Source organism: Arvicanthis niloticus, chromosome 1 (genome assembly GCF_011762505.2).
Source record: "Arvicanthis niloticus isolate mArvNil1 chromosome 1, mArvNil1.pat.X, whole genome shotgun sequence".
Lineage (NCBI taxonomy): Eukaryota > Metazoa > Chordata > Mammalia > Rodentia > Muridae > Arvicanthis > Arvicanthis niloticus.
In genome coordinates this window covers 120,274,109-120,345,873 of record NC_047658.1, presented here as the reverse complement: position 1 = coordinate 120,345,873, position 71,765 = coordinate 120,274,109, and the positions used below count along the sequence as shown (strand labels likewise).

The window sequence follows — 71,765 nt, the reverse complement described above, 5'->3', positions numbered from 1 at the left end:
CAACTGTCCTCCGCCCCTTGTGTTTCATAAGGCATGGATTGGCCACATTTGATCGATATGATGTGATCATGTATACTTACAAAGCATTCGGGGTAACTGATAAGTCATGGGAACAGCAACCAGGTGTCTACCAAATTCTATATATTGAACCACAAATTTGGCTTAAGTAGATAGATAAAAATGCATAACAAGGACATTGTAGAGAGAAAAAAAAAGTTTCTTTGACCAAACACAAGGGAAGCTGCCTATTTGCCAACCTATAAATAATGCGCTGCTACCAAGAAGGGTGGGTATGTGGGGACAGACAAAAAGGAACAGTTGTAGGGAGGAACTGGAGAGTCTCATGTCCCGGGACCTCCACCTTCCTGAGCCCTCTAGCTGGTCCCACCACGCCCTGACACACATCATCTACTTGGCTTTGATTCCTTTCTCCCTAAATAGCTTCATTTGTAATTTGTCTGTCTGTGTGTTTCCCTCAACAGATGGAGAATTGTAGCCCTGGTGCAATTGCAAATTTCTGCAGTTTTGTTCTTTTCTGGCAGCTAACACAGGCATCAAAGCTCATGCAAACATCTATTCTGAACTTAATTAGTTCCAGTCCATCTGGGAAAGATTTGGGGAGGTTGAAAAAATGAGAAACATACCCTAGATTAAAGTGTTTTTTTCTGAAGTGAACTTCAGCTTCCACTCTCAGGCCCTGTTTAAAAGAGAGAGTTGTGACTTGTCTTATTTTGAACAGCTCTGAAATGCTTCCTTGAGTGTCCCAAACGTTCTAGTATTAGTCTGCTTATTTGCCCATTAATAAACGCAGTAGTCTGGGGAAGCCTAACCTAACATATGATTGTTGTAAACCAGAGCTAGCTTTGATTCACTCCAGGTTTTCACTACTGAATATTTATTGAGCTTCCTTGATAATTGAGCAAACACAAAAGTACTTCCTGTATTCTCAATACAAAAAAAAAAACAAAGAAAGAAAGAAAAAAAAAAGCATTACTGATAAGTATGTGCCTGCCCACACAACAGAGATACTTGATAACATTTTACGTTTACAGATTTGGTTCACCCGAAGGCAGCTACAGATTGTGGGGAAAGCCCAGGAGCAATTCCATGTAACCCCCAAAGCATGTGCTATGTTTTGCTGATAGAGTCAAGTAATTTGTGGCTGTATCATTTCAATGACTTTAAAAGAACTTAAGGTTAATTTCCATCTTGAAAGCTGGCAAATCAAAGGATATATGCTCAGCAAACTGGAGTGAAGGTAAAGAAAAACGGGAAAATAAATAGCTCTGCAGAAAAGGAGATGGAAACCCTGGTGTGGTGCTGCATGCCTTTAATTCCAACATTTGAGAGGCAGAGGCAGTGGGATCTCTGTGAGTTTTAGGCGAACCAGATCTACATAACAAATTCCAGGCCAGGCAGACCTACCTAGTGAGACCCTATCCCAGGAAAAGAACTAAGGAGGGAAAAATAAGAAGTGGGGCTACCCAGGCAAATGAGGCACATGAAACATTTCTGTATAAAATGGCCTCCATCATCCAGAGCCCTTTCCGGCTCTCTGTGGACTTCTGACATGCAGAAGACATCATGGAGATTTCTACCTCACTGTTTATTGTGACCCGTTTTCACTGTGATGAAAACAATTCGTTTTCTCTTTATGTCTGGGTGCTACTCCCAGTACTGTCCCTGCCTGCATGGTTTCCTGTGGGCATGTTAGCTAAGTCCTCTGGAGCTCAGCTAAGACAACTCCCACAGGAGACCCCTGGAGCTCCAAATGCCTCCTATTTTGAAACATAGTTCTCTTGTTTGCCTTTTCTTTCTTTTGAAATATTTTCTTTAGAAATAAAGCTAGCAGAAGAAAAATGTTGCTCTACTTTATGAAAAGTGAAACAATAAATGAGAAGATGACTCCACATCCACATGCCTATGGGAAGCATTGACTGGACTGTGTGGGAATGAATTAATTAATTAATTTTAAAAGACAACATGAAGTTGGAAAGGAGATATGATGGAAAGTCCCATAGGAACTAGGAAATATATATGGTCAAAATATATATTGCATACATAAATAAGATTTTTAAATTCTAAAAATCTGGAGAGAAGAACAAGTCAACTAAACTATGCAAAACCTAAATAAATAAGTATACTATGAGAATGTATCTTCTCTATGCAGGAATATGATTACTGAGCTTACTGAGCTTAATTTGTAGAAGAAAATTTAGTAACTAAAATCACTGTGATCAAAATGAGAACTTGAAAGGCGAAGAAGCTCTTGATCACAAGTTATTTTTAAGGATGGAAGTAAACCAGCCTCCTGAAGAGATTGTAAAGTGGAGATAGTGAAACCAACTCACTAGGAAAGAGTCTTGGTATTGAATAAAGACCTGAGTAGTTTAAAAGATAAATTCTATAATTATAATAAATGTATTGTCCTAGACTAGAGGCAACTAAGGAGGAAGGATAGCAATACATGTTGTTTATTATACCAACTCCAGGTAATATGACAATGATACAAAGCAAGACAGAGAATCTAAAGAGTAAGTAGAGATCAAGCCAGGCACAATGGTACATGCCTTTAATCCCAGGCTGGCCTCAGAGTCCTGGACCTAAGAGATGCTCCTACCTCAGCATCCCAAGCAAGAAATGGAGGCTGAGTCTATGCCATGTATTTGTCAACCTAATTTATAGGAAATTGGAGAATAAAAGACACTCTATCAAATACATTTAAATTAAAACCACAACTTATACTTCTATCTTTTAAAAAGTCAAATTCGAATTTGATTGCAGTCAATATATACTTTTTTCAAAATGAATCTATAAAACAATCTATCTAGTACAAATGTGCATCTTAGTAATAGTGTGCATTTCAATTAAGATTATCCCCAACAACTACACCATAAAATGTATAAAATATGGAGCTAAAAAGATGGCTCAGTAGGTAAGAGCACTGGCTGCTTTTGTGAAGGATACAGGTTCAGTTCCTAGGACCCACATGATGGTTCATAATAATCCCTAATTCCAGTTCCATGGAATATGATGAGGGAATTCTGGACCATCAACACAAGACATGCATGTGGTACACATACGTACATGCATGCATACATATATACATACTTATGTATATACAGGCAAAACTGATACATATAAAGCAAAATAATCTTTAAAATATTTTAATGTATAAAATGATATCATTGTTAATTTGGGGAGCTAATTTAAATAAATTAAAGAACATCTCTAGCGTGTCAGGTATTTTCCCTCAATATGTATGTAAGAATGTTCAACTGTCATTTGGGAACTGAGTAAGGATGGAAAGAGGGCACCATCTGGTCAGCTTTGGATCCAAATGAACAAAAATGGAAGAAATTCCAAGCTCCCTTTTCCCTGGAGCTGGTATCATTGTTCTTCTGCTCTTAAACATCATAGCTCCAGGTGTTCTCTCCTTTGAACTCTGTAATTCATACTAGTGGGCTCTTAGGTTCTCAGATCCTCCCTCTTCATGCTGAGAGTCACATTATTCATTTGCCTGGTTTTGAGGCCTTCAGACTGCAACTGAGTCACAAGACAGACTATCTGATCTCCAAGCCTTTGGACAGCCTTTTATGGAGCTGACTGGCATCCTTAATTACATGTAAAAATTCCCCTAAGAAATCCTGTTTCTGTATACCATCTATCTATCTATCTATCTATCTATCTATCTACCTACCTACCTACCTACCTAACTAACTAACTATATAAACATATCTTGTTCTTTCTAGAGAGTTCTCATGTTTATGGTTAATTTAATCTTATATAGTTTGGCCACATTAAAAGAAAATACAAAACCAGGCTTGGTAGTGTTGGCCCTGGCCCTCACTGTACAGAAGAGTAGAGCTGTCCCTGAGAGGCAGGGACAAGAGATAACTGGCCTCATGCCTCAATTGGGCAGTGTAGGAAAACTGTCCCTGAGGCATAAGAGTTGTTGAGCTGGCACCTACCCTTGCTGGCTGCAGTGCTTGGGAGATCTAGCCCCATCCCTCACCCAAACAAAGCAGGAGAGTAGGCCCTGGTTGTGTGGCCATAGGAGAACTGGTTGGTTGAAAAACTCAGCTTCCATTCAGACCCAGATCCAGGGCTTTGAGTTGGCCAACCCCAACATCTACCACATCAATAAACTGCTGGAGCACATGAAGGAGAATGGCCTGCAGAACCAAACCTGCAGGATCTACATAACACAAGGCAACAACAGGAAGTTTGAGAGAAGTTCCTTTGAGGATCCACCATTGATAGTGTAGCAGAAGCAACAGGCCTCCAACCAGACCTATGACTCATAGCAACAAATATTGGCAAATAAAGATGTGTGGACCAAAGGGTATACTGTGAGACACACTGTGACACATCACAATTTCCACAACAAGATGTTTTTTATGATTTGTTTTAGGTTTTGTTTATTTTTATTTTCTCTTTTTATTTGATATTTTTTACACTCCAGATTTTATTCCCCTCCCAGTTCACCCTCCAACTGTTCCCCAGCTCATACCTCCTTTCTGCCCCATCTCTCTGTGAGGATGTCCCCACCACCACCAGCCACCACCCCACTAGACATCTAAACTCCCTGGGGCCTCCAATCTCTTGAGGGTTAGGTGCTTCTCTGACCCGGCAGCCCTCTGCTGTATATGTGTTGGGGGTCTCATATCAGTTGGTGTATGCTGCCTAGTTGGTGGCTCGGTATCTGAGAAATCTCAGGGGTCCAGGTTAATTGAGACTGCTGGTCCTCCTACAGGGTCACCCCATTTGAAGTGTAAATAAAGAAAATATCCAATAAAAAAAAAGAAAAGAATCTTAACAAATAGATTTTGTTTATTTTTTATTTTTGTGTTTTACTTTCTTTGGGGAACGAGGTTGCAAGGTCAGAGAGTGGATACAAGGGGATGAGGAAGATGAGTGGGATTGAGGTGCATGGTTTGAAATTCAAAATGAATCAATAAAAAGCTAAAGAAAAATACAAAACCAAATAATACATGCAAACAAATTCCACATAGAATTATAAATCAATGTAGAAGACAATAACATAAAATTGAATTCAAATTTATCTCACTAGCATACGGTACACATTGGATTGAATTCTCTGGTAGATTCTCTTAAAATACCATCTGATTTTATGTTTGTTTAGCATTTTAGCATTGCTGTTTTAATGAGCATATTTGAAACAAATCCCAGAGAGAAATACAAAGGTACAAGTAAAACATCTTGTTCTCATAATAGAATTTGAAATGTTATTTCAGCTTATATTTCTTCCATGAAAACTAGCAAAAACTTCAACACAACATAGGTCCAAAGTCTTGCATCAGACTTCTCTAATAAATCTAAAACAAAGGTTCATTTAAAAGTTTTAGGGGACCTTCATTTATATTATATTATTATTAATATAGTAATGCTATACCACGTATATATACATATGTATGTATATATATATACATACACATACATACACACACACACACACACACACACACACACACACATATATATATATAGTATAGCATGGTTAGAAATCACAGGACCTGAATTCAATTTCCTATTGTACTGTGGAAATTACTCTATTGATTATTCATGGTCTCATATTTTTATGATGGAGCTAAACAGCTATAGTGAACACACCTAACAACCCAACAAACATGATCATATCTAAGATAATTAATTATCAAGAAATTATCTTCACAAAGCCCTACAAGGTTAGGCCCCTATGGGATGTTGCTGCCACCTATTGGAAGTGTGGCTAAATTGCACACAGCTTTAAGAAGCCATGTTGGTTAGTAATAGCACACTGGCCTGGTAAGCATAAGGTCCTGATTACACACCCATTACTGTAAATAATAATAATTTTCTAAAATATTCCACTTTGGAGGACTTACATAAGACTAGCAGTGACTGATCACCCTCAAATACGGTACATACCCTGTGCTCTACACACTGTACCAAGGCCTCTCTGTGACAGAATTACTAAACAAAGCATGTTGAATTCACACAACAGAAATCTATACAGTGACAAAAATGAGTGAGATAGTGATATTCAGTAGCAACATGGATAAATGGCAAATGCTTAGTGCTGAGTGAAAAGAACCCGGCTCAGGCTGTGTTTCTTGCTACCTAAAAGGTTACCTTTGTTCACTTTGTCTCTGGAAGCTTAACATTGACACTGACCTTCATATCAAGGTCAGAGCATCTGGTCAATAGCAGCACCTACCACTGTCACCCTCATACTGCTTTTCAAAGACTGTGATTCCTCGTTCTTTAGCTATCCTTGATTAACTAAGAGACTTTCCTCCTCACCTCAGAGATATTTCATATGGACCACTCACAGCAAAGTCAAGTTAGTATTCTTGTTTCATGAAACACAGGATTATTTGCTCTGAGTTGTACAGAAGAGATCAGTCATCTTGGTCTATTGAATATAGATCACCATCTAATCCAGTAAGCAGTGTTACATTTACTTCTAGATGGTAAATTAAAAATCCAGAATATTTGTTACCCAATCTAATTCTGTAGAATATCCTGCTTGACAACAGTTTTACAGTATGTTGTCTATATGGTCTCCAAGATACCTCCAAAACTATCTAGCAATATTGTTCACGCTTAAGAAAAATAATTTATCTTCCTCAAACTCATGCATTGGCCTCATCCTCCTGGAGCATATGATTTGGCAGCAATGGGGGATGAATTTGGTGGATCTTGGGAGGGTAAATATCACTTTGAAAAACAATCAATTCATATGAACTTAAAAACTATTTATCAAGCAAGCATCTTTCTCAGACAGGTACTGTTTCCATGGCTACATAGAACCATAATCATTGAAGTTTCCAATCATTTGAGTCTACCAAAATGCCTCCATTCTAAGGATCATGGTCTTTTCCCCAAGTATATCAAGAACTAGGGTTATAGGTCAGTTAATAAAGTACTTGCCATACAAACATGAGAACCTGAGTTCAATTTCCAGTACCCACATTTTAAAAGTCAGATATGGCAGAACTCAAGAGGTGGTCAAGTTTATTCTAGATAAGTACTAGCCAGCCAGTACAATTAAATCAGGGAGCTACCTGTTCAGTGACAGACCTTGTCTCAAAAAAAAAAAATAAGATGGAGAGCGATTAAAAAAAGACACCAGATGTCAACCTCTGACCTACATACATAGAGAGTGAGAAAGAGAGAGAGAGAGAGAGAGAGAGAGAGAGAGAGAGAGAGAGAGATAGAGAGAGAGATTGTACACTTCACTTAAGTGTTCCCCCAGAAACACTCAAGGCATCTAGTAGTCACAGTAACCACAGATGACACAGTAACAGTGAAGTGCAGCAATTGCTTAGTGTTCCAAGGCTTGCCAAAAAATAGGACCTTCATTGCAAGCAGCTTTATTTAATGAGCAACAAGAAAAAAAATCTTACAAGCTTCTAGTAGGTTATCACAAAAAACCTACAGTCTTCAGTGAAGTGTAGACAAACTAAATTCAGCAGCATAGTCAGTAATTATTCACTGTGATCAAATAAAATTTGTTTCTAGAACATAAATCTATTCACTATATTTAGGGAGGTAAATCTGATACATCACAATGAAAGAATGAAAAACAAAAACAATATGACCTAAAGAAATTTTAACTGGCAAAATTTATCATTTATCACCAAAGAATCCAAAAATATACAGTGGAAAAATAAAGCATCTTCAGCATCTGGTGCTGGTCTAACTGGCAGTCTGTATGTAGGAGAATGAAAATAGATCCATATTTATCACCCTGTACAAAGCTCAAGTCCAAGTGGATCAAGGACCTCAACATAAAACCAGACTCTAAAAGAAGAGAAGTGGCAAAGATCCTCAAACTCATTGGCACAAGGGGAAATTTTCTGAACAGACCTCTAATGGTTCAGGCTCTAAGACCAACAATCGATAAATGGGACCTCATGAAACTGAAAAGCTTCTGTAAGGCAAAAAACACCAACAATGGGACAAATCAGCAACCTACAGATTGAGGAAAAATCTTCACTCTCCCTACATCGGACAGAGGGCTAATATTCAAAATATATGAAGAACTCAGGACGTTAACCTCCAAAAGCCCAAAAAAAAAAAAAAAATTTAAAAATGGGATGTAGAGCTAAACAGAGAATTCACAACAGAAGAATCTCAAATGGCTGAGAAGCACTTAAAGAAATGTTCAAATTCCTTAGTCATCAGGGAAATGCACATCAAAATGACCCTGAGATTCTATTCAGTTTCTAAAAACAGGGGCATCATGAAGTTTGCAGGAAAATGGATAGAACTAGAAAATATCATCTTGAGTAAGGTAACTCAGACCCAAAGGACATACATGATACGTACCCACTGATTAGTGGATATTATCTAAAAAGTACAGAATACCTAGAATACAGCCCACAGGCCATAAAAAAAAAATGTAACAAGTAGAAAGACCCAAATGAGGGTGTTTCAATTCCACTTAGAAGGGGGAAGAAAATAATCATGGGAGGCAGAAGGAAGGAGAAGCCTGGATAGGAGAGGGGAGGGGAAGGAAAAAAGGAGAAGAGGATCAGGTATGAGGGTAGGGGACAGGAGAGAAGCCCAGAGGGCCAAGAGAATGAATGGAGATAAGCAGCACAGGGGGAAGGGGGGCTCTAGAAAGTACCAGAGACCCAGGAGATAAAAAACTCTAAGGACTCAATGGAGGTGACCTTAGCCAAAATGCCCAACATTGGAGAGAGGGAACTCGAAGAGACTATCTCCAGTAGATAGACAAGGCCTCAAGCAGAGGGACAGGATTATTAACCCACAGTCAAATATTTCTGACCCAGAAGTGTTCCTGTCTAAAAGAACTGCAGGGATAAAAATGGAGAAGAAACTAAAGGAAAGGCAGTCCAATGACTGGCCCAACTTGGGATCCATCCCATGGGAGGGCACCAAGGCCTGACATTACTACTGATACCATGTTGTGCTTACAGATGAGAGCCTGGCATGGCTGTCCTCTGAGAGGCCCTACTAGTAGCTGACAGAGACAGAAGCAGATATTTATACCCAAGCATTGAACTGAAATTGAGGACCCCATGGTTGAATTAGGGGAAGTGCAACCCCATAGGAAGACCAGCAGTCTCAACTTACCTAGGCCCTAGGGATCTCCAAGAGCCTAAGCCACAAACCAGGAGAATACATTGGCCAGTCTGAAGCCCTGGCACAAATATAGCAGAAGTCTTCCTGGTCAGGCCTTAGTGGGAGAAGACTTGCTTAATCCTGAAGAGACTTGAAGCCCCAGGGAAGGGGAAGGCCTGGAGGGAAGGGAGTACCCTTTCAGAGGCAAGGGGTAGGAGGAATTGGATGAGGAACTGGGGGGACAGGGGTGGGGAGCAATGACGGGAACGTAAGTAAATAAAATAATAAATATTGAAAAAAAAGTTGAAGGTTTCTCATTAAAATCAGGAGTGACACCAGGAAGCTGACTCTTCCTTATAGTTCCCTTAATATGTGAAACTCTAGCCAAAGCAACTAGGCAAGAAAACTAATTTAAAACATTCAAAAGAAAAATTAGAATTCAAAATATCTACATATGCCATATTTGTGTATTTAGAAAACTCCAAATATGCTACCAAAACAGCCATTACAATTAATAAACAAATTCTAATTTTATAAGATACAAACTCATGCCCCACATAAAAAAAAAATCAGTACTATAACTTATGCCCAAGAGCCATGCTACCTTCCTGTTTAGGGCTCTCTTATTATAAACAAGTGTTGTTTTCCTGTTACGTTAATGCCACATTTGGGAGACTTTATGCTTTTGTATGGTTGTTTTGCTGTTTAAAATGTGCTAAAGCAATGTCTCTAGTCTTCACTCTGAGAAGAGAGTGATATAACCATAGAGAGAACGTGTGTGTCTTCTCGTGTAAGGACACAATGAGAAGTTGGTAGTGTGCATTTCAGAGTAGGGGCCTCACCAGAACCTGACCACAATGCCATTACACTCTTGGACATCCCAGTCTCCAGACATTCAAGAAATACATTTCTGTTTATAAGCCACACCATAATTTGTTATAGGAATCAAAACAAAATAAATGGTATCAAGAAGTAGACATGCTGCTATAATAAGTATTTAGAATGCATAGTAAGTCAAGACTGGAAGGATTTAAGGCTCATGCAATTAAAACCTGACATCACCATGAGTAGACCACTCATGGGTAAGGCTGGTGAAGGGTCAGAAAGAAAAGAGAGTTCTAGAGAATGTTTTTTTTTTTTCTTGGAAAATACCTAAGCACACATTATGAACACAATGTTGATAGGAGTATTGTGTGTTAACAACTATTCTGAGTAAGTCTAGATGGAAATGGGGAGGGTCTGGTCAGTGGTGTAAAATGTGTTCCTTTCTACAATATGGCAAATAATGTGTCTGAATTGTATTTGTGTCTTATGGAAGGTAGACTTTCCCACGTGGGCACCTAGCTAGTGACACTTCTAATTAAATTGTTGAAGAAATGATTTGGTTCTCAACTCTATTTGATTCTCAAAGTGTGAAGAAAGAGAAACAAAAAGAACAGATGCCTCAAAGATGACATAATTACACAAACTAGAACTTGAAGATTCCATGTTTAAGTCACTGTTCCATTGCTATGAAGAGACACCATGAACAAGGTAACTCTTATTTTAAAAATAATAATAATTTAATTGGGAACTCGCTTACAATTTCAGAGGTTAGACCATTATCATTATGACAGGAAGCATGGCAGTACATAGGCAGGCAGGCTGGCATGGTGCTGGAGAAGTAGCTAAAAGTTCTACATCCCGCGCCATAAGCAAAGAAAAAGACTCTGGGCTTGTCATGGGCTTTTGAAGTTTCAATGTCCACCCCCAGTGACACACTCTCTCCAACAAGGCCACACGTTGTATCTTTTTAATCCTTTCAAATAGTACTATTCCCTGGTGACTAAGCATTCAAATATAGAAGCCTTTGGGGGACACTCTTATTCCAACCACCACATTTGGGAAATTATCTGCCTATACATATTTCAAAAAGTGGGAATTGTTCAAAAACAGCAGTAAGGGCATTGTCAAGTTACATTTCAATGGTGAGACAAGTTAGAACATGTGTAAACTAGGAATACAGTCAACCACTTCAGGAGGAATAGAACAGAGCTAGTCAGCACACATATACAAGACAAGGAAGGAATGATCATGAAGGTCATTGGAGACCATTAGGACTCTCTTACCAGTCTCCAAAAGGAAGAACAATTCTTAGTTTTCACAGGCCAGATGATCTCTGCCCAAAGCTGTTGGGGTTGGATCATCTATGAGACCTCTAGGATTACAAAACCTGTCCAATAAAACCAGTAGAACAGGGCTTTTACCTGAACTAGTCTAGAAGGATGGACAACTACCCAAATAGAGCCACTATGATTTATATTAGAAATTCTAGACAAAGAAATAAAAAGACATCCAGTACTCTGACATAAACTAGATTTATAAATTTAAAGTTATCTTTATTCTGAGGTAAGAGATAATGTGTTTAACATATGGAAAATCCAAAGGGCACACACACACAAATACAAGATATTAGAACTGGTAAAGCAATATTTTTTTTACCTTTTGCAATCATTTCTCTCCCTTATTTTTTTAAGATTTATTAATTTATTTCACGTATGTGGGTACACTGTAGCTGTCTTCAGACACACCAGAAGAAGGCATTGGATTCCCACTAAAGATGGCTGTGAGCCACCATGTGGTTGCTGGGAATTGAACTCAGGACCTCTGGAAGAGCAGTCAGTGCTCTTAACCACTGAGCCATCTCTCCAGCCTCTACCTTATTTTTATTTTTATTTTATTATTCTTTAATTTTTTTTTTACAGTTCAGTCATTATCCCCCTCCCAGTCTTCCCTCCCTCTGACTGTTCCTTATCCCACACCTCCTCCCATGTCTCCAAACAATATACATTTTAAGATTTATTTATTTCATTTTATGTGTAAGAGTGTTTTGTCTGCCATGTATGTGTGTTACATTCCTGATGACCATAGAGGTTACAAGAGGACATCAGATACCATGGAGCCAGGGTTACAGATGGATGTGAACTACCATGTGGGTGCAAGAGCAACAAGTGCTGTTAACTGCTGAGTCATTTCTCCAGCCCCAAATCAACATACTTTTTAGCTTCAAAGAAAATAATACCAAAAAAGAATAGAATACTCGGAAATAAGAATTTTAATTACATGTACCAGATAAGCTTTAATCAGGTTTATATGGTAGATTTGGCTGTATGTTTAATATCAATGAAACAATAATATATATTAAGTAATATGTTTTAGTATAAACATAAAAATAAAACTATACTGATAAATGCACAAATGTTGAAATCAGAGATTCTGTGTTTCCCCAGGAGTAAATGTTCAACATCTGTCACTGAAAGTCTTAGGATATAGTTATCATTAATAATAAAAATTGACTATCCATGTGATTAAATATTATCCACACACTTAAGAGATGTATAGATCAGGATCTGCCAAATTGTTCAGCAAAGATCTACACAATAAATACTTTCGGTTTTGTGAGTCTTGTGTTGCCTTTTTTTAATCATTTGATTTTACAGCCTTTTAAAATATACTTTTTAAATAATTATTATACACAGCCATTGAAGGACAAGGTTTGAACACTGGGCCATAGTTTACTGACTCCTGGCATAGATTTAAAGTAAAAAGGCAGCTAAAGAATTTTGTGCATATCCTGAGATGTGCATATCCTGGGTCTGGCCTGCAAATACAGATGATGAGGATGCCTGTAGCCTCTAAAGCAACCAAAGATGAGATCACTCACTGAAGGCAATGAGGAAATAAGGACCTGAGATAAAGATATGAGAAACTTCCTGTGTGTGTGTGTGTGTGTGTGTGTGTGTGTGCGCGCGCGCGCGCGCGTGCGCGCACATACACATTGATGTGTGTGTGTGCGCATGAAGGTGCACATATGCCTGTATGCACATGTGTGAGGAAGCCAGAGATTGACACTGGGTTTCTTCTTTAATCACTTCCAATCTTATTTTTTGAGATAAGATCTCTCTCAGTGAACCCAGAGCTTCCAATAAATTTCAGAGATTCTCCTGTCTCTACCTACCCAGTACTGGAATTACAAATGCCCACCTCCATGTCTGGCTTTACTGTGATTACAAATTTCCACCCACTTCTATGCCTGGCTTTTACATGAGTGCTGGGGACCAAACTTGGGTCCTTGTGCTTGCTCTTCGAGTACTTTATGAACTGAGCCATCACTCCAACTCCAAGAAACAGGATTGTTTATGGTACAAGGAACTTAATCAGGGGCTTGCAGCAGGCACTCTACCACTAAGTTATGTTCCCAGCTAAAATAAACAAAAACTGTAAAAAGAAGGACTTACAAAGAAGAGGCCAGAGAGATGGAAGGAAGAAACATAGAAAGTGAATTGCACCACAAAAGAATTAAACAAGAGCTGCTACAAATAGCTAAAGAGTATGTCTCTGGATAGTGTTCATAGAATATAAGGACAGGAAGGTGACTTATTACCTTAAAAAGCCAAGTATCAATGGAGTAGAGACAGAATCAAGTAAACATCCAAGGCAAACCCACTGCCTCAGCACACCTCCCAAATGGCTCTCGAGTCCACCTTCTCTACTCGATCCCACTTCTCCCACACACTACTTCTCAGATCTTCAGCTCTCCCTTCTGCGGCTATTTTTCTGTGCAGTCTCCTTTCTAAAATGTATCCAAAAAGTATGAGGCTTATCTTATGACAACCTCCACAGTAACTTTTCTGAGCTATAACAGTGAGCAATCTGCTCAGAAAAAAATATATACTCTGCCTTCTTCTGAATAAAATTCAAGCCTCTATACATTATATTCAATACCTTCCACTGTTGGGTCTCAATAAACATGCCCAGCTATGTCAGCTGGTAATGACAAAATAAGGACCTGAGATAAAGGTATGAGAAACTTTGCCTAAAACGTGGCATTTAAAAAATTAAATGTACATGAGAGATACAGCCATAAAGTCTCACCCACATGATGGCCTAAACATGAGCTGAACAAGGACAATGCCAATAGACATGCCAAAGTGATCAGGAAGACCATGAAGTTTCAACCCTACACAGAGAACTACAGGCAACTAAGGAATGCGGAGAATGGGAGAAATCCAATAACAAATGGTCAGCCTTAAAAACATACACACAAGTAACATTATTCAGACTGAGCAGATTGTATTTAGGAATATGTATGTATATACATATATGCATGTAATATCAAGTACTGAAAATAGGCCATGGATTTGAAAAAGAGCAGGGGTGGGGGGGTATGTGAGATGGTTTGGAGAGAGAAGGAAGGGAGAAAATATGTAATTATCTCAAATATTTTTAATTAATTCATTTAAAGAGTCATGATTTGAATTATGAGCATTTGAATAGTAAATGTGTTTAGTGGCCAAGCCTTCCACCAACACCTCATTTCCCCATGCTCCATCCTTATCATGCTCAACCTTTCCACCCTCAGTATTTCCTCTTTCATTATGTTACATTATTTTACTACACTCCACCCCCATTCCTGACAAGTACCGAGGCTGATGCTTGAAACCAATCATTGGACTGAGCACAGGATCCCCAGTGGAGGAGTTAGAGAAAGGACTGAAGGAGCCGAAGGGGTTTGCAACTCCATAGGAAGAACAACAATATCAACCAAGCAGACTCCCCAAGAGCTCCCAGGGACTGAACCATCAACTAAAAAGTACACATGGAGGGACTCATGGCTCCAGCCGCATATGTAAGCAGAGGATGGCCTTGTTCAGCATCAATGGGAGAAGAGACCCTTGGTCCTGTGAAGGCTCGATGCTCCAGTGTAGGGGAATGCGAGGGCAGGGAGGCAGGCAAGAGTGGGTGGGTGGTTGGGAGAACAACCTCATCAGCAGGGGGATGAGATAGGGGGTTTGTTGGGCGCGGCGGGACTGGTAAAGGGAATAACATTTGAAATGTAAATAAAGAAAATAACCAATAAAAAAAAGATTAAAAAATTTTTTTTAAAAAGATGTCTTTCTTTCCTGGGTGATCGATCCACTTTTAGTTTTCTGGTTTTCATATGCTCCAGGTTAAACATACAAAACAATAGATTCCAAGCTAGAATCCACCTACTAGCAAAGTACACAGCATTTATCTTTTGGGACCTGTATGACTTCAGTATAATTTTTTCTATCCAGTTACCTGCGAATCTTGTAATTTTATTTTTCTTTACAGCGGATTAATACTCCATTAAATAAATGAATGTATCATATTTTTTAATCCATTTATCAATTGATGAGCATCTTGGTTTGTTCAATTTCCAAGCTTTTGTGTGTTGAACCAAAATGAAAATGGATGAGTAAACATCCCAACAGGAGAAATTTCTAAGCAGGGAGCTTAAAAAATAAATAAATAAAAAGGCTGCATTCTTAACTAATTATTATGCTGAGATTCTGAGCCAACAAAATGATCCTAAGATAAATATGAGCAAATGTTTACTCATTATAATGTTTCAGAAGAAGCTTTTTAACCATTTTTAATCTGTTTCCTCCTCTGAACTTTGTGGGGGGGTTGAGGGGGAATTTGTGAATTAACACACAAGCAAGCATGAAGTACAAGGCTTGGTACATGGTCTAGCTCCCCAGGTTCCTTTGCAAAGTAAAATGGCTTAGTAAATGTGTGTTCTTGATTTCTTAGGCCAGCTGTATATGCTACTATTGTGTTCTGATGCAACCCAAAGCTGCTTCATCTATTACCAGAAGATATGATTGCCCTTCAGGGTGAGGACCTGGCTGTACAGACATTTAATAATCATTGTCTTTGAAGCATTTACATGAATTTCACTGTACACAACCCCAGAGAGCAATTAACTACAAAGCCTTCAACTGAATTCCTTTTTCTTTCAGAAAAACCCTCCAGGGGAAACATAATGAAACTTCTCCAAGGAGAAAAGAAGCAAACCCTCTCCACGTTCCCCCCAAATACCAGTTTTTAAATAATTCCAAAACTGACCGTAAATGTCTACATTGGCTTATTCCAGTGGAGTCTTTTAACATTCTCATGTTCTTCTCATCCTTCCAGTATCTTTTTCCTCCATTCCTCTAATTGCACTCTTTCTGTGTACCAAGCAGGTATTTTAGTCCTTGAATGCCAACCTCAATTCCTTCTCTAAACTTATCAACATGTTGGAGACTGTATGCAGCCACTGAAGTCTGGATAAACTCATTCAAAAGAAGGATGACTCAAGACTGACATCAGCGAAAGACAGAACAGGAGGAAGAGGGTGAGTGCAGTTGCTCATGGATCACTCTTTGTCTTCATAACCATATTAATCTTACTTACAGAGCACCCTAGAGACCTACAAGTCCAGATAGCACCCACGGTTTGACTTATAGCTTTGTTCTTTGCACCATTCATTTTTATCTACCCTTCCTCGAATTCAACCAAATCTGGTTTTGGGGTTTTGTTTAGTTTTGTTTAGTTTAGTTTTGTTTTGTTTTGTTTTGTTTTGTTTTATACTTATTTTTGAGGAAACCTGCTTTATTTCTTGGAGCAGTTTTATATTGGCAGAAGCTATGAACTGATAATACAGAGATTTCCACATGGCCTCTGCATCTTCTCCTAGGACCAAAATCATCCACCCAGTGTTATAACTGATGAGCTTCCATTGGCATGGCAATGGTATCCATCATGCAATGTATTAATGCACTGAGTTAATGTTTGGCAGTGGACATGGTACACGTTTGGGAAGACATAATACCAGGCATTCACCTCTACAGATGACTTCCTGGCACAGCAGATTTTCTAAACACTGTAGACCCTCTAATCCCACACATGCACTCACTCCTCTACTTTCCTTCTCTTTCCTTTTTTTTTTTTTTTTTCTTTTCTTTTTGCCAATGCTTAAACTACTATCTGAGTCTGCATTGCTGGGTTAGAGTCTTGGCTTCTGTTGAACAATCTCTTTATATTCAATAGGACTCTTTGAGCTTCACTGATCACTCGCACACTGGATGAAAGCAAGAGCTGGAACAGCAAGGCTTTGAGGGCTCCAGGCACCTGCGTGGGAGAGGCATGAGTCACCTGGAGTGAATGAAGGACAGAACTCAGCTCGGGACAGATCAGAAAAATCAGAGTGCTGCCAACTCGGCAGTGTGTCTGAGGTCAGTTTCAGTCTTTGTGCTTCCCCAAAACACCTTTCCATGCTAAGTTCAAACCAGGCTATTTTAGTTATGAATCATAAAGTTTTCTTAGATGTTTACTAAACTTAAGTTAGAAAAGGACTCTACTGAGTCTTTTCTATGCATAACATTTTGTTTTGTTGTGCTCTAGAAGGTTAATTCTATTTACAAAGTTGAGGTTCTGGCAGAGATGAACCTAGTAAGGTCCCTGAGCTTCTCAGAGTCTCCCTCTTCAACTGTGTAAGATCAGTGTGGAGTTCACTACACCTGTATTGAATGACTTTGGTCTCTCTTTTGTTGTTGTTGTTGTTGTTGTTGTTGTTGTTGTTGTTGTTGTTGTTGTTGCTAAGACAAACTATCCGAGACTGAGCAGCATCCAAAGAAGATACTTATTTATCTTACAGCTCTAGAGGTTGCAAGTGCATAGGTAATGAGCCACATCTGGTGAAGGCTTTATGCTACAGCACAACACAGAGGAGAAAACGTAAAGGTAGACAGATGGTGAGTGAAGAGAAGAACAAAGAAACCTACCTACTTCTTATAAACCCACTTTTACATAAACTAATTCATTTGTGTCAAAACTAATTCAGTCACAAAAGGATGACACCAATGCTTTATCAAAGTTCCATTTCCCAACACCAATGCCTTTAAACTCAAACTTCAACATAAATTTTGGTAGAAAAAATGATATAAAAACTATCCCATTATGTAAGAGTCACCTTCCATGGAGCCCATAGGGGATATTCATCTCAGCTATAGTTTATTGCCCAAACATTTAAGACAGTGATGCGATTGAGGGGAAGAATCATCTTTACACACATTTGTGTATGTGCATGTTCATGTGTGTGCAGGTACACATGCATGTGAGACATCCCTCCATTGTCATTTACCAGCACCATCTACCTTGTTTTCTGAGATAGGTCAATTAATGGCTTGAAATTTGCCAATTAGCTGACTGTCCAATCCCCTGTACTGACTTTTAACATCAGTTCTCAAAATCTAACTCAGACCCTCATGCTTACAAGCACTTAACCGACTAAGTCATGTCCCAGGCCCCTTCTGGTTTTAGCCCTCTGAGATGTACAACCCTACATGCATGTGTAACTGCTTGTCCATAGCATCTATAATGCGGATGATTGCTATTAACCAAGGTCTGCGCCTTGTCCTGTGGTCTGTGTGAAACATGGCTCTAACTAACCCCTGGAACAGCTCATCAGTGACTATGTTCATCTTCTTGGGATTCTCAGACCACCCAGAACTCCAAACTTTCCTCTTTCTGACCTTCCTGGGCATCTACCTGGTAACCTTGACCTGGAACCTGGCCCTCATCTTCCTGATCAGAGGTGACATCCGTTTACACACACCCATGTACTTCTTCCTTAGCAATTTATCCTTCATTGACATTTGCTACTCAACATCTGTAGCTCCCAAGATGCTCTCTGACTTCTTTCGAGAGCAGAAGACTATCTCATTCCTGGGATGTGCCACTCAGTTCTTTTTCTTCGTCGGTTTGGGCCTAACTGAGTGCTTCCTGCTGACCGCAATGGCGTATGATAGATATGCAGCCATCTCTAACCCCCTGCTCTACACTACCATCATGCCCCAGGGACTCTGCCTGCGAATGGTGGCTGGGGCATATTTTGGTGGCTTCCTGAGTTCTTTTATTCAGGCCAGTTCCATATTTCAGCTCCACTTTTGTGGGCCAAATGTCATCAACCACTTTTTCTGTGATCTCCCACCAATCCTGGCACTTTCTTGCTCTAACACGTTCTTCAGCCAAGTGGTGAATTTCCTAATAGTGATCACAGTAGGAGGGACATCATTTCTCATCCTCCTGGTCTCCTACAGTTACATAGTGACTGCTGTCTTGAAGATCCACTCTGTGAAAGGCCGGTGGAAAGCCTTCAACACATGTGCCTCACACCTCATGGCAGTGACCATGCTGTTTGGGACAGCACTTTTCATGTACCTGCGCCCCAGCTCCAGCTACTCATTCAGCAGAGACAAAGTAGTATCTGTTTTCTATTCACTGCTGATCCCCATGCTGAACCCTCTCATTTACAGTTTGAGGAACAAAGAGATCAAAGATGCCCTGTGGAAAGTGATGGAGAAAAAGAAAGTGTTTTCTAACTTGTGAGTGAAAACATACTCCTCTACTCTACTGGAGGCATTCAGGACCCTCCACTTATGCCTTGGGCAAGAAAGGCATTGTGTGTTTGTATTTGAAAATTAACTATTAAAATGATCCCTAAGAGAGTACAGGAAGAGATGACTGGAATTGGGGGATATAGGGCAGTGATGTGGAAAGCTAGTATAGTGAAGACTCCCTGGAATCTCCAAGGGTGACCCTAAAGAAGACTCCTAGTTATGGGGGATACAAAGTCTGAATTGGCCATCTTCTGCAACCAGGAAAGGCTTACAGTTGTGGAACTGAGAGACACCAATTCAGCCATAAAACCTTCTATCTGCAATCTGTCCTGCCTGCAAGATGTATTGGGGCAATGGTGGTACAGAACTTTTGAGAGTAGCCAACCAATGACTGATCTAACTAGAGGCCTACACCAGGAGAGGGAGTCCATGCTATACACTGTCTTAATAGCCAGGAATTACTGGATAGCACAGAGCCTAAAGATAGAATCAAACAAAACTGACCAAAAAAGTCAGTGAAATGATTCTTAATATTATTCTGCTATACTCATAGATCAATGCCTAGCCCAATTGTCATAAGAGAAGCTTCAACCAGCAGTTGCTTAATGGGAGCAGATCCAGAGACTCACAGCTAAACATTAAGTGAAGTTTGGGGAACTTCTCTGAAGAAAAGGATTGTAGGAGCCAGAAGGGTTGAAGATACTAAGAGAACAGAGCCCACAGAATCAACTAAGCAGGGATCATAGGGGCTCACAGAGCCTGCATGGGTCTGAGCTAGGTACTCTGTATATATGTTGTGGTTGTTTAGCTTGGTGCTCTTATGGAACTCCTAACAGTGGGAGTTAGGAGAGTCTCTGACTCCTTTAGAACCCTCCTACTGGACTGCCTCATCCAGCCTCAGTATAATTATTTGTGCCTAGTCTTATTGTATACTGTTTGTTTGTTTGTTTGTTTGTTTGTTTGTTTGTTTGTTTTCGAGATTTCTCTGTGTAGCCCTGGCTGTCCTGGAACTCACTCTGTAGACCAGGCTGGCCTCGAACTCAGAAATCCACCTGCCTCTGCCTCCCAAGTGCTGGGATTAAAGGCATGCGCCACCACCGCCCGGCATCTTATTGTATACTGTTATGCTGTGTTCAGCTAATATCCCTGGAAGGCCTGCTCATTCCTGAAGGGAAATGGGATAGGAGTGGATGCAGGGTGCTGGGGGAGGTGTGGAGAGGAGTTGAGGGAGGGGAACCTGTGGTAGGAATATATTGTATCAGAGTGAGAGAAAAATAAAATATGAAAGAGAAAATAAAGCCCTTCCCATCAGATGTGTCTCTCTGTTCTTCACGCTCAGTTATCTGTTGCATTCTCCAATCAAGGACAGAGGTAAAAGGAATTTCTTTATAAAAAAAAACAACTTTCATCTGGGCATGGTGGCCTACTCATTTAATCCCTGCACTCAGGAAGCAGAAGCAGGCAGACATCTGTGAGCTGATGCTAGCTCTGAGGAGTTCTAAGACAGTAAGGGCTACATAATGAGATGCTATCTCAAAAAATTGTAATAACATATTTTTTATAATAATTGCAACAATTATCTGTTATTAGACAGTATATACCAAACACAAAAGTTATACAATCCAATATTTGTTACAATGCTTTGGTTATATCACACTGGATGTAGGATACAAAATGAAGAAACAAGATTTCAGCAAGAAACAGAACTTTATCAGCATCACACCAAAAATTAAAGCAGAACTGTGATACACATACAGGTCTTTTGGAAATTACTCCTGCCAGATGGCAGAATTTGAAGAGATATGTCATGCATAGGTTAAATAAATTATAAGAACAAAACATCTATTCCATTAAACAGAATCTTCTTTTAAATTCCTTTTCTGGCTACTGACCCGTTCTCTAAGCAAATACTTAGGGGCATTTTCCTTTGCTACAGCGTCTCACCACCTTGGCTGTACAAGAACCTAACAAACCTCAGTCTGATGGTCCAGTAGTTTTCTACTGTTACTCATCTCTCTCCAGTCTGTCATCTGCTGAGTCAGAATTGCCTAGATTTTAACTACGTTATTCCTTCAGCAGTTTGAATATGAATACTTGTATATAAATACAAGTCATATACAGCCATTGCTTGATATCCAAAACCTGCTACCTTATGTGCTAATTAAAACTAAAGAAAAAATCAAAGTGTCAGTATAGGTGAGATGACTCTGTAGGTAAAAGTACTTGTTACACATTCCTGACAACCTAAGCTCCATCTCTGGAACCCACCATGGAAGGAGAGTGCCAACTCCCCCAAAGTTTTCCTCTACAGAAATCAAAGCATCAGCTGAATTCCTGATAGTGTTCCAGAAAGGACCAGGCTTTTATCTGACCCAATGGCTGCTTCTGACAGGCTAACCCACTCAAAAACAGTGCTATACTAACTATTGATGTACCTCCGGGTAACTTTAAAAAGATGGCATTCTTTCTACAAGGAGACAGATACCACTGAAACAGAAGAACAGTGGGGATGCTGAGTTATCCTAGCCAATTATTTCCAAATATCACAATCCCATTAAGTCATGCCAACCTTCCTAGGACACACTGAATGAAAGAAGATTGTAAAACCAAAGGTGCCTTTCAGTGTAGCCCCTCCCCCACCTTCTAGGAGAGATGGGAATCGAGTTCCACACAAATGCTGAGCTATCTAGGCTTTTTCCACCATCAATCACCAAATCCTGAACTACAGCACCATTCGTGACTCCAACGGCCTCAAGACCAAGAGGGACACACAGGGGAAATCAGATTGTCAGGAAGCCCCATATCTTAACTTAGAGCCCTGTATTGATATTCCTAGCCAACGCCTGGATTCTTCAGGACTTGAGAAACCAAGATAGTTACTTTAAATGGAAAATAAGTTAATAACTATCATGAATTTTTTTTATCAAATGTCACACACACACACACACACACACACTGGTCTTTACTGGTCACTTCTTAGAGAGAAAGATGCCAAAGAACTCCTCATGGTATTCCGGCTGAGTCTTCTTCCAATAACTCATGCTGATTCAGCAGAGCCCTGCTGTTTCTCTTGGATCATGCCACCACTGCTGATTTCTATTTGGTGTTTGCTATCTAACTGGACTGCTGATATCCTAACAGCAAAACCCCCAAGGAACTACTAAACAGGTCCACAACACCCTTTTCCTCTTAACCTTCTTTTTTCCCTACCTCTGGTTGGTGAGTTAGAAGAGTTTGAAGTGTTTAAGAACCCTAAATAAAGTAAGTTTTGAAAAAATCCCAGCACTTGGGAGGCATAGGCAGGTGGATTTCTGAGTTTGAGGCCAGCCTGGTCTACAGAGTGAGTTCCAGGACAGCCAGAGCTACACAGAGAAACCCTGTCTCGAAAAAAAAAGAAAAGAAAAAAGAAAGAAAAAATCTAAACCTACAAATTTCTGTGCCATTTTTCCCTATCCTTTGATCCACCAGTTAGAACCACATGTAATCTGTGCTTGATTTTTCCCCAATGAACCCCATGAACGTAGAGATCACACTGCTTATCTGATACCCAGAAGGTACCAAATACATATTGTGATTGATTATTATCACTGACCTTTTAAAGGAAATCAATGATATGATTAAGTATCATACAGCAGTATGATATCTGTCATATGGTTGTGGCATATTATTGATGAAAAGTCTGCAAATGGGTGTGAATGACTTTACACAAAGCTCGATGCTGATTAGGCCAAGAGAAGTGGGGATTTTTCACGTTTTCTTGAATATAATTACATCACATCCTCATTGTCTCATTGTGGAGGCACATTGGGGACAAAGAGACAGAGGGAGCAAGCACACACATATGTGTTGCTTAGGAACACTTTTAATAACTCCCATTGCATCTGAAGTGCTTGCCTTCACCATTGAAAATTGCATGTGCTACAAATATCTTACACAAATCCCTATGCTGACTAGTATATTAGACTTGTAACTTGGTGTTTGAGGGGACACTGTAGGCTGTGCATGTGTTCAGGTGAAGAAGAACAAAGCTTTGACAATGGATTAACTGGCTGCTTGACTTTCTAACAAAAGGTGAGAGAATCCTGAAGACTTAATAACATTTATGATTTATGTAGTGTTCAACCTTGAGTCTCTGAAAAGTAAAATACCCATTAGTAATTTACATATATCTCATTTTGAACTAAAGGTTAGAAACTCTTAGCTACGTGTGGTAGCACACATCTACGATTCCAGCACTGGGCAGGCCAGCTACACAGAGAGCTCTGTTATAGCCAGAGCTGCATAGTGAGATCTTGTCTCAAACACTAAGGTGATATATACGTAAAATTTCTAGCATAAAACATTGGACTTCTAAAAGCACATTTAAATTAAAGGTGATATTTTTATGTCAAACTCTACTGAGATTTTATGTCAGACTCTACTACAAACATCTATGATATATAAGATATTAACCCCTATGATTTCCTTCTAAAAAGAAGATTAAATGCTGGCTGCAATGGAATCTGATATTAGGCTAGAACAAAGAAGTAATTTCAGGCAGGAATCTAAATCAAGCTAGAACAAAGAAGTAGGTTTCAGGCTTGAAAATCACTTTGGGCTAGAATAGGGAAGTAGGCTCAGATATTTTGGACATCCTGATAAGCCCTTAGAAATAGTGATCACGGGGGTGATCATGTGACTCTGCTTATTGTCCTGCTCGTTCTTTGACTATCTGGGTTTATTGTATTGCTTGTTCCTTGACTATTTGCATCTGTTGTATTGCTAGTTCCTCAACCTAGAACTGACCCTAATACTTGCATGTAATTTAAATGGCATAAAAGCAAAAAAGGAGGAGGAGATATGGGATGGAGGGTTAATGGGGGGATGGGGACAGGGGATAACATCTGAAATGTAAATAAATAAAATATAGAATAAAAATGCTAGCTGCAAGCAAGAAGAGAAACTTGAGTCATAGTGATGCCAATGTTGTAATGACATTGGTGACCTACATTTGTATAACAATTTCAAGTCATGATGTACACTCACAGACAGAAAGACAGCTTGGGGATTCTCACAGTAAAGCAGATGAATAGAAGATGTAGAATAAGATCTTAAATGGAGTAAAGGAGAACCAACACTTACTGGGGACCTATTACACATTACACACCCACATCCATGAGCACATACATCTGCTCCAAAAGAATTGTTGAATAACTGATGTATGCTAGGAAGATGGTACTGGTTCAATAGAGATGAAATAAAGTCTTGACTCCAAGAATTTTGCATTTTAAGGGAAAGCAGAAATACACATAGAAGATGCTGGACTGCCCTAAGCAAAGCCCACTGTGAAGAAAACAGGCTTCTTATTTCACAGAATAAGGGTTAGAGAGTCAAGATGGAAACTATATAAACCTACCTGCAATATTAGTGTCCTTTAAGCAAGCTGCCTCCAGGTCTGATCATGCAACCCTGAAGGGATCATGAAAAATGCCCATCACTTAACTCTGACCTGTTCTTGAGCCTGAGTCTAGAAATTTCTCAAGTGGTTGGCCACAAAGCACAGGTAGAATGTTAGTACTTCAAAGAGATGCAAACTGTCAATAATTTTGATCTAAGTACTGAGAGAACAGAGTGGACAGGTCCCAGGCTCTTCACAGAGCCAGTGCCTCAAAGAGCCATAAGAAATGAAAAAGAAAACTGGAGCCAACTCCCCCACCCCAGGCCTTTCTTCAATAAGTTGTATTTCTTACAACTTTGCAGAAAAGGGAAGGAACAATATCATAGTTCAATGCATTAGAGAAAGCATTCCATTTCCAATGGTGAGTGTGAGTACTTATTTTAAAATCAGAAGCTATTTTAATTTTTAACTTTTTTTAAGAACACATAAGGCAATATTTATTTAAAGTAAAGATGCTTGAATTAGGTATGGTGGGGCACCCTGAAATGTCAGTGTTTTGAAGGCTAAGACAGAAGGTCAGAAGATCAGCAACAGCCTTAGCAACCTAACAAGACCCTATCTCAAAAAAAAAAGTAAAATGTTAATCACTGAATTAGTTCATTAATTTATCAAAATTGTCTAAATAAAATTACTCACAGATAATGACCACAGCTATTGAGATTTTCATCCTCTCAGACTTTAAGCATGTAGAGTTTTTTTCATAAAAACTATGTCAGCTAGTATATTGACTGTTTTAACTCATCACAAAAAAAAAGCACTTGACAGTCCTATACTGTCAGAAAGTTTGCAAATTTCAAACTGTACATTATATACCACTTTTTGGGCAAACTTTTTACACCAAAACATTAGCCTAAATTCCTCTTTCTTTGACTGTGCACTGCCCCGTGATGAGCATCCTTGGACCTTATGACAATAAGCATTTGGTTTAGTCATTCTTTTTTTTTTTTTTTGAAAGTGTACAATTTTAATGCAACTTCCAATAAACATTGTAGAATAAACAAAACTAATTTTAACTTGACAATTAAAAGACCCTTAACGCATGCACTAACACTTGTTTGAAATCCAGACCCAGCCCCAACTTTATCTCTTGCTAATATAACATCAAAGAATGGCAGCTAACTTCCAAATATGTCTCTGAAAAATGTCCAGATCCAGTCTTCCAAATGAAGACTGTTATTCCCAATATTGGATTGATTTCTATACCAGTACATGATTGAGTCCAAGTACTTGGTCACATTTAAGAAAAATATGAGAGTCCTTATAACTTCTCTTTTTGATTCTCTGTCCCACATGTTCTAAAAACTTGAGGCAAGACAACTTGTCCTGTCTGGGATACAGGAAAGCAAAGGTGAGTCAGGAACATATATGTCCAATACTGCTTCCCAGTCACCATTGTCAGATCACTCAGCAAGCTCACAGGTCAGCATCAGAATATCTCATTAGTCTCTCCGGCAACCACCATGCTCCTTCAGCAACCTGCAGAAAAAAACACAAACATGCCCTCTTCCCCATATTAGATACCTGATAAGGATCATGCCATATGTCAGTAAGTGAATCCTTCCTTTTCACTTAGGCATAGGTACACCTAGTTGTAGAGTGCCATAGACATTCAGCAGAAAGTTTCTTGACATCCAAATTCTTTTTTATTTTTTTATTTTTTATTGGATATTTTATTTACGTTTCAGATGTGATCCCCTTTCCCCATCCCCCCCACCCCCACCCAGGAACCTCCTATCCCTTCCCCCCTCCTCCTGCTTCTATGAGGATATGGTCCCACCCACCCTCACACTCCCACCTCCCCACCAACAATTTTCCCCACACTGGGGTGTCCAGCCTTCACTGGACTAAGGACTTCCTCACCCACCTATGCCTGACAATGTCATCCTCCACTACATATACAGCTGGAGCCATGGGTCCCTTCCTATGTGCTCCCAGGCTGGTGGTTTAAACCCTGGAAGCTCTGGTTGGTTGGTATTGTTGCTCTCCCGATGGGGCCACAAACCCTTTCAGCTCCTTCAATCTTCTCTCTCACTCCTCCATTGGAAACCCCATGATCAGTTCAACGGTCAGCTGTGAGCATCCACCTCTGAATATTTCAGGCTCTGGCAGACCTCCAATGAGACAGCTGTATCAGGCTCCTGTCAGCATGAACTTCCTGGCATCCACATCAGTCTACCTTTGGTGACTGCACAAGGGATGGATACCCAGGTGGAGCAGTCTCTGGATGGCCCCTCCCTCAGGTTCTGTCCCACACTTTGTCTCCATATTTGCTCCCATGAGCATATTTTGTTACCCCTTCTAAGAAGGGCAAAGCATGCACACTTTGGTCTTCCTTGTTCAGGAGCTTCATGTGGTCTGTGAATTGTATCTTGGATATTTCCAGCTTTTGGGCTAATATCCACTTATCAGTAAGTAAATACCATGTGTGTCTTGTAATTGGGTACCTCACTCAGAATGATATTTTCTAGTTCCATCCATTTCCCTAAGAATTTATCGAATTCATTGTTTTTAATAGCTGAGTGATACTCCATTGTGTAAATGTACCACATTTTCTGTTTCCATTCCTCTGTTGAAGGACATCTGGGTTCTTTCCAGCTTCTGGCTATTATAAATAAGACTGCTATGAACATAGTGGCTCATGTATCCTTGTTAAATGTTGGAGCATTTTCTCAGTATATGCCCAGAAGTGGTATAGCTGGGTCCTCAGGTAATGATATGTCCAATTTTCTAAGGAATGGCCAGACTGATTTCCAGAGTGGTTGTACCAGTTTGCAATCCCACCAACAATGGAGGAGTGTTTCTCTTTCTCCATATCCTTGCCAGCATCTGCTATCACATGAGTTTTTAATCTTAGCCATCCTGACTGGTATGAGGTAGAATCTCAGGGTTGTTTTGATTTGCATTTCCCTGATGACTAAGGATGTTGAGCATTTCTTTAGGTGCTTCTTGGCCATTCCAGTTTCCTCAGTTGAGAATTCTTTGTTTGGATCTGTACCCCATTTTTAATAGGGTTATTTGGTTATCTGGTGTCTAATTTCTTGAGTTCTTTGTATATATTCGATATTAGCCCTCTATCGGATGTAGGACTGGTAATGATCTTTCCCCAATCTGTTGGTTGCCATTCTATCATATTGACAGTGTCCTTTGCCTTACAGAAGCTTTGCAATTTTATGAGGTCCAATCTGTCAATTCTTGATCTTAGAGCATAAACCATTGGTGTTCTGTTCAGGACCTTTTCCCCTGTGCCTAGGTATTCAAGGGTCTTCCCCACCTTCTCTTCTATTAGTTTCAGTGTATCTGGTTTTATGTGGAGGTCCTTTATCCACTTGGACTTGAGCTTTTTACAAGCAGATAAGAATGGATCAATTTGCATTCTTCTACAAGCTGAATTCTAGTTGAACCAGCACCATCTGTTGAAAATGCTGTCCTTTTTCGACTGGTTTTAGCTCCTTTGTCAAAGATAAAGTGACCATAGGTGTGTGGGTTCATTTCTGGATCTTCAATTCTATTCCATTGATCTTCCTGACTGTCTCTGTACAAATACCATGCAGTTTTTATCACTATTGCTCTGTAGTACAGTTTGAGGTCAGGGACAGTGATTTTCACAGAAGTTCTTTTATTGTTGAGAATAGTTTTCACTATCCTGGGTTTTTTGTTATATCAAATGAATTTGCAAATTGCTCTTTCTATCTCTATGAAGAATTGAATTGGAATTTTGATAGGGATTGCATAAATCTTTAGATTGCTTTTGGCAAGATGGCCATTTTTACTGTATTAATCCTGCCAATCCAGGAGCATGGGAGATCTTTCCATCTCCTGAGATCTTCAATTTCTTTCTTCAGAGAATTGAAGTTCTTGTCATACAGATCTTTCACTTGCTTGGTTAGATTCACACCAAGGTATTTTATATTATTTGTGACTATTGTGAAGGTTGTCATTTCCCTAATTTCTTTCTCAGCCTCTTAATCTTTCGAGTAGAGGAAGGCTACTGATTTGTTTGAGTTGATTTTATATCTAGCCACTTTGCTGAAGTTGTTTATCAGGTTTAGGAGTTCTTTGGTGGATGTTTCGGAGTCACTTAAGTATACCACCATATCATCTGCAAATAGTGATATTTTGACTTCTTCCTTTCCTATTTGTATCCCTTTGACTTCCTTTTGTTGTCTAATTGCTCTGGCTAGGACTTCAATACTATATTGAATAAGTAGGGAGAGAGTGGGCAGCCTTGTCTAGTGCCTGATTTTAGTGGGATTGCTTCAAGTTTCTCTCCATTTAGTTTGATGTTGGCTACTGGCTTGCTGTATATTGCTTTTACTATGTTTAGGTATGGGCCTTGAATTTCTGATCTTTCCAAGACTTTTACCATGAGGAAATGTTGAATTTTGTCAAATGCTTGCTCAGCATCTAGTGAGATGACATGTGGCTTTTTCTTTGAGTTTGTTTATAGAATGTATTACATTGATGGCTTTCCGAATATTAAACCATCCCTGCATTCCTGGAATAAATCCTACTTGATCATGATAGATGATTTTTTTGATGTGTTCTTGGAATTGATTTGCAAGAAATAAGAGTATTTTTGCATCAGTATTCATAAAGGAGATTGGTCTGAAGTTCTCTTTCTTTGTTGGGTCTTTGTGAGGTTTAGGTGTGAGCATGATTGTGGCTTCATAGAACAAATTGGGTAGTGTTCCTTCTGTTTCAATTCTGTGGAATAGTTTGAAAACAATTGGTATTACATCTTTCTTGAAGGTCTGATAGAATTCTGCACTAAAACCATCTGGTCCTGGGCTCTTTTTGGTGGGGAGACTGTTAATGACTGCTTCTATTTCTTTAGAGGTTATTCTTTTGTATTTGTAGAAAGATTACTTTCTTGCTTTTTCTAGGTTGTAGTTTCCCTCCTTGTGTTGGAGTTTTACATCAATTATCTTTTGAAGTGCTGGATTTGTGGGAAGATATTGTGTAAATTTGGTTTTGTCATGGAATATCTTGGTTTCTCCATTTATGGTAATTGAGAGTTTTGCTGGCTATATTAGCCTGGGCTGGCATTTGTGATCTCTTGGGGTCTGTATGATATCTGTCCAGAATCTTCTGGCTTTTATAGTGTCTGGTGAGAAGTCTGGAGTAATTCTTATAGGTCTGCCTTTATATGTTACTTTACATTTTTCCCTTACTGCTTGTAGTATTTTTTCTTTGTTTTGTGCATTTGATGTTTTGATTATTATGTGGCAGGAGAAATTTTTTTCTGGTCTAGTCTATTTGGGCTTCTGTAGGCTTCTTGTATGTTCATGGACATCTCTTTCTTTAGGTTAGGGATTTTTTCTTCTATAATTTTGTTGAAGATGTTTACTGGCCCTTTAAGTTGGGAATCTTTACTCTCATCTATACCTATTATCCTTAGGTTTGGCCTTCTCATGGTGCCCTGGATTTCCAGGATGTTTTGGGTTAAGAGCTTTTTGCATTTTGCATTTTCTTTGACAGTTGTGTCAATGTTTTTCATGGTATCTTCTGCACATGAGATTCTCTCTTCTGTCTCTTGTATTCTGTTGGTGATTCTTGCATCTATGACTCCTGATTTCTTTCCTAGATTTTCTGTCTCCGGGGTAGTCTCCCTTTGAAATTTCTTCATTGTTTCTACTTCAATTTTTAGATCCTGGATGGTTTTGTTTAATTCCTTCATCTGTTTGGTTGTGTTATTTTGCAGTTCTTTAAGGGATTTTTGTTATTCCTCTTTAAAGGCTTCTACCTGTTTACCTGTGTTCTCCTGTACTTCTTTAAGGGACTTATTTATGTCCTTCTTAAAGTCCTCTATCATCATCATGAGAAGTGATTCTACTTCTGAATCCTGCTTTTCCTGTGTGATGGGGTGTCCAGGGCTTGCTATGGTGAGAGAACTGGGTTCTGATGATGCCAAGTAACTTTGGTTTCTGATGCTTATGTTCTTGCATTTGGCTTTTACCACCTGGTTAACTCTAGTGCTACCTGCACTCACTGTCTCTGACTGGAGCCTGCCTTTCCAGTTATCTTGCTTGTGTCAGAACTCCTTAGAGTCCAGATGTCTCTGTGATCCTGTGATCCTGAGCTCCTGGGTGGAAGAACTGCTGGGACTCAGGCCACCTCTGAGATCTGAATTCCTGCTGCTCTGAGTGCACTAGTTCCTCTAGGATGGCTCAGGATATGGTGTCTTCACAGGAGCAAACCAGCTAGGTGTCTGCCCCAGCCAAAAGGACCAAGCAAAGGGTGGAAGAGGAATGATATTCCGGAGGTGCAGGTTTTGGGTGGCTGATGAGTCCTGAGTGCCCCAGGCTCCCAATTGAAGCTCTGTAGTGTAGGGTAGTGGGAGAGTGTTCTTACCCACTGCTCTGAGTGCAGTGGTTCCTCTAGGATGGCTTAGGATATGGTGTCTTCACAGGAGCAGATCAGCTAGGTGTCTACCATGGCCATAAGCAGTTTATTCATTATTTAACCTGAGTTCCCAAAGCAAAATTTTATATTAATAACATTTACATACTTTAAGTTTTATTACATATTTCCAAAATGGCATTCCTCCAAAGTTTGTTTCTTACATTGATCATGTTTGAAGGTATTTCTTTCCCCACAGCCACATTTATAACAGGCCTTTTTAACATTGGCCAATATTCTACATGAAAAATGATATCTGATTGCAATTTTACTTTGCATTTCTTTCATTAGTAGTATGATTAACCATCTTTTCATATGTGGGCTGATCACATCTCTGTGTGACTTATGATTTGTTTTTTAAAGTTTCTATCTGTGTCATATTGGTTTATAAGAATTTTTCATCAGAGATATTAAAAATAGACCAGGTATAGTGGTTTGCATCTTTAATCTCAGCACTTAGGACCTGGGGCAGCCAGATCTCTAAAAGTCTGAGGCCAGTTTGCCTACATAGTGAGTCTCAGGCCAGCAAAGGATACATAACGGAGACCTTGTCTCACAAACAACAACAACAAAGATTATTTGGGGGGGGGGGGGGAGGAATGCAAATAGTTTCCCATTTTCATTTGCATCAATTATTAATATTTATAATACTTTTAAAACCATAGGTATTACATACTATCACTTAATCACACCTAGTTTTTTAATGTAATTTTCATGTACTTTAAAATATTTTTATAGCCTATTTATTTATTTATTTTATGTGTATTACTGTTTTGACTACATGTATGTCTAAGCACAACTTCTGTGCCTTGGTGCCCCTGGTGCTTATGGCATTCAATCCCCTGACAATTGAATTAAAAATGGTTGGAAGCCACTATGTGGGTGCTGGGAATCAAATCCAGGTTCTCTGAAGGGCAGCCAGTGCTTTTATCCACTTATAACCATTGCAAGAGCCCCTCCAAAAATTATTTTTAAAACCTTCACTCCAATACTATGCTAGTGTTTTCACTGCTTTATTTGTTATCCATGGTTTTCTTTTTCCCTGAAAAATATGTGTTTGTAATCTATTTCAGTTTTGAGTATCCCTATTTTAAAAAAAAAATCAAACATTCAACTACATTTAGAACTAGGTTCAATCAAAACTAAAAAAAATTAATACATCATGTAATTTTGTAAATCTATTTCTGGGAATTTGTCAAAGAAATAATGGATGCATGAAAAACTAATACTTACCGATTGTTCCACACTGTATTGTTTGAAAATATTAATCAGAGTCCACTGGCCAGCTTGATGGAGGAATTTGAAATTTATCTGGCCCCCCTCAGCTGCCTGTCTGCTGTGCTTTCAGAAAGCCTGACTCTCAATGTCATCCATCACTGGTTTCCAATTCCCTTCCTCAGTTCTAATCTCCCAAGACAGCTTTCTCACTGGCTAATGCCTTGTTCCTCTCAGCCCTTTCTAACAAATGTGACTCCTACCCTGTCTGATTTACACTGTACCAGTGAAAGTCTCTATCTTAATCAGCAATATGTTGTCCATCAATCTTCAAAGGACCTCGCAAATTTTATAGCAACAGTAACAAGATACAAGTAATAAAATAAAATATAAAAAAAGAAAAGAAAAAGGAAGTATGGCATGGCCACATATTTTTTAAATAGGATAAGTAATGAAGTCACACATAGATTTTGAAAAGCAAAAGAGAGATACTTGATTAGTAACAGAATCTCAATTTTTCTAAGATAAATATTACTTAAGTGTTCTCCCTCCTAGAAGTAAACACTTCCCCTGGAGGTTCAGCAATGTCACAGGCAGATGCTTTTCCTTGCAGATGCCTTTGAGAAAAGCAAAGTGTCAAGTGGATGTTATCACCTGTGTGGCACCCTGCTGTTGCTAATAGGGAGGATGGGAATGAATCACTTCAAAGCATCAGTCACAGGGAAAATGCTGACACACTGAAATAAGCATCCTTCCGAGTCGTGCACCTTAAGCATATATCAATGAAAGATTGCAGAAGTGTTTAACTAAAAAATACATAACCTAAAATTTAAAAATAACAATTTTTTCTGTAGAAATGAATTTTTAACAATAGAAACATCAGGGATTGAAGCTGCCCACCAAAAAATTGAAGAAAATGTTGAAGAAAAAAAACAATTGATGGTTTATAGACTCCTCTGGTATGCTTTTATTTTGAGGGAAAATGTTTTATTATTTTTTTATCTTTATTCTCATCTTTATTATGCTGTCTTTTTTACAGCTGATTCGCTGCTTCAAATGCCAACTGTGTACCTCGACTCCTGAAGGGGAATTTGGTCATCTGAGATGTTTGAATTATTTTAAAATTTTCTGACATATAATTTTCTTATTAAATACATATATTCTTATTGAAATGATTTTATTCTCTAGTGGCTTATTTCTGATTTGGAAACAAAGGCTATTTTTTCTATCACATAGAAATAATACAAAGTCTCTGGAATATATATCAAAGAATCTGGCTAAATTTCTCTTTTTCTAATTCATAGTCTCATCCTGGCCAAATTAACATCTTTCTCTTTTTTACTCCTGTAGTGAGGTGCACTGGACTGAGCCAGCTCTGATCTTCTGTGATGCTCTAATGATTAGTTCTTCTGATCATCTACTGATCACTAAACAGCCCTGAACATCCACTGCTGGTCCTCAGTCTCCCAAGAATGCTATAAGTCCACGGTAAGATCCAGGTTCCCAGTTTGCTAAAGAACATTACTTATACAAGCCTGACTTTCTGTAAATCAGGAGATTAGATTTAAATAGTCAGGCTACTTAACTGATAGCTTATGCTTTATCTAACCATCAGGACTCTGATAATCCAAAATACCCTGATATTGATCTGGCAGAGTGAAGCTGTAGTCACAAAAACCTCTGGAGGTTGTTAAGGGGGAAGAGAATGAATTGCAGTGAAAAAGAAAGTTTGAGCTCAACTCAAGATACAGCAAAGATGGGTGGGTGTTTGTAGAAATGAGCCAGTGAGAGGGAGAGGATCAGTGGAAATTAGAGAAAATACTAAAAAGGAACATGAGACCAGGATGAGTCTCATTCAACTGGCTAAAATGAACTCTTACTACAGGCAGGCCAAGCACTCAGAAACAAGGATTTTAGTATTAGGTAATGAGAAATGAAGAATTTGACACCAAGGGTAGGGGGAGATCTAACTAAACAGACTTAGCAGGTTGCTTGTTGAAACTGGGCTCTGGAAGAAAACAGAAGAGCCTAACCAGAATCTGGTCAGGAATTTGAATCCTTGGCTTGCCATTTACTGATAGCAACTGTGTAAATGTAACCACACCATGCACTCTCTAAGATTCAAAGAAAATCATAGACAATCTGCAGAGCATGTAGACTTTAAGGTGAAGGTCAAGATGAAATTGCAGGGTTCTGGAAGCCCTCGGTGAAATATGCAGAATAGAATAGCCTCTGTGTAAAGAAGCTATTCCTACAAGACAGAAGACAAATCACAGGAAAATGACCACATCATGTGAATCTCTCCCTACCCAGAATCAAGGCTAAGACTACAATGGTTCTCCCTGCAAACCAGGGACCACCTGTATAAGGAATTTTTAAAACAAAAATTGAAGACTTGGGTCAGTTTTTCTACATAGTCATGACCAGTTGAGTACTTTGGAAAGTCTAATAATGAATAACAAATGACACTTTGGCTTTATATTACCATACTCCAAACCCTAACCTACCTCCTCCCTAGGTAGATGTGACAGAAGCCTATTCCAGCCATGGGCCAGATAAACCACACCAACGTGAAGGAATTTGTCTTCCAGGCACTTACTCGATTCCGGGAACTGGAGTTCTTTTTGTTCTTGGTCTTCTTTCTTGTATATGTAACAACTGTGCTAGGAAACACACTCATTGTGGTTACCATCACCTCTGAGCCCCGCCTCCACACTCCTATGTACTTCCTCTTGAGGAACAAATCCGTTCTAGATATTGTTTTTTCATCTATCACAGTCCCCAAGTTCCTGGTGGATCTTTTATCAGAAAGGAAGACCATCTCCTATAATGGTTGTTTGACACAGATCTTTTTCTTCCACTTTGCTGGTGGAGCAGATATTTTCTTCCTCTCTGTGATGGCCTATGACAGGTACCTTGCAATTGCTAAACCTCTGCACTATGTAACCATTATGAGAAGAGAGGTATGGATGGCCTTGGTGGTGGCCTCCTGGGTGGGTGGTGGTTTACATTCAATTGTCCAGATAATTCTAATGCTTCCACTCCCCTTCTGTGGCCCCAACACCTTGGATGCCTTTTACTGTGATGTACCCCAGGTGGTGAAGCTGGCCTGCACTGATACCTTTGCCCTTGAACTTCTCATGATCTCCAACAATGGGCTGGTAACCCTGCTGTGGTTCTTCCTGCTCCTCGGCTCCTACACCATCATCCTGGTTATGCTCAGATCCCATTCTGGGGAGGGACGGAACAAGGCTCTCTCCACCTGTACCTCTCACATCATGGTGGTGACTCTCCATTTTGTGCCCTGTGTTTACATCTATTGCCGGCCCTTCACTACCCTGCCCATGGACACAGCCATATCTATCAATAACACTGTCATCACACCCATGCTAAACCCCATGATCTACACTCTCAGGAACCAAGAGATGAAGTCAGCCATGAAGAGAGTGCAGAGGAGGCTGGGGCCTTCTGAGAGCAATAAGCTTGGGTGAACCATCTGGTGAAGTCCAGAAGTGTAGGGTTAATTCAGTTCTCTGCATCTGCTACTCTAAGAATAAGAGAAAGCTGGTTCTATATATCTTCTGTGATATAGATGTCACCATATGCCTTCTATGATACAAACATGCAAATCCATTAGGGAAAATATGAAAATAAAATGAAGAGATGAGACCAGTCTGCCCAATCTGATTTGTGTACAGGGGAGAAGTCTATGCAAAATAATTGAAATCAATCCCAGAAGTACTACTATGCTGGGATCTGTTGCTCTCCTGTCAATCCTTCCCTTGCTTCACCACCTCTGATGCAGAACAGCACTACTGTCCACAAAGTTATCAGAGAAGGAAGTAGGGTCAGTGTCGTGAAGATTGTAGTTATAAAAGTCAACATGGCTGCCAATGTGGATCAAGCATTCAGTGTTCCCTGTTAGATATCCTTGCATTCCTAAATATGCATGTACACATTGGTCAATTATATTTTTATTTTTAAAATTATTTTATTTATTTACATTCCTAATGTTGCTACCCTTCCTGGTCCCCCCTGCCAGAGTTCTCCTCATCCCCCTCCCCATTGCCTCTGAGAGAGTGCTCCTCCACCCTCCCACCCATTTCCCTCATCTCTCTAATCCCCCTACCACCACCACCACCACCACCACCCCCACCACCACCACCCCCACACACCCACACACACACACACACACACACACACACACACCAATATTCCCCTTGCTTGGGGAATCAAGTCTCTACAGGATTACATATTCTTCTACTGAGGCCAGACAATGCAGTCCTCTGCTATACATGTGCCATGGGCCACAAACCAGCCCATGTATGCTCTTTGGCTAGTGGTTTAGTCTCTGGATATTGATCAACTTTTAAAAATGATTTTACATGAGTGTAGTGTTGTAAAGTTATTTCATCAATTAGTGAAATGAGAAGGAATGATTTAAATTGGATTAAATCTGGTTTGTGTCTGTGTATGTAAAAAAAAAAAAAAAAAAAAATCTGTCTAAAGCCTGGCAGTGGTGGTCCTGTGCCTTTAATCCCAACACCCTGGAGGCAGAGGCAAATGAAGCTGTCAGTTCAAGGCCAGCCTAGTTTATAGAGCTAGTTCCAGGACAGCCAGGACTTTACAGAGAAACCTTTAAAACACAAAACAACAAAAAACAAAAACCTTTATCTAATTCATCCATTTCCTATTCTTTATTCCATTCAACTGATTTGTCCACCGAACTTAATCCCAGTTACACAGGCAGTTTGTAGACATACCTGTAACAAATCTCAACCACAACTTCCCTTTTCCCTCATCTGTTTTCTTTCTATTTTTCAAAAGAGCTCTGTGTGTGTGTGTGTGTGAGAGAGAGAGAGAGAGAGAGAGAGAGAGAGGAGAGAGAGAAGAGAGAGAGGAGAGAGAACAACCTCTGGGGTCAATCATCAGGAGCCATCCACCTTATTCTACCTTTCACTAGCCCACGAGCTCACCTATTCAGCTAGATCAGTAACTGCTCAACCTGTGAGCTACAGGAATCTTCTTGACTCTGCCTCCCCAGCACAGGGATTACTGCCTGCACCCCCACCTCACCCAGCTTTTTGACATGGATTCTGAAGATCAAACTTAAGTCCTCATACTTGGAAGGCAAACATCTTACTGAGTGAGCCATCTTGCCAGCCCCTTTCAGGACTTTTAAAAGTGAAATAAAACTGTGTATTTTATCTAAGTATTAGTACACTATGCAACATAGTTCATCACAATTCAAAACAAACAAACAAAAAAAAAACAGATAAGAAATATCTTCTACCATCAAAGCCTATTTTGATAACAATGTTTGATTTTTAAAAAACATGTTATAAGTAGGGTCATTTACAAACGACAATTAAATATTTTTTTAGAATTCACCCCTACACCACAGGAAGAATTTCTGCTATGGATATGTAAAGACAATCTTCCTCCCTCCATGCTCACTTTAAATTCCATCCTTCTGTCTTCTTCAGTCATTCAAAATCAAGGGGGGAACAGGGTAAAAAAGCTCGGGAAACTAAAGCACACTAAACAACTTTTTTTACGAAGTATCAAATTGTTATAATGGGAAAGATTTAGTCAAGAAGGTTCTAGAACATAATGTCCATCTGTGGTCCTTCCTGACTCCCATAAGACAGAGCAACTTGCAACCAAGACTTATAATCACAGGACAATGTTCTTCGTCTTTCTTTTTTATTTATTGTTTCAAATTTTCATAAACCCACACACATGTGTGTGTGTTCATGTATACATCAAAGTCCTGTGTGTGTATATATAAGTATATGTATGTATGTATGTATGTATGAACATATATATACATAATACTTAGACAATATCACTATACACATTATCCTCTCTTCCTTCCCACTCCTACAAATTCCCTTTTCATGCCTTTTATAACCTACTGAGTTTGATTAGGGTTGCTTATATGAGTATGAGTGGAGTCACTTATTTGAGCAAGACAAACTTACTAGTAGCAGCAACAACAAGAATATGGTTTCCCTATACCCCAGTAACAATATTCATGGTTCCTGTCTTATGCAAGCCTTATGCAGGTTGAGCATAATGTTGTGAGTTCATGGATGTGACAGTCAAGTCATGTCCAGAAGGCAGCATTTCATAGCACTCTTTCCATCCTCCAGTTCTTACATTCTTTCTGTGGCCTTTTCTTTGGTGGTCTCTGAGCATTGAAATGGGTAATATGGAAGTCTTCTTGAAGGCTGAGCCCTCAACAATCTCAGGACTCTGACTCATCCTTGAAACATTCTTAAATTACTTTTCCTTCATGAATTTTGTTAAATATTTTTCCTAGTGACCTCCACAAAGAAATTTCCCACTAAAGATACATTATATATCTTTTTATATACCAGTGTTCACTGAAGAGACACATCTTTGTGCCTTTGTCCTCATAAGAAATGAGTAGTCCTATGACATTAGATTCTAATCGACAAATCTTTCTCAAAAAGTCAAAGAACAGAGAATGAATAGTTTTGTGCCTTTCACAGTCTTCAAAGAATTTAAAAAACAGCTGTCCTGATTAGCTTTAACTGTCGACTTGAAACAACTTAGAAATGCTGGGAAGACAGTCTCAATTGAGAAGCTGTTTAAAACAAATTGACCTGTGCACATGTCTATTGAAGAGTCTTGATTGTTAACTGATATAAGAGAGTCTAGCCCATTGTGGGCAGAACCATTCCCTAGGCAGGGTTGCCCTGAAGCCTATAAAAAACCTATCTGAAAATAAGCATGCTAGCCAGCAAAGTATTATATGGCTACAGCTAAACTACTTTGGCTGTGAAATACATTCCTTTATTAGAAGGTACTGTTATATAAAATAACAAGTTGGCCTGCTATCAAGGTTCTACCGTGACTTCCTCAATAATGGACAGTGACTGAGAATCATTAGCTGAACAAACCCTTTCCTCCATTAAGTCCCTTTCGGTTGGGATGTTTTATTACAGGAAGAAAACTAAAACTAGGACAGCCATATGGAAACTTACTACTTCATAAGCCAATTAAAATATGTTAGTTTTAAAAGGGAGAAGGAAAATATCATTCATGGCTAGATAATGTTGCTTCTGGAAGCTATGAGTTATTAAAAAAAATCAGTGCCAGGTAGTATACCTCCTTCAAATCTGTTTCTCAGAGAGCCACTACCCATCCCCACCCCCACCCCACCCCACCCCACCCCACCCCCCAAAAAAACTGCAGATTTATCATTCTTCTTTGTGGTCTACTAGATGATAAGATTCTATTGCTAAAGATACTATACACTTTTGTTACAAGATGTAAAAAAAAAAAAATCAGGCAGGAATTGAGCTGTGAAGTTCTCTGCACTCTCTAGTTTTCATATTGCCAAAAGGTGGTACACAGGCTGCTGGGGGTAGGGAGAAGTCATCAACAGACTTACTCAACTTTGAACTCTATGACCTATGATACTAACCACCAGGAAAGATGACACCACTGGTGCAATAGCCACATAACTGTTGTGGTGGGTAACCAACTGTTCTCAGAGAGTCACTGTCCACCCCAATCCCCTCCCAAAAAAGTACAGATTTATCATTCTTCTACATAGTCCACTCCACAGGAAAGAGATCATACTTTGTACTGTAAACCTTGTCAAAAACCCATGGTTTGATGGGGCTAGAGTGTCATAATTCTATTGACATTAAAACTACCTTCCAATTATTTACATTTTTACACATAAACAAATACTACAGCCAGCCATAGAGAGACTTCTTTTTGTCATTAATTGTACTAAGTGCAGACACTTATAGCTGTTCAAGATACTGAGAATAAGTGACAATTGAGTGTTCTGCCCCAAATAGAATATTTATACTACCTTCCCTCTCAAAAGCTCATAGGACATCTTGGAAAAAGAAGAAGGACAACATGAACACCAGAGGATCTGGAGAATGGATATGAAATACTATCCTCTTGTCATAACACAGCCATTCCAATCATGACCCTATAGGAAATACAGCTGTCTGCACTGGGCCTCCACAAGACTGAGCCTGTAATCAAATGATCACAGATTGAGGAGGGGCTCATGTGAACCTAGCCATCCCTTCTGAACTATTAGCTAGTGATGGATTCTGAAGAAAGGGAAGTTGTTGTCTTTAGTTACATACCCAAAAATGGGCCCACCAGCTTCCACTGGATAATTCCACACTCATGCTTACCAAATAACCCTGGTTAAATCGAGTGGGTCACAAAACACAATGAAACATACCATTATAGGGACAAGTAGACAGGGACTAGTAGGAAGGAAGATCAGTTGACAAGGATGGGAGGGAGACTAGAGGTGGTAGGTGTAAGAGTAATCAGAATGGGCCATGGGAGGCTGCAGCGCATGATTAAAGAATGTCACAGGTTCCATTGGGAAAAGTTCTCCTGAGGAATGTTATCGGCATACAGATGCTCACAATAAGATTCAGGAGGAGTCCAACCTGCACTGCCCCAAGCTGCTCAGGTCCGTGGGTCGGGGTTCAGCAAGAGAAAGAGTGGGGACGGAGTGAAGAATGGAGACCAGACAGAGTATGATTCAATCCCATTTGTTCTTCAGTCTCTCTTCTCTCCAAGTCCCAAGTCTTGAGTTCCTAGTTGCCTGTCTCGAGTCTCAAGTGCCTACTACCTAATTCCAAGTTCTTCCTCCAAGTGCCAAATACTTAATAATAATTTCTTCTGAGTTCTCTAGTCCAAGTGTCTTCTACCTAATACCTAATAACTACTCCAAGTTGTACTCCACTCTTCTGTCTGCCTCTCGCCTTTTATATGTCTTGCTTCTAAGCCACGCCTCTAAGCCACGCCTCTAAGCCACGCCCTTAAGCCACACCTTTAAGTCTTATCTCTATATCACTCCTTAAGTCACGCCCTTAAATCTCGGCTCTAAATCACACCTTTAAGTCTCACATACCCAAAGAAAGATCCTAGATATCTAAAACAAGATGTTATCAGAGTGTACTCAGCTGTTGTAGGCTAATATAATCAAGCCTCTTATCAGGGTATATAGCTCAAGATGGCTGCAAGGATGATAGTCACCTTCTGTCAGCTCCCCCACAGAAGTGTAGTGCTAAATAGAATGGTTTGACAAGGAGACCTTGCTATTCATACAAGAGGTATACTGCCTTCAGCTTTGGTGCTTTGATTCTTCTGCAGTTGGGTCCTATAGGCCTCTAGTTTACTTAGTGAGGAAATAGTTATAAGACCTTTTCCCTCCATGGTAATATCTACAGGTGACTGCTAAGGAACCTAAGGTTTTCAGCCTAATTTCCCTGATGGTCAGGGTCTACAGCTACATCTAGCATAACCCAAATATAACAGTAACTGGATAGAAAATGTTTTTCTAGTTCCATTGCTGTATATTGCCTAAATGGGCTTGTGTTTGAAATTATTTGTTTAGTTGTCCTATCTATCAAATGGAAAGAATTAGCCGGGCGGTGGTGACGCACGCCTTTAATCCCAGCACTTGGGAGGCAGAGGCAGGCGGATTTCTGAGTTCGAGGCCAGCCTGGTCTACAGAGTGAGTTCCAGGACAGCCAGGGCTATACAGAGAAACCCTGTCTCGAAAAACCAAAAAAAAAAAAAAAAAAAAAATGGAAAGAATTAGGAGGTAGTTATGTTGCCAATGATGCTTTCAAAGAGATTCATGGCATCAGCCATCTAAATGTCTTTTTTTTTTTTCCTTTTTGCTGAGTTGGGGATTGAACCAAAGACCTGGCATATACTAGGTAAATGCTCTTCCATTGAGCTATACCCCCAGTCCTGTTGTTTTCCTTGTTAATTTCTAATTCTATTAATGGATTTTAGATTTTCCCCGAAATCAGTTGAATCAATTCCAAAATGAAACACACTTCTCAGGGACATACCCACTTCCCAGTCTGACTTTGTGTTTTAATTATCAAGAACATATTATTTCCCCCTACTATATACTGTGATCCTGATATTAAAAGAAACCAAAATACCACTGGAAAGTGGTTGGCAGAACAGTTGGCTTTTCATTAAGAGGAAAGATAAAGTGACATTGTCAAGTTTTTTGCTTTAATGTTGTCACTTTGGTACTGAGTGAAATGCATGAAATGTCATGGTTCTGCCACTAACTGATTGAGTTCTAGAGCAGGTTAACTAACCTCCCTGGCCTTACTTTTTCCGTGTGTAATACAAAGACACTTCATGGTTAGCATGACAGACACCAGGAATAGAATACGATAATGCTGACATCCCATGAAGTGGCATTTTGTAGTTCTAACTAAATTTGTGCTCTTTATGGAACATTTCTAATAAAGTGCTTGTTCTTAAAATATATGGTTGGCCAGATGTGCCCTATCCCTTGATCATGAGCAGGTGCCGCCTTTTGGGGTACTAAAACACTAATGACTTTAGTACTCAAACTTAAGTTCCATGGTATATTCTTTTTCTTGGGTTTAGTGGAGGGAGAGTCTAGTTACTACCTCATAACCTTCTAGAAGCAAGTAATACCTTTGTTGGAAGTAGTTTTGGGCATTTTTAATGCAGCTTTGTGCTACAAATGTACTGATTCTAAGCACAGACTCAGGAAGATGGTCCTGCAAAGAAGGCACTTCCACATTTGAGTTTTGACCTTACCTTCCTCCCATGCTTAACAGACTTATTTTTTCCCCAAGGAAAGCACATTTTGCCTGATTTAACACCCCCCATCCCTGCCATGTTCCATCTTTTCTTGGTCACATAAGCAATAAAATTGTTTCTGTTCTAATCCATGCCTTAGGCTAAGGCTTTGATGGTTCCTCTAATCCCCTTAACAATGGTTTAGGGCCACTCTTGAAAACCTGTACTCTCCCATTTGCATTACCAGCCCTGGAACATTTCTTATTAGTGTTCCTTAGAGATGATTATGTTGAATCCTAAATTGGGATTTAGAAGAAAAAAGAATTGGAGACTTCACATTTATTAACTGGTGTGATACAAGTTGGAATTACTGAATTCCTATAAATAAAATTTCACTTTTGTAAAAAAAAGAGTAATCAGCATGCATTCATTGTAAAATTATCAAAGAACAAACAATAAAAAAAATGATTTGGAAAGTAAAGAAATGTGGACACTTTTACATGGGTCCACATGAATGATTTGTGAGTAATTACTTAGAAAGTCTTTAATAACTCCCACTGGGACCATGGTACTCAGAAGAATGTCCATTCTATTTCAATGTTCACATGCAAATTCCCTTTGCTAATTTTCAGATTAAGTTTAGGGTTCATAAAACAGTGCCCATGGCAAGTTCGGGATAGGAAGAAGGATAGGAAGGGAAGTCACAAAGATGTGACTCCCAAGATCTGTCCTTCCAAGGAGAAGGCTAGAGAGATGGTACTGAAGCCAGCCAGGGCTAATCTTCATAAGGCCTTCACCTGCAAACACAATGCTTCTTCTCTCCATCATCTGCACTGAGGTCTTAAAGGTGTGCATTCATGGTCGGACACTGAAGAATCTAGCTGAGGATACTGAGCTGTCAGAGTGTGACACACCATAGGTTGTGCAGAAGAACAATTGTAAGTAATGCAGCCAAGGTGCTGCAGAAATAATTAAGAAGTCAGTCATGCCTTCAGGAGAAGGAACAACAGACACGGGCTCAGCAAAACAAAAGAGAAGGAAGGATTTGCTAGGAAAACAATTAAAAAAAAAAAAAAACATGTTTTGTTCCAGTTTAGGACTTAGGATGATCCTTGGGGATCACAAAACCTTTCTCTACAAAATAATTGCCTGCTTTTAAAACCCCCAAATTCTCTTTTAAAACTGGGGCCATTTCAGAGGCAAATTTATTGCATACTTTGCCCATGGCTGGCGGAGTCTCCTTGACTTAATCCATAAACAGCAATATTCCAAAGCACACAGATCCAGCAACCAAGACTTTCTTCCACTTTAGTTCCCAGAAATCCATTCAAACAAAAAGAACAAGTTGGCTCAAAGAGAGAGAAGTATGTTGCATTTTGCCAATGTCTTTGTATGCAATCCTTCCTTGTTAGGTAAAGAGAATGATGTGTTCTAAAGAAAGGAAAGAACTAAATTAATTGAGAGCATATTGCCTGCTGGAGACTTTACAAACATTACCATATTTATTCTTTACATAGTTTTATGAAGTAAATGTTATGTTTCCCCAGCTTTACAAAGAAAACTGGAGGAACCTAAAGGATTCATTCCAGGTAAGAGCAAGAAGGAGGAAGAAACAGAATTCCAAACCAGTTATGTCCTGTTCTAAAAAAAAAAAAAAAAAAAAAAAAAAAAAAAAAAAAAAAAAAAAAAAAAAAAAAACATGTATAAAATGAGCCTTTGTATTTTTTTTTTTTTTACAATCATGACAAAATCAGCCTTTACTGGTCAGACTATAGATTTTTTTCCTTTTAGAAAACTCTCTACTTATACACACAACTCTTACATTTGAAGGGAAATGGAGCTAGGGAGGCATTAATAAAATATCTGTATTTGAACAGAAAGTATCGATATGCCGAACTGCTCTGGTCTCTTCCAACACTCCTCTCCCTCTTTTTTTTCTTTCTTTTTTTTATTGGATATTTTATTTACATTTCAGATGCCATTCCCTTTCCCCATTTCCCCTTCCTAGAAAACCCCTATACCATGCCCCCTTTTCTTTTTTGCTTTTATACAATTTTTTTAAAATGTTACTCAAAGGTGGTTCAGAACTAAGTGTGTTAGTTAGGAGAGATGACAGAAGTTCTGGTTAGTCAACAAAATGATGGACTGGGTATTAGGACTATCTTGTACCTCACTGATACAAATAGGCATAATTATGCTCTAATTGTATTTTGAGAGAAAAGTTTTATTTTAACAGGAAAGGTGATATGTAGGAGGAGCTAAGGGGGAAGGAGTACTGAGAGGAAGAGAAGGAGTAAGGAGAGGAGAAGAAGAAGGAGAGAAGAAGCTAGGTGATGAGAGAGAGAAAGAGAGAGAAAGAGGAGGGGGCATGGAGGCAGATGTTCACGTGTCTCCACCAGTCAAAGATAGTTGATATACCTAGGTTGGGTATTGGGTTACACTTCTGATTGAGCAATGTCCTGTTCTTAAGTTCTTGACTTTGTCCTGTAATTAATACAAGCAAGAAGCCCAGTAAAACATGGTTTTCTCAAGCTAGAAGAACTACTTTGTAATCTGCATCAGGGGAAAACATCTTTATCTTTCATCTTTGATACCAAAATAGAAAGATGAGCAAAATAGTTACTTAGTGGCTGGGCCTGCAGCTCAGTGATAGAATACTTGATGTAAGTGCTTGAGGACCTAGATTCAATGACTGGGGAGATAAGACAGGTGGACACAAGTTATTTATCTACATAATTTTTCAAGGTCATTGCTTTCCAAAGTTTGCCTGAGCATGCTTCTGAGCTGGGCACTGACCAGGAATTATATAATCTGTATGATGGTAACAGGTAATTATGTCAAATTCAGCTGCTAAGTGTAAATATATCTCTCCCTTATTAGTAGATGTATGTCCTTTTGTCCCCACTGTAGGCATCCTCAGGCATTGTTGAGGAATTGAAAGACAAAGCTGGCTTCACAACTCACTTGCTAGGTGACTTGGCACATTTCAAGAAATATTATCTTTCTATACTTTATCTTTAAGCTAGAACAGTCCTGGCTAACCTGGAAAAAATACAATGAAGTAAAATTCCTTGCAATTATTATAAAAAGAATAGACAAGCTATCAAGGAATATGTGGTAGCTGCCATTATGTCCACCTGTGGTTGAGTGAATGTCAGGAATTATAAATCCCAACTTGAACAGACATTACTTAATATTTCTTCATTGGAAGGGCAAAGAAGGAAATTCACCTTACCAACTGTCAACATCACTCCAATGATATTAGGTTTGGGGGAGGAAAAGGAACAGGGGTTTGAGAAAAAGGGAGAATTGTCCTCCAGACAACAGATCTACTCATACTGTAGCAGAGCAGTGTGGTAGAGGTCTGAGTGAGAAGCTTCAGTCCTACCAGACAAAGCAAGGTGTCTGATCTTAAAGGTTTCTTTTTCAAGATTTTATTTTCTATTGTTTTAATTCTGTGTATACGCTGAGGCAGTCTGTGCTCACAAGAGTGCAGGTGCTTAGAGAGTCCAGAAGAGGACATCAGATCTCTGGAGCTGTAGTTACTGGGAGGTGTGAGCTGACTGGCCTAGATACTAAAAATTAAACTTGGGTCCCCTGCAATGCAGCAAGTGCTCTTAATCTCTGGGTCATCTCTCCAAATCCTGAATATGGTGGTTTCAATATGTTTCACCCAGGGAATGGAACTATTAGGAGGTGTGGCCTTGTTGGAGGAAATGTGTCACTCTAGAGGTGGGCTTTAAGACCCTCCTCCTGGCGGCTGCAGAGGATGCCAGTCTTTTTTTTTGTTTGTCTTCCGTAGAAGTCTCAGCTCCTCCAGAACCATGCCTGCCTGGATGCTACTATGCTTCCTTCTAAGATGATAATGGATTGAACCTCAGAACCAGTAAGCCAGCCCCAATTAAATGGTATCTCATTTATAAGAGTTGCCTTGGTCATGGTGTCTCCTTACAGCAATAAAAACCTAAACTAAGACACTGACCTTAAGGGTTTCTGCAGGAAGAAGTCATGCAATTAGAGGATCAGGTCTACTTAATACATGAATAAAACTATCTCTACTGACATTCTTTGTCATCTTTTTGTTGTTATTGTTTAAATCCCACCATTTACCCTCAAAATATGAGAATCTATAAAATGAAATTTTAAACATAAAGGATATCATTTGTGTGATGCAGCATGTAAGAGGTGAAAGAAAGGTGATGGACTCAAATTACATTGTGATGGGGAAATAAGAATGATAAAATTCACCCTTGGAAGTGCTTGGGAAAAGTTAGGAAGAAGTTCCTTATATAAATTTGTTTTAGATTTGTGTATCCTGAAATTAATAGGAGGTGGGAGGTAGTAGAAAGACCCAGGAATGAAAATCCAGGAGAGATTTGTCTTATTTCTACTTTGCCACTGACTTTCTACATTAACTTGGAGTTTTTATTTTCTTTAATTGGGCTGAATTTGATATCACTAATGTGAGATAATAAAATCTATCCCTTGAGCCTCAGAATGATGTTAAGAAACACTGTATTTAAACATGTAATGGTTCCTAAAATATTAATCTCTATCCATGTGGATCACTTTTATGTTAATGGAGAGTGGCAATTCATTCCAGTGGCGGTAAGACAGACAGACAGAGCACACATATAGGAGAGTACGTACATGACACTGGCAAGGTATGGGAGTCAAAGGGCAAATTGTAGGGGTTTATCCTCTCCTTCCACCATGTAAGTTCTGAGAAATGAACTCAGGTCTTCAGACTTGGCAGAATTTGCCTTTATATGCTGAGCCAACGCATCGAGCCCTCGGTGGCTTTTAAACTGTAGAAACAAAACGTAGTAAAATTGGGCTATTTGGATTTTTCAGAGCAGGGGGAAGCCCAGACGCTGGGTACCCTGTCATAAGGCTCTCTAGAGTTTCTAGAGGTAAGTTGTAGCAGAGTTCACAGTGCCCACTAAGTGCAGTATGAGAACAAATGGTCTAGTCTAAACCACAGCTTGTGCTAGTACTAGAGCTGAGCAAGTGGTCAGGTGCCTTTCCTAGATAGCAGCAAGTTCCTGAAGAACATGCTGCAATTACCTACCTGTGCATGCTCTATCTCTATGGGATGCAAGTCTTACTTTATTGTTTCAATGATGCTAACATTTCCTCCAAAGGTGTAGACAGAGAAGGAAATACCATTCAATGGAACTGAGAAATCACACCAAGGTGACTGAATTTATTTTTTGTGGCCTTACCCAGTCTCAAGAACTGAGCTTACTCTTATTTTTCTTTTTATCTATTGTTTATATAACAACGGTGTTGGTAAATGTCACCATCATGGTCACTGTGACCTGGGAGTCCCGCCTCCACACTCCCATGTACTTCTTGCTTCGAAACCTCTCTGTCTTGGACATTTGCTTCTCCTCCATTACTGTTCCAAAGGTCTTAGTGGACCTTCTCTCAAGAAGAAAGACCATCTCTTTCAATGGCTGCTTCACTCAGATCTTTTTCTTCCATCTGCTTGGTGGGGCAGACATTTTTTCTCTCTCTGTGATGGCATTTGATCGATACATGGCCATCTTCAGGCCTCTGCACTATGTGACCATCATGAGTAGAGGGCGGTGCACAGCCCTCATAGCAGCCTCCTGGGTGGGGGGCTTTGTCCACTCCATAGTGCAGATCTCCCTCTTGCTCCCACTTCCTTTCTGTGGACCCAATGTTGTTGATAGTTTTTACTGCGATGTCCCACAGGTCCTCAAACTTGCCTGCACAGACACCTTTGTTCTTGAGCTCCTGATGATCTCAAACAATGGCCTGATTACTACGCTATGGTTTGTTCTTCTCCTTGTATCCTACACAGTCATCTTAACAATGCTGAGGTCACACACAGGAGAGGGAAAAAGAAAAGCCATCTCCACATGCACCTCCCACATCACTGTGGTCACCCTACACTTTGTGCCCTGCATCTATGTCTACGCCAGGCCCTTCACTGCCCTCCCCATGGACAGAGCTGTCTCAATCACCCTAAATATAATTGTTCCTGTTCTGAACCCAATGATCTACACCCTCAGGAACCAAGAGATGAAGTCAGCCATGAAGAGACTCAGAAAAAGACTCATACTTTCTGAGGTAGAATAGTTCATTACTGATTGTGGAAAAGGGAAACATAATTGAGTCCTTTTTTATGTTTGGATTCAGCTATGTATAATTAACTATAGTTATCTGGTATGCATACGAAGGATCTGACTCATAAAATTGTTTGTAAGCATGAACATGAATAGAAAGTTAAGCAAGAAGAATATAACCTTTGAAGAGAGACAAACAGAAAGCAAAGAATAAACAAGAACTATAATAGAAGCGCCAGAGTTGCCCATCAATGGTCTGTAGGATGAGGTTTTCATTTTGAGACATACAGGGGTCATCAGAGTCATCTGTCTCAAAATTCTAGGCCTCCAGCACATATATCTCTATTTATTAGTTATTCTATGACTTGGGGGGGGGTTCTTCTATGAAGTGAACACTGTTAGTGATTTTGGCCTTCCTTTTTAAATCAACAAATGCTTGTTGTAAACGTTTTCTAAAGATTCCCTGCTGTTGCTCATGACGCTGTCAAAAGTGACTGCGCGCTTGATTTGCAATTTGCCTTTGTAAAACCTTGATATAGAAATACATAAAGAGCAAGGATCTGTGACTAGTCGTCCGACACCTAGTACTTCCACCTTGTACATAATTGATTTGTGTGTCTGAAAAAATAAAAACCTATATCCAATGCAATAAATAAATATTTTTGTTGTTGTTATGTATACTGCTTTGTGGCTTTTATTGTGGTATATTAAAATACAATAAAGTTGTCAAATTAACACATCTAATTCCCCTTTCTAGTTTCAATGTCTAAATAGAACCTGGCCCATTTACTCATAGTAAATCTCACTTGAATCTGGGATGAGAGAAACAAAGACATATAAAAATTGATTCCAAACTCAAGTTAGTCTTAACCTTTTTCAATTTACAGGATTAGTGTTTATGTTTTTTGACACTGGGTATCATTTGTAGCACAGAGTGGCCTAGAACTCGCTTCAGGACCCAAGCTGCCTTCAAACTCACAGTAAGTCCCCTGTCTCACCCTCTCAAGATTATGGGTATCAAAAAAATTCAAAAACTTTGTTACAACCTGTGTACACAATAGTGTGATTACAACAGGGACAAGTAGTATTTGCAGAAGCATCTTCATCTCAACCTCCAACCACTCTGTGTAGTGTGAGTACAGAGAGCCCTAGAAACCAAACTCCGGGTAATCGTATACAGAAGAGCAAAATTATTTTCTATGTCTTCCTTCTGCACCATTGTATCTAGCAAGGCTGAAATAAAGGATCCACTCAAATGAACCTAATAATTAATAATAGGATCATAACTAATAATAATACACATCCCATATTTAATTTATTAAAGACAGACAGGCATTGGAAGTTATAAGTCATAAGAGTTAGAAAATAATTCTGTAAACATGGTGTATGTTGCGTTGTTTCCTTGTGGAGCAGACGAAACCCAAACACACTGATATTTCTATAGGAAGACAAGAACTAGTCCTAAGATGGGCCAAAGTATATCCAAAGACTATGTGTGAGCTCAAACAAAACCATGCTGTGAACTTAGGGCGGGTAAGGACAAGCTTTACTAGCAAGAAATTATGTTAGCGAAAAATAGAACATAATGTGAAAGTTTATGCATAACTTCTTCAAATCTGAGTAAAAACTGAAACCGAAAGCAGAAAGCAGATTTATGATTAGAATAAAACATCTAGAAGTGAAAATTATAATGAACTGAGAAGGGACATGGACAAAGACAGAACAGTACACTGAAATGTGACTGACAGACGTGGAGAGGAAAGCAAATGAATGTGATAAACGCTGAGTACAACAGGACTTCCTTAAAAAATATATTAAGAATGCAGAAATATTGGGCTTCATCCTGCCTCACCACTGGGGTGCCCAGAGCACTGCTGGCACGCTGCTCAGGGCAGGCAAACCGCAGTCCGCCATGGGCGACGTCAGTCGGTGTTTTCTGGGTGGGAAACAGCAGAGTCTGAGACAGCTGCCATGGTTCCCTGTCTTCTGTGTACCCAGGCACCACGTGAACCGCTGGGAGTTTGAGAACTGGCTCCCTGATCTGAGCTTCCACTCTGGGAATCCACTCGCCAGGAAGGAAGGGGAAGGCAGAGCCCTGGACAGGGGCAGAAGCTAGTTTGGTTCCCGGTAGGTGCTGAGGGTAACTAGGCTCCTTTCCCACCTCCGGTAATAGCTTTATTCTTACTCTGAAATAGAATTAAATTAGGCTTATAAAATGCATACTAGGACAGGAGTGTAGCTCAACCATATAACATTTATCCGTCACATATGAAGCCCTCAGTTTGATACTTAAAGTTGGCAATAAAAACAAACAGTTGTAAATTAATCTCCACGTTCTCCACCATCTATCCACACACTCAATGAAAACTCTTGTGCTAATGAGCTAATGGGTTTCTCTGACTAATTTGTGCTGCTTACTCACTATCTCACTACACTAACTCTGCTTTAGTCAAAGTGTCCACCTTCTTCCAGAGACTCCTCATTCTCATAGCTGGAGAGATGGGCAAGTGGTAAGGAGCACATAGTGGACCTGCACAGGACCTGAGTTTGTTTCCTGGATCCCACGTTATCCAGGGGGACCTGAAGCGTCTAGCATCCATAGGTACCTACACACACACACACACACACACACACACACACACACAAGACACTGCAGCTAAACAAATAAATATCTATAAAACTCAGCACTCTCATTATTAGCTGTTTAGAGATAATCCCTCACTGGGGCAGGCAAGATGATATGGTGAAGGGTGGGCACTACTCTTCCAGAGGGTCTGAGTTCTGTTCCCAGCACCAAGATTAGATAGTTCACAGGTATCATAGGTGTAGATATCTATAATCTGAGCTCCAGACATATATGATGCTGTCTTCTAGATTCCACAGGTACCCGCACCCACACATGTACACACATTGGTAATTTAAAATAAATATTTAAAAAAATATTGTGTCTCTACTAAGTTACTTTATATTTTTAACTCTGGTTTGTTTTGTGTATGTTTTATCATCTAAAGTAATTCCATAATTAAATTATGGGTGGCTTTTTGAGACAAGGTCCCTTCATGTAGTCCTGTCTGTTCTGGAATTCACTATGCAGACCAGGCAGAACTTGAATTGTCAGAGATCCTCCTGCCACTGCCTCCCAAGTGCTAAGATGTTAGAATTAAACTTGTGTGTCAACACACACAGCTAATTTAATTTGTTTTAAAATAACTTTATCATCCCACTAGAATGTCAGGGGGATATGTCTCTCTCACTATCTCACTCATTCCTGACCCCTAGGGAATTAATGACATATTTGGAGAAGTGGGAGTCCTGCACCTCAAGCTGGTCTCCATCTCACAATATGGTGGAGGATGTTCTTAATCTCCTGATCCTTTGGCTTCTCCCTGGAGTGCTGGGGTTACAGGTGAGAACCACCATGCCCAGTTATGCAGTGCTTGACATTGACTCCAGGGTATCTTGAATGTTGGAGAGATATTTTACCAGCTAAGCTAAATCCCCAGATTTCAGTAATGACACTATAGGATGAATACTAAATTCTATCTTTTCTGCATACTCAGTATAGGCTAGAAACTCCAAAGTTCCTATGACATTGCTAATTCCTTTCTTGGGTGAGTGGAAAGTCTTGCTTTGTGTTCGTTTATTTATTCTTGTTCTGGTTTTATCTTTATCTTCAAATTCCATTCTTATATAACAAAATATAGCAAATATATTTGTTACTTAAAAATATAACAAAACATTGACATGTTTATTCAAATTTTTCTTCAACAAAGTGTATTGCATGGCCTAAAGGCTCCTCTTACTGTCTCTTTATGCTTAATTTATGAAACCATTTATCCCTTTGATAAGGAGCACCTTTGTCTCCTCCTTTCTTCATATCAGCTACTTTTCAATAAATACACTTGATGATGGCTAGGAAGGGAAGAAAAAGTCAAATTAAGGGTGTGCAAAACCCTTGATCACTGTGATGAGGCAGAGTTCGTGGCCCTAGAAATAGCAACAAACAGGTTCAGGGGCCTCTGTAGTTTTCTGCTGGATGAAAGGATTCTGAAGTCACTGGAAGGCCAGTCTTTCTAACTTCTTCAAAGCTTGTTTCCATGTTACAAATATATATATATATCCAAATGTACATCTCTCATGCTTTTGAAACATGAAGACAGACCCTGGACACGCTTTAGATATGTTATTTGGCACTCTTTAGCAGAGCAGAGTAAGGGGAAAGTGGGGGATCCAATTGCTTTCTTATCATTAGATAACACAGACATGGACTTTATAGTGGCTTTTTCCATAGCAGGTCTCTGTTTCTTCACAGATTACTGTATCTGTTAGCAACAATTTAGTAATTACCATCAGTGAAACTAGTCACTCCAATTCCACACCCTTGCCCAGTAGCTCTCATTACAGGCCTGAGACTAGGGGATCAGGACACAACATAAAGGTCCAGTGCAAAATGCTAAATATACAAATAAAATAGTCTCTTCTATGGCCTCTAAGGGATTTGTACACTGGCCATAATGTGTTGATGTCTGTGAATGAGACATGCATGTTTTGATAGCATTTTAATGAATCCCATTGAGACTGTACCAACAAATCTAGAAGCAGCTACTGCTACTTTCTGCCAATGATATTCTCATTGTCATTCTTATATTAAGCCTGAGGTTGAGGGATTTGAGCATACGACAGGGACACTGTCCAAATCCAAGAACCTTAAAAAGGCAAATCTTTGAGTTCGCTCTTTCTCTCCTGAAAATGGAGCAAGAGCACTAAAATCTTCAAGAGCACATCTTTTTCCAAGAATTACGTTGTTGCATGCTGTGCTGTAAAGCATCTGATTTCTGTTTGAAGTTTAGATCAAAGGCAGTGGGTAAAGACATTTAACAGCTATCTAGCATTAAGGTTGTGCACGCTGAAATTCAGATCTTGTCATCGATGTTTAACAAAATTGACTTTGAATATTTTCCAGGGATATCAGATATTTCAGACCGAAGATAATCATCTCACATACAGACACACACAAACACAACAGAGGTATGTGTCGAGTACTGAAAATAAGGGTGTGTTTAAAAAGATGTAGAACTCTGGTGCACTAGCTATGTCATCAGGAATTTGTTGAGAACCTAATATGTAGCTGCTGTATGTTAAAATCAGCATAAAGAGTTTCTGTGAAATGAGATTCTCCAGACAAGTGTTTTCAAAAATCATTGTAATACAACATGAAGTTGGGGATGGGGTAGACAGTGTGTCTCTATTCTTCTATCTCCTCCTGATTATGCAAGCTGGCTTGCTTGAAATACAATAACTTAGAAGGCAGTAGATTTATATCACTCATTCATTCACCAGACAATACCAAAGAACCATGGAATGCAACATTAAAACATGGTTACTGGCAATGAGGCAAGGGATAATCTGTTACAAGTCCTTTCACTGCATGCTCCCCTATGCTGACCCACTGCACTGCATTGTCGTGTTCCCTGACTCCTGTTATTTTTCCACCTCTGTTATTCTTCCAAACTATGACAATCCTTTGCCTCTTCTACGAACCCTTCTCGTATCAGCCCTAGATAGAACGCAGCTGTGGTTCCCATGGCTGTGGGTGGACTTACACACTTGTATTTCCACCAGAACATTTCTCCAGAGTAAAGCCTTGCTACACTTGTGTCTGTGTTGCAGTATGTGTGTTACCCCGGCCCCAACAGTGCTGTAAGCATCACAAAATATGTGAGGAAGGCCTGAAGGACTCACTGACTAAATGTACATCTCTGAAATTCCCAGTGAATTAAGTGTGAGGAATGTAATCAAATCTAACTTGAAGGAGTCTGGCTCCGTTTTCTGAACATCATTAGCCTCTGGCAAAAAGCCTTTTGGAGGCTTCTGCAAACGAGTGACACAGTACGTTGTTCTTGGGCAGACTGCAGGTTTATCTGGAATTTTTATGAATGTTTAGTCAAATAACTCTTTTGAGGCTTTTTTTTCTACTACCTTTACTCCAAAAATGAGTTGAAGAAATAATTCAAACCTGCTGAATTCTTGCACAATTACTATTATAATGCATCAAATGGCTTTGAGATTGAATGTAAGCTCACCAAATTTCAGCTTCACAATGTGACAATTATTGAGTTTGAGGAAATTAGTTCACCTTTCTTCATTTACTAAAAATTAGTAAAATCCCTTCTTCATAGGAATACACAAGAGAGCCATTCACAAGGCACTCGCCTTTGAGATGAGAGGACTCCTAAGAAACCCTAACTACAATTGCTCTTCCTCAGCAATCTACAAATATATATGATGATGATGCAGACATGATGGTGAGAATCACGACCTAGGAAGGAAGCACATCTCTAGTTGGCTCCTATTCTCTTTCAGAGGCTAGAATTGGGAGCCCACAGGAAACTACATCCTTCATCAGTCCTTTCCTTTCATGTGAGTCTCCCCTTGCCACAGTGACCTACTTCCCCCTGATTGCTCAATTCAATATTGTCTGTAGTTCACAGTAGATGAATCAGAATCCCAGTATTCAGCAACTCAGTGGCAGACTGTGAAGGAGTAAAAAGCATGTTTCAGATATCCAAAACTTGCATTTGTATTTGTCCAAATGTGATCTTGTGCAATGTGGAAAATTAATAATAATGTTAACAGCCGGGCGGTGGTGGTGCACGCCTTTAATCCCAGTTTGGAGGCAGAGGTAGGCAGATTTCTGAGTTCAAGGTCAGCCTGGTCTACAAAGTGAATTCCAGAACAGCCAGGACTACACTACACAGAGAAACCCTGTCTCGAAAAAAACAAAAAAAAAAGAAAATAATAATAATGTTAACAAAAATTGGGGCAGGTAAACACAAAATCTGAAGATGGTTTTTCCACTTCATCCTCTTAAAAAGTCAACCTGGACTCTTAAAAGTGGTCCCCAAAGTAAGAAAACTGGCCAAGAGACTTGAGTAGATTTTATTAAAACAAAAAAAACTGATAAGACATTAAGCTGTACCTCAGCAATGTTTCCTTTTTAAAATATGATGCTTAAGTGTCACTACCTATTATATGGTATTTTTTCCTAACATTGTTCTGTAGGAAAAGAATTAATGGCTTATGCAAGTGGTGACCAGATTTGATCACCACATTGATTACAATATTTAAAATGTGGATAACTTCACCACTTTTGAGTACTTTGGCAAAGCAGAACTTGATTTCATCCTAGGAAGACAAGAGAAGCAGCCCAAGGCTTGAAAGAAAAAGGCAAAGAAAGAGAGAGATTTAATGAAGATGGAAAATTATACCAGGGTCAAAGAACTTATTTTCCTTGGCCTGACCCAAAGTCAAGAAGTGAGCATGGTGCTCTTTCTTTTCCTTCTCCTGGTGTATGTGACAACTCTGCTGGGGAACCTTCTCATCATGGTCACAGTGACCTACGAGTCTCGCCTTCACACACCCATGTATTTCTTGCTCAGGAATTTGTCTATTGCTGACATCTGCTTTTCCTCCATCACTGCCCCCAAGGTTCTGGTGGACCTTCTCTCAGACAGAAAGACCATCTCTTTCAATGGCTGTCTCACTCAGATGTTCTTCTTCCACCTGATTGGGGGAGTGGATGTGTTTTCTCTGTCTGTGATGGCTCTAGATCGATATGTGGCCATCTCTAAGCCCCTGCACTATGTGACCATCATGAGCAGAGGCCGTTGTGTTGGGTTAATAGTGGCTTCCTGGGTGGGGGGCTTTGCCCACTCCATAGTGCAGATTTCTCTCTTGCTGACACTTCCATTCTGTGGACCCAATGTTCTTGACACTTTCTACTGTGATGTCCCCCAGGTCATCAAACTTGCCTGCACAGACATCTTTGTACTTGAGCTGCTGATGATTTCCAATAATGGCCTGGTTGCTACTCTATGGTTTGTGTTGTTGGTGGTGTCATACACAATCATTCTGATGATGCTTAGGTCTCATTCAGGAGAGGGCAGGAGGAAAGCCATCTCCACCTGCACCTCCCACATCACTGTGGTCACCCTGCATTTTGTGCCCTGCATCTATGTCTATGCCAGACCCTTCACTGCCCTTCCCACAGATAAAGCCATCTCTGTCACCTTCACGGTCATCTCCCCTCTGCTAAATCCCTTGATCTATACTCTGAGGAACCAAGAGATGAAGTCAGCCATGAGGAGACTCAGGAAAAGACTTGGACCTTCTGATAGAGAAGAGCAATAGCTCTTCCCTGCCACAACATTTTCAAACGTTTGTATGTAAAATAAGCTTTATTCTCTACACTTGTTTGTCATTTTTCTTCTTACTGTGGCATAAAACAGCTCAAGAGGTCTCAAATTAACAGTTTTAATTATCTCATGTATTTTCAGTATGTAAAATATTGTCTCACAAAATCAAAAAGTCAATCTCAATGGAATCTGTAAAATCTGAAGAAATAGATGCATGAATTAGATCATTGCATACTATAATCATACTTTAGTTCTGCTTTGCTTTTGTGTTTTGTTTTCTGACACAAGTTTCATTACACAGTCTAGTCTGCTCTGGAACTCACTATATGGCCCAGGCTAGCCTCAAACTCTCAGAAACCCTCCTGTATCAACCCCATAAGTGTGGAGATTAGAGTTGTGAACCACTATACCCAGCTAGATTTTCATGTTTAAAATTGATTTGATTTCTAGAACAGACACATTTTCATGGGAGCCTTCATAAAAAAAAATATAGAACTGACTTAGTGCTGTGAACTGGGTCCCATGTGTCTAAATCAACAGTTAGACTTAAAAACATTGTTAGAACCCATACACACAATTGTGTGATCACAATGCAATCAAGTAGTGCTTAGAAATATTCTAAGTCCAATCAACCTATGTTGTGAGCACATACAGCAAGCCCTGGAAGCCTGAACTCAGTGTAATCACATACAGAATGCATTTCCTTCTTCTTTCTGTACCATTGTATCTGGGAAGACTGAGATAAAGAATTCAGTGAGATGTTTCTAAATGTTAGTAATAGCAATTACCATAAATGATAATAATGCAGAATCACATTCCCATACTTGACTTATGGGAAGTGGGGTGTAGAAATTGACATTTCTTATGTTTAGAAAGATAATACCATGCATATATTGATATTGCATTGTTTCCCCATGGGGGTGGGTAGCTGAAAAGCAAATACATCATGATTTTTACAGGAAGATGCTGGAATGTTCCTATCAGATAAAACATTGTGTTTGAAAATTATGCATATATTTACACTAAGATCAAATATTGTTGCAATAGTTCAGGTCAGAGTGAATTTTACAACAAAAGATATTAAGCACTTGAGAAATGAAATAAATAACATAAATGTTAAGAGAAAAAAGTAAAAGATATTTTTGTAAAATGCTGTTCTGGTTGTTTTTTATCAGCTTCACACAAGCTAGGATCATCTGGAAAGAGGGAACCTTAATTGAGAAAAGGCTTCTCTAAGACTGGCCTGTGGGCAAGTCTGTGGAGCATATTCTTAATTAGTGGTTAATGCGAGGTGGCGGCCTACTGTGGCCTTGCCACCCCTGATCTAGTGGTGCAGAGTTATTTTGTTTTGTTTTTAAAACAAACTAAGCAAACCATGAAAAACAAGCCAGTAAAGACTGGGGAAGTATCATACAACAAAGACAGGATACAAAAAAATAAATAAATAAAAGGGTAATTGATAAACATGGAGAAGAAAGTGAATGAACATAATAAAGGCTGAATATAAAAGGAGTTTCTAGAAAAAAATACTAGGAATGAAGAAGTAGTGTTTTAAGATAGAATAGCTGAGAACTTTTCACAGCTGATGAAATATACAAACGTGAAACCTATCATATCAGAATCTGAAGAGTGAAACGAAACAGGGTGTTGCCTGTGCAGGTTCAATGGCACAGTTAAGCAGGCAGAAAAGAAATCAACAAACTTGGAGATAGGTCCATTGAAATATATAGTCTGAATTTGACAGGCACACCCATGTTTAGACTCTGAAAAGCCCAACCATGCAGGTACCACTGGGATCTTCTTTTATGACCATAGTGTATTGGATGAAAGAGGTGCAGGCAGCTTTTGAATGGCCCAGAGCTGGTCATGGAGGATGGCACAGGACTACTCAGACTCATTCCCTCTTCTCTACTATACACACTTGAGAAAGTGGCTGAAGCCCACTGAGGAGATGGGCATGATTACAAAGTGGAAAGAATGTTAACACTATAAAGAATCAAATAGATATGAGTATAAAATTTGAAAGTTCAATAAGTCAAGGTCCTAAACTAGAGGCAAAGAACTTTGTAAAATCATCCTAGAGACGTACCTGGTGATTGGGTTTTCTGAGCATTGCTCAGTCAACAATTATTTAATACTTGCTGTGTGTCAAAGTAATAAATCAATCAATGCTTTGAGAAGAAATGTAAGTTGCACAATCTGAGAAACATAAAGATAAACAAGTAAAGAGAAATAAAGAGAGTCATAGACACGGTGAGATACCATGAGGCAAAATAACATACACATGACAACAGTCGCAGGATAAGTAATGGACTGAAACTCACAACTCTTGTTTTAAAATATTATAGAGAGAGATAGAGAAATATATATGCATATGCACCTATCTAAGAAGTTACACCAAAAACACTACACTTAAAATACCATGATAAAACTTTCCAAAAGACAATACTGAAAATAATCAGGAAGAAATGAGTTATCACATACAAGGAATATTCAATCACTTTAACAGCTGAATTTTCATCAGAAACTGATTCAAAGACATGAAAAAAATTCAAATTCCTAACAGAGAATGCCAATGAAAAAAAACTATATTTCCAATGAAAATGTAGGAAAGAATTAAACATTATCAGATAAATAAAAGTAGACCATATATAACATCTTTCCATATTAAAAAATTAATGAGAGTTCTAGATAAGAATGCAGGGCATTCAGCAAAATATATAGGCATAAGTAAAGACTTTCTAATAAAACCCTAGTTGCTTAGGAGGTAAGAAAAAGATTTACCATATTGAACATTATTAAATTAAAAGGCTTGTAAAGCAACAGAAATGGTCAACTGGGTAAAAAGGCAGCTTACATGATGGGAAAGAAACTTTGCTAGTTATACATCTTTCAAAGCATTAATATATCTACAATTCACAAAGAAATTAAAAAATGGAAAATGAAGAAAACATGTGGGCCAGGTTTGATGATGGCTACCAAGGAACAGCCTCAGCTTGGAGGTGGGTTCTGAGAGAAGGAACATTTGATAACAGCAAAACAAAAGAATCAAAATCAGATCATGGGGTCCAAGCTGGAAGCAGGCCTATGTTCTGCTCAAGACAGCTTTCCAGAGTATCCTCCCTGTGTTCTGTTTTCTCTGGACATCTCCAAACACCTCTCTCTCTCTCTCTCTCTCTCTCTCTCTCTCTCTCTCTCTCTATCTATCTATCTATCTATCTATCTCTATCTCTATCTTTGTGTGGGTGTGTGTGGTGTGTGGGTGGGTGGGTGTGTGCTCTGCTCCTCTTGAGACAGATTTCTCTTGCAATTCTAAAAACTCTCTGGATAGCTCATTCTTGCAGCCCAAAAAGCCCAGTCTTTTGTTCCACATATCAATTCAATTTTTACCCCAAGTTCCCTTTTGATTATCCCATGAATCATGATTCCATGGCTCCAGCCCCTTTATTCTTAGGGAAAAAAGCAAACACAAGCACAGACAATAAGATAGCTGGGTGGGACCCTGCCCTGAAATTACCATTCCAACCATCCCTGGACCTAAATTATGCTAACTTGGAACTCAGGAATCCACCAGCCTTTCTTTTTTTTTTTTTAATATTTTTCATTGGATATTTTATTTACATTTCAGATGTTATCCCTTTGCCCCATAACCCCTCCCCCAAGAAGCTCCTATCCCATCTTCCCTTCTCTTGCTTTTATGAGGATGTGCCCCCACTTACCAACCACTCCCACCTCCTCACCCTCAAATTCCACCCTACTCTGTGTCTAGCCTACATGAGACCAAGGATCTCCTCTCCCACCTATGCCCAACAAGGCCATCCTCCCCTACACATACAGCTGGAGCCTTGGGTTCCACCAGCCTTTCTAAGCATGACAAAAAAAAATCCTTGCTGAGTAGGATCTTGCTTTATAATTTCCACTCCCCAAATCTCTTTATCTCTTTCCTTAGTATCTTTCTGACAAACTGACTCACAGTGTAGCTGTCTTCTGTTCTTTATACAATGCATATTGCATCCTTGTATTTTGTAAAGTTGAGAAATTTTATATTTTCAAACTCATGTTTTCAGCATTCTTTCCCACAGCCTTAAAGGCTGCCCTGTAGGTCACAGTGTTTTACCATTTTGCTGAGACCTAGTCACACCCTCACTTCCCAGATTCATGCTATTTCTGATTACTATGGAGTCATTAACTTTAGCAGAAAGGACATTCCTCAAAGGAGAAACATAAAAATATGTACACTATTATACAAACAAGCCTTATGCCCATAACAACCATCAACACTCGTGGAGGCCCACACTCTCCTGGCTCTGTTTCAGGGGCACAAATAATGTTCTACCATTTCTTACACGTGTCCAAGTGGGTCTTAGCAGATGGTATTTGCTTTAATCTGAAAATCTGAGAGGTACATAGTGAGTTCCAGGACAACCAGAGCTACATGGAAAGACCTGTTTTGAAACAACAAATAAAAAAAACAACAACAAAAACAAACAAATACCCCAGTTAAACAATAAAAATGTATAAATGTCTAATAAATGCATTAAATAAAAACTGTTCAACATTCGTAACCATCAGAGAACTGAAAATCAGCCCTACTGTGGAAGGCCAACTCACCTCAGTAAGAACAGCATTTATTAAGTAATCAAGTGACAACTGCTGAAAACGAATGTAGAGAAAGGGAAACCCTCCCTTCTTACAGGGAGGGCTGTAAACTTGTGCCATCACTCTGGAAATCAGTGTGGAGGCTCCTCAAAAACCTAAACATAGATCTGCCATATGACCCAACTGTACCACTCCCAGACACATACTATCTACCCTACAATAGAGACACCTACACATGCCTGTTCATTGCTGCCTCTGGCCAAGAAATGGACTCAAGCTAGATGTCCACCAAATGATGAGTGGAAAATACAAGTGTAGTACATTTACACACTGGAATTTCACTCAACTATAAAAAAGACAATTAAATGTACAGGGAAATGGAGAGAACTGGAAAAATCATATAGAGTGAGATAACCGAGGGCCCAGAAAGACAAAGCTCACATACGACTCGCTCTCTTTCATATGTGTGCTTTAATTTATTTTTGTATTTAACTTGGAATGTGTCTACAGACCACAAAAGATCTGGCTTTGGAAAAATGGAGAGAAAACAAACTAACGGGCGATAGACAATAGAAATACAATGAGAAGTGGAAATTCTGGGCTAATAAGACTTAAATGGAGAAGAGGATGAGGAGATGAAGAACAAGGTTGGGTAGATAGTAACCAACACTAAGCATGCAAGGGGGCATATATAAAAACTAGCACATCTATAACCTATTTTTAGAAGATACTTTAAGTTTGAACAAAGGAACCCTACATGGGAAAATACAGCCAGTTCCAGAAGCCATGGGTGACAAAATGAACATTGGAAAGCAGAGTGTCTCCTTCTGAATTAGCTCAGAAAGGATTCAGAAGCTCCCAAAACAACACAGGACATCGCCATTGCCCTAGTTTGGCCACCTCAACTACATGATAAGATCCTATTGATGCAGACAACATATACCTGGATTACAGGACATAATAAAATCAAGCTGGAACTGAACTGCAATATTATTCCCTGCTGTCTACTGTACATAATACAAAACAATGCCATGGAAGCTGCTGGGGGAGAAATTGTTAGCAGTCTCATACAGCTTCAAAGTCTGTGACCTAAGATACTAACTTGCCAGGCAAGATGTCCCCACTGGTAAAATACTGGCATGACTGTTATGGAGGTAACTAACCACTCTGCTTGAATAGGAAGGAATTCCCATGTGGTATTGTAAACCAGAGTAAAATCCAAGGCTGGTTTATCATAGTCACCTGGAGTGAGAATTACCACTAATGTTTGCTCATTTGACATGGTGTTAAACTCCCTTCTAACTATTTATGTTTATGTCCATAGGCAAATGCTACTTTAACCATAACCAGAGAAGCAAGCCTTTGTAGTCAAGAGCAGAGAAGACAGAGATTCACGACTTCTCAGGATTCTGAGAATAAGTAGCAGCTGAGGTCTTGGTCTTAATGGGTCATTTACACCACCCTTTAAGGCTCAGGGGACATCTCAGAAGACAGAGCAGAAAGAAGGTAAAAGCCAGATAATAGGAAGAGTGGCTGCAGAATGCTACCTTCTAAATATCACACAGTAATTTCAATCATAAGCTGACAGAAAATGCTGTTATTTGCACAGGTCATAGGACATGACCCCCTCCCTAGGAAACTATTGGCTACTATGGATGTGGGAAGGAGAGGAAGTCACCTCCTTTTTTATGTGCACCCTGGTGAGCCCACCAGGCTCTAACAGATAGTTTACAGCCATGATCATGAAGATAGCCCTAGTTAGACTCAAAGGGTCACAAAAAAAGAAGTAAAGACAAGAATGTGGGAAATGGGTTTGTATGGTGAGGTTGAGTAGGGTGGGAGGGAGGTAAGAGGGAGCAAGTGATTATAATCATAATATATTATGTATATTATTAAATTGTCAAATAATATGCTTAATTAATAAAGAGACAGGCCAGGCACAATGATGCGTGTCCTTCTTTTTTTTTTTTTAACTTTTTATTGATTCTTTATAAATTTTACATCATGCACACCAATTCCACTCATCTCCCCATCCCTTTGTATCTGCCCTCTGCCCTTGCAAACTCCCCACACCAAAAAAAGAAAAGAGAAAAAAAGTTATAAGATGGAAGCTGTAGTGTGTCACAGTGTATCACACAATCTACCCCTTTGTCCACATATCTTTTCGTGCAAATGTTCACTGCAATGAGTCATTGGTCTGTTTCAACGCCTCTGTTGTCTGCTACACTATCAATACTGGATCCTCACCTGGACTGCTCTTGGATATGCTGTTGTTGCCCTGTCATGTGTCATGGAGATCCTGCAGCTTTGGATCTGCAAGTCTGGCTCTTTCAAGGGCTCTAGCAGTTCACAGATGGGTTAAATGTTGGGATGGGGCAACTCAAAGCCCTGGTTCTGGACCTGGATGGTAGCTAAGCTGGTCAGCCTGCCAACTCTCCCACAACCACACCACCAGGGCAGGCTCTCCAGCTCTTCCCCACTTAGCTCATCCTATGCCACAGCCAGTTCTCCCGATCTCATGTCCATGAGGCCAGCACACCCACCCCCATGCCACCAGGACAAGCTCTACTGTGCTGCTCAGGTGAGGGGCAGAGCCTGCTCTCTTAATTGCTCCAGCTGGCAAGGGGTGGAGCCAGTTCTCCTGTTCTCATAACCACAGGGTCACTCTTCCTACCAGCCACAGGTGGCAAGGGGCAAGTGAGAGGGAGGGCAAATGAAGCATGGCTTTAATCATTGTACTCTGGAAAGGGAGGCAGTCAGATCTCTTGTGAGTTTCAGGCTAGCCCCATTACACATAGCACATTCCAAGACAGCCAGGGCTACATAGTCAGACCCTGTCACAAGTAAATAAAGTAAAATAAAATTTAAATGTAAAAAACAGTGTGATAATATAAAACAAGGACAGCTATAATCACCATGAGAACTTAATATAATATCTGTGACAATGGAACACCATCATTCTCATTTATCAGTTATATTCGTTAAAAGTTGACCTTTATTCATTCAAGACAAAAACATGTTATGCTCCAAAATGGACATACGTTTTAAGTTCATTGTTATTGCTTTGAATTGTGTGTATATGTGAATGTGCTTGAATGGAGGTGCCTGCAGAGACCCAAGCACTCGGCTCTCCATGCAGCTGGAGTTACAGGTGATTATGAACCACCTCACATGGATACTAGGAATTGAACTCTAGGTCTTCTAGAAGAGTGGTATGTGCTCTAAACCTCTGAGCCATTTCTCTAGCCCTAGAAATTCTACTTATTTATTTACTTATTTATTTATTTATTTATTTATTTATTTATTTATTGTACAGGAGTATTTGCCTACACGTATGTCTATGCACCCTCTGCCTGTATGGTGCCCACAGACACCAGAAGAAATCATTGAATCCCCAGGAACTGAAGTTATACTTGTGCCTCTCTGTGAGTTTTGGGATTCAAACCCACTTCCTGAAGGAAGAGCCAGTGGTCTTATCTGCTGAGCCATCTCTCCAACTCCAATTGTCACATTTTCTGCATGCTCCTGGCTACCATGACTTCCCTAGGTTGGACTTTACCCTGCTAGTCTAAGCTAAAACAAATCCTTCTTTTAAATTCTTTTTGACAAGTATTTTGACACAACATTAAGATAAGTAAATAGACAGCTTCCATACTTTGTGAGGATAGTAATTAACTAAACTGTGCTTTTTGGTAAGGTCAGTTATCTCTACCATGTATTGGCCCTTTCCTTCTCTTTGTATCTGCCGATTTTCATTTGAGCTGCCACATGATGACAGAGACAGGAAAAGTAGGACTGAGAGTCACTTACCCAGATCACTATGGGGAAGCAGACTTCACAGCCTTTAAAAGAACAGCAACCAAAGATTCACATTTCAACTGTGTTCCAGGGCACTGGATCTTACCATCCAGTTCTGCAGTGAAGTACATTAAGACAATGTCAGTGCTACTGTGTACCAATTTGTTGTGCCAATGTCCCTCTGTGTTACCACTTACAAACTGAGCTCTATCTACCTCCCTCCAAATGGATGGTTTTATATGGCATAATGATGAGAAACAGTTGATAGCTGTTCCTGTCTAAGTATCCTCAATGGATACTTAATGAATTCAGAAGACATGGACATCCAGGCTCAAGAACCATAATGTTCTCTACTTGATGAGGAAACTAAGTGGTGTGAAACTACTTAAGGTCCACGTTTGGTTGTCTAACTTCTTGACTTCATCCATGTAAGAAATATGGGCATTTAGGGGTTACAGAGATGGCCCAGTGGTTAAGAACACCAGAATTGACTTAGTTTCAATTCCCAGCATCCAAGTGGTAGCTCCTGTGACTAGTCTATAACTCTAATCTCGGGGTATCTAGCACCCACACACAGATATACATGCAGGCAAAACACCAATGCACATAAAACAGATACTTCTTTAAAAACAGAAATGTGGGCACTCAGATATATGCTCTTTTATCCCTGTAAAGACATAAAGGGAGACCCGGGGAGTGTACTAGACACATGGACACATGTTTTATCAAAGAGCTGCCTGAGCTTTAGAATAAGGGCATTCAATTTCTGTCTTGACAACCTGAATAAAAACGTTGGGTTTTTTCCATAATGATCTCTGTTTACACATGGGTGTATCTGTTGACAACAATTTAATAATCCCCACTGAAACTCCACCACTAGCAGTTCAACTAGCCAGTTGATTTCCACTTGCTTGCCCAACTCTGTTTAGCCTTCATAATAAGCCTGAGACTCGGGGACCAGGACATGACACAGGGGCCCAGTGCAGAATGTTAGAGATACAAACCAAACAGATTTCTTGTATTGCCTCTCAAGTATTTGGACACCAGCCAGCATATGTCAATAATTGTTAATGCATGTTTGGATAATATTTTAATGACTCTGGTTAAAATTGCATGATCAGTGCTACACTCAGACAGTTACTTCTACTGTCCCACCCAGTGAGAGTCCCTTTGCCAGGCTTACATTTAGCCTGAGGTTGAGGGATTTGAATATAAGACAGGAACACAGTGGAAGAACCTGAAAGATGTGACTCCTTGAGTTTGCTTTTGAGGCAAAGGAAGCAAGAACACAAAGATGTTCAATCATGCAAAGGGCTTTACATCCAGAAACACATCTTTCAGTGATTAATGACAACAGTTGCTGCACATTGGACATAGCATCATAACATAGTATCTGAAGATTTGATATAAAGGAAATAGGTAAAGACATTCAGATGCTAGCTATGGTTATATGCATATTGAAATCAAGATGGTGTCATTGGTTGTGTTTAACTAATTTAACTTTAAATGTTTTCCAGGGATATTAACTATTTCAGACCAAGGACAATCTTCTCACCAACAAACAGCAAAGGTAGGTGTCATGAGCTGGAAGGGGACATTGTGTTAAGAAGAATTCAGAGGGTAGCCTGGGTCTGAGACAAGTCATCGGACAATTGTAAGAGCTTTTCAATTGCTTGGTGTGTGGCTGCCACATGTTAAAATCAATGCAAAAAAAAAAAAAAAACCCAAAGGTTTTCTGATAAATGCAACTCTTCAATTTTTTCCAATGTCCTTATAATGAAAAATATAAAGATACACATATTGAATTAGAGAGAAAAGAGAACAATGTGTCTCCATTCTGTGTATCTCCCTCCTACTTAGACAATCTTCCTTTCATGAAATGCACACCCAGTAGGTAGTATTCCTAGATCAATCACTCACTGAGTTAACAATACATAAGAATCATGAAATTAACTAGTAAAACTTTTGTTGATGAAGTAATGAGGCAAGGAATGGCATTACTGAACAAAAGGCCTCCGATCAAAACTCCCCACACCTCTACACTAGTCCACTGACCTGAATTTTTCTGTGATCTCTCTGTGATTGTGCCATTTCACCACTGTTTGGCATTATTTCCCTGTCTCTGCTGTTGGAATTTATCCAGACAGTGACAAATTTTTGTCTCCACTGTTAAAGCTTAAAGTTTGCTATAACTGCCCTAAATAGAGTTCTGCTGTGCTTCCATGACACTAGGATATAATTGATTGATCCCCACAACTGTTGTCACACTACATATTTGTATGTTCATCAGATTGAATACTGCTTCACAATAAAACCTTTGCTACACTTTTGTGCAATGTAGCTAGCATAAGCCCAGTCCCAACTGTACTATAAGGACCACAACCAATGTGTGAGAAAGTACTGAAGGACTCATTGGTTAAATGTATTCTTTTGAAATTTCTGACAAACTTGGTGTTATGAATACAGTCCAGTCTAATTTGGAGAAATCTGGCTCTCTTTTTTGAACATCAGTTTTTGCTGCAGTCTTGGGGTGCTGCAGATGTGTGAGGGAGTGGAAGGGTCTATGATGCATCCAAGTTTGTCTGGAAATGTCATAACTTTTCAAACCAGTCAGGAAGCATTTTTCTGGTCTCTTTACACTAAAATTAAGGTGAAGAAATAACTCCAGCTTACTGCATGATTAAAGAGTTGTCATTGCAATAAATAGAACAGCTTTGAAGCTAAAGAAAACTACACTTAAAGCTCAGATTCTCAGCATACAATTGCTGTGATTTTTGAGGTAGTCCCACTTTTCATCTCTTCATCTCCTGGCACTAACTAAAAACAGCCTATTCAGAAGAATGCACGAAAGAACCATTGACAAGGCACCTTAGTGCTGGAGGTAAATAGACCCTCCAGGCAACCAGGACTCTTCAACTGCTTTTCCCCAAACCTACAATTGCATCTGAGGATGATGCAGACTGGAGAGGGGAAGTGGGAACAGGTGGGAGAAGAGTAGATTTCTTTTTTTTTTTTTTTCTTTTTTTCTTTTTCTTTTTCTTTTTCTTTCTTTTTTTTTTTTTTTTTTTTTTTTTTTTTTTTTTTTTTTTTTTTGAGTTAAAGACAGATCTTTATTTCAAACTCTAATCTACCAAATTAGCGTTTCCCACCAACTCTGGGAGCAAAGACCTTCACAGGCTTCACTATTTTTTGTTTAGGTGCTGCCTTTGTGGGTGCCTTTGGCAGCAGCCATTGCTGTCTTCTTTGATGCCTGCTTAGCCTTTTTTGCTTCCTTGGCAGCCCTTATAGCCTGCTCTCACTGAGCTTTCCTGACTTCTGGTTTCTGATTCCTCTTGGCCATTATATCAGCAAGAGATGCACCAGTGATGGCTCGTTGGAATTTGACTGCACGGGGGGGGGGGGGGGGGGGGGGGTTCCGACTGTCCTTTCTTGTGTTTTCTTCTGTAAAGAACAGTCCAGTTTATCTGCCGAGGATTCCTTTTGGAAAGGAATGCGGACTCACATTTTGCATTAAGAAACTGGAAAACCTTCCCGTCAGTCCTGGCGTGAAGAGTAGATTTCTAGCTGACTCCTATGTGTTGACAGAGGCTAATATTGGGAACCTGTATTGAAACAAGAAAGCCTCATCCTTTTTCAGTTCTATGGTGTCTCACATGAATCACACACACACACACACACACACACACACACACACACACCACTACCTCACACACACATACATACATACATACATACATACATACATACATACATACATACATATAAACACCACTCCCTGCTACACACACACAAATACACAAACATAAACACAACTACCTCCTACACACATACACACATGCACACACACACACATAAACACCACTACCTCCTACACACACAGAAACACCACTACCTCCTACACACACACACACACACACAAAGTTTCTTCCTCTTCCCTGCTTGATCAAACTGATATTGTTGACAGCTCACAGTTCACAGACTCCCATCATGCACTTGGCTGTTAACAGAATAAGGAAGTGATAAAACTACTGGCCCCGCATCTGTCTCACCACTGTGGGCTCAGCACTGCCCTTCTCACTAAGCACCTGAACTCGGCCTTTAATGGAGAAACAAATCACCTTTCAGAAGAATTCCAAAAATCTCCATGGGCTCACATCCAAGAGTAGCCCTGTACAACTGATACAAAAAATAACAAATTAGAAACAATTAACTTGAAAATGGTTCTTCTACTTTATGTTCTTAGGAAAGCCAGAATATTTGACCCTCAAGTAGCATAACTGAAAAGGGGAATTTAAACCATTTCATTTGAGCAAAACAAACAGAAAAATGGTTTACTGAGACCACTAGAAGTTTGAAACCAAAAGCAGAAAAATGAAAAACATAGTAAAAAAAACTGTTTATTTAGTCTTCCTAAGTGTCACTACTTAATGTGTGTTCTTTTCCAATGATGCTTTCTAGGGGAAAAATTATTAAATGATTTTCTATGTGCCAACTTGATTTGATAATTTAATTGACTGCAATATTTAGAAAGTGGACAACTTGATCAATTTCAGCTACTAAAGCCCTAATGAGAAGCTTCTGAATTGTACACTGGGAGCTTAGGCAGACAAGAGAAAAAGGCAAAAGAAAAAAAAAAAAAAAAGCAAAGAAAGAGAGAGATTTAATGAAGATGGAAAATTATACCAGGGTCAAAGAACTCATTTTCCTTGGCCTGACCCAAAGTCAAGAAGTGAGCATGGTGCTCTTTCTTTTCCTTCTCCTGGTGTATGTGACAACTCTGCTGGGGAACCTTCTCATCATGGTCACAGTGACCTACGAGTCTCGCCTTCACACACCCATGTATTTCTTGCTCAGGAATTTGTCTGTTGCTGACATCTGCTTTTCCTCCATCACTGCCCCCAAGGTTCTGGTGGACCTTCTCTCAGACAGAAAGACCATCTCTTTCAATGGCTGTCTCACTCAGATGTTCTTCTTCCACCTGATTGGGGGAGTGGATGTGTTTTCTCTGTCTGTGATGGCTCTAGATCGATATGTGGCCATCTCTAAGCCCCTGCACTATGTGACCATCATGAGCAGAGGCCGTTGTGTTGGGTTAATAGTGGCTTCCTGGGTGGGGGGCTTTGCCCACTCCATAGTGCAGATTTCTCTCTTGCTGACACTTCCGTTCTGTGGACCCAATGTTCTTGACACTTTCTACTGTGATGTTCCCCAGGTCATCAAACTTGCCTGCACAGACATTTTTGTACTTGAGCTGCTGATGATTTCCAATAATGGAATGCTCACCACACTGTGGTTTTTCTTGCTCCTGGTGTCCTACATGGTCATATTATCACTGCTGAAATCTCAGTCAGGAGAGGGCAGGAAGAAAGCCATCTCCACTTGCACCTCCCACATTACAGTCATCACTCTGCATTTTGTGCCCTGCATCTATGTCTATGCCAGACCCTTCACTGCCCTTCCCACAGATAAAGCCATCTCTGTCACCTTCACGGTCATCTCCCCTCTGCTAAACCCCTTGATCTATACTCTGAGGAACCAGGAGATGAAGTCAGCCATGAGGAGACTCAGGAAAAGACTTGGACCTTCTCATTGGATAGAGAAGTAAATTCTGCCTGTTGGCACCTTAAATGTTTCTAACATTAAAAAAATATATATATTTACTATGCTTGCTCCTCGTTTCCTTTATTCTGATATATTAAAACACCAAAAAGTTGTCAAATTGACAGTTCTAATTCTCCTTTATATTTTCAGAATCTGGAATCATGCCTTAACAACTGAGGCTGTAAGTAAATCTTGCAAATATCTATGAAGTTGAAAGAAATAAACAAGTTAGAATATGAATCCAAAGTCTATTAAGCCCTTAGCATTTGTTTTGTTCCTTTTGTTTTATTTTTTGACATGGGATTTTATTCTATTGTCTAAGTTAGCTGGATACTCACTATGTGTCCCTGGGTATCCTCAGACACAACAACCCTCTTATACTTGTTACCAAGTGCTAAGACTGCAGATGTGAGCCAAAACACCAGTATAGCTTCAATTACTTAATCTAATTTTATTTTTATGTGTGAGCCAATGAGGTTTTGTTTATAGACACTAAAATCTG

At 39.5% G+C, this 71,765-nt stretch overlaps 5 protein-coding genes across 20 annotated transcripts; all 5 read left to right on the top strand.

Moving 5' to 3' along the window:
* The first annotated feature begins 16,004 nt into the window (after nt 1–16,004).
* Or5a1 (olfactory receptor family 5 subfamily A member 1) lies at nt 16,005–20,281 on the top strand. Of its 2 annotated transcripts, none has more exons than XM_076917819.1 (3): nt 16,005–16,279; nt 16,975–17,159; nt 18,425–20,281. In XM_076917819.1, the coding sequence occupies exon 3, from the start codon at nt 18,544–18,546 to the stop codon at nt 19,312–19,314; it is 771 nt and encodes a 256-aa protein (XP_076773934.1). In that variant the 5' UTR covers nt 16,005–16,279; nt 16,975–17,159; nt 18,425–18,543; the 3' UTR covers nt 19,315–20,281. The 2 variants fall into 2 exon arrangements, with proteins under 2 accessions (XP_076773934.1, XP_034378264.1); XM_034522373.2 differs by having other exon boundaries at nt 18,329–20,281.
* Nucleotides 20,282–23,238: 2,957 nt separating this feature from the next.
* Or4d6 (olfactory receptor family 4 subfamily D member 6) lies at nt 23,239–36,045 on the top strand. Of its 3 annotated transcripts, none has more exons than XM_076917806.1 (3): nt 23,239–23,396; nt 33,727–33,864; nt 34,968–36,045. In XM_076917806.1, the coding sequence occupies exon 3, from the start codon at nt 35,097–35,099 to the stop codon at nt 35,865–35,867; it is 771 nt and encodes a 256-aa protein (XP_076773921.1). In that variant the 5' UTR covers nt 23,239–23,396; nt 33,727–33,864; nt 34,968–35,096; the 3' UTR covers nt 35,868–36,045. The 3 variants fall into 3 exon arrangements, with proteins under 3 accessions (XP_076773921.1, XP_034375047.1, XP_076773912.1); XM_034519156.2 differs by having other exon boundaries at nt 34,899–36,045; XM_076917797.1 differs by having other exon boundaries at nt 34,895–36,045.
* A 7,581-nt stretch (nt 36,046–43,626) lies between these two features.
* Nucleotides 43,627–49,814, top strand: LOC117720817 (olfactory receptor 4D11-like). 4 transcript variants are annotated; one of them, XM_076917774.1, is made up of 4 exons: nt 43,627–43,913; nt 44,523–44,564; nt 46,778–46,883; nt 48,120–49,814. In XM_076917774.1, the coding sequence occupies exon 4, from the start codon at nt 48,148–48,150 to the stop codon at nt 49,081–49,083; it is 936 nt and encodes a 311-aa protein (XP_076773889.1). In that variant the 5' UTR covers nt 43,627–43,913; nt 44,523–44,564; nt 46,778–46,883; nt 48,120–48,147; the 3' UTR covers nt 49,084–49,814. The 4 variants fall into 4 exon arrangements, with proteins under 4 accessions (XP_076773889.1, XP_076773904.1, XP_076773885.1 ...); XM_076917770.1 differs by having other exon boundaries at nt 43,628–43,913; nt 46,778–46,861; XM_076917789.1 differs by lacking the exon at nt 44,523–44,564.
* A 3,888-nt stretch (nt 49,815–53,702) lies between these two features.
* LOC117721075 (olfactory receptor 4D10-like) lies at nt 53,703–58,415 on the top strand. Of its 10 annotated transcripts, none has more exons than XM_076917767.1 (4): nt 53,703–53,934; nt 54,034–54,098; nt 55,434–55,490; nt 56,260–58,415. In XM_076917767.1, the coding sequence occupies exon 4, from the start codon at nt 56,319–56,321 to the stop codon at nt 57,258–57,260; it is 942 nt and encodes a 313-aa protein (XP_076773882.1). In that variant the 5' UTR covers nt 53,703–53,934; nt 54,034–54,098; nt 55,434–55,490; nt 56,260–56,318; the 3' UTR covers nt 57,261–58,415. The 10 variants fall into 10 exon arrangements, with proteins under 10 accessions (XP_076773882.1, XP_076773867.1, XP_076773853.1 ...); XM_076917752.1 differs by lacking the exon at nt 55,434–55,490 and adding an exon at nt 55,250–55,375; XM_076917738.1 differs by having other exon boundaries at nt 55,250–55,490; nt 56,264–58,415.
* Nucleotides 58,416–66,633: 8,218 nt separating this feature from the next.
* LOC117716631 (olfactory receptor 4D10) lies at nt 66,634–71,323 on the top strand. Its single transcript, XM_034513718.2, has 3 exons — nt 66,634–67,081; nt 67,180–67,232; nt 70,121–71,323. Exon 3 carries the CDS (start codon nt 70,326–70,328, stop codon nt 71,265–71,267), a length of 942 nt encoding a protein of 313 aa, XP_034369609.1. The 5' UTR covers nt 66,634–67,081; nt 67,180–67,232; nt 70,121–70,325; the 3' UTR covers nt 71,268–71,323.
* Nucleotides 71,324–71,765: the final 442 nt, after the last annotated feature.

What these genes read in the sequence shown, in the direction of transcription:
- LOC117720817 (XM_076917789.1), top strand. Translation starts at nt 48,148, where the DNA reads ATGGAACTGAGAAATCACACCAAGGTGACTGAATTTATTTTTTGTGGC.
- LOC117721075 (XM_076917767.1), top strand. Translation starts at nt 56,319, where the DNA reads ATGAAGATGGAAAATTATACCAGGGTCAAAGAACTTATTTTCCTTGGC.
- Or4d6 (XM_034519156.2), top strand. Translation starts at nt 34,923, where the DNA reads ATGGGCCAGATAAACCACACCAACGTGAAGGAATTTGTCTTCCAGGCA.
- Or5a1 (XM_034522373.2), top strand. Translation starts at nt 18,361, where the DNA reads ATGGCTCTAACTAACCCCTGGAACAGCTCATCAGTGACTATGTTCATC.
- LOC117716631 (XM_034513718.2), top strand. Translation starts at nt 70,326, where the DNA reads ATGAAGATGGAAAATTATACCAGGGTCAAAGAACTCATTTTCCTTGGC.